The 70,998-nt window shown below is 41.7% G+C and overlaps 4 protein-coding genes across 11 annotated transcripts in view; 3 read left to right on the top strand and 1 right to left on the bottom strand.

Annotated features, from left to right (window-relative positions):
* The window catches only part of LYG1 (lysozyme g1), a 3,766-nt gene extending 491 nt beyond the window's left edge, over window positions 1–3,275 (top strand). Inside the window, 3 exon segments of the mRNA XM_032652273.1 lie at window positions 737–867; window positions 2,381–2,579; window positions 2,751–3,275. Of these exon segments, the coding sequence (XP_032508164.1) occupies window positions 737–867; window positions 2,381–2,579; window positions 2,751–2,851 (431 nt within the window). The 3' untranslated portion in view covers window positions 2,852–3,275.
* Window positions 3,276–21,690: 18,415 nt separating this feature from the next.
* Window positions 21,691–27,008, top strand: LYG2 (lysozyme g2). The gene is given in 8 exon segments (XM_032652272.1): window positions 21,691–21,878; window positions 22,279–22,364; window positions 23,160–23,300; window positions 24,308–24,364; window positions 24,367–24,501; window positions 25,387–25,521; window positions 26,892–26,949; window positions 26,951–27,008. Coding segments are annotated over 8 exon segments (858 nt in total).
* A 6,533-nt stretch (window positions 27,009–33,541) lies between these two features.
* MRPL30 (mitochondrial ribosomal protein L30) lies at window positions 33,542–58,920 on the bottom strand. 7 transcript variants are annotated; one of them, XM_032652961.1, is made up of 7 exons: window positions 58,835–58,920; window positions 54,099–54,176; window positions 52,600–52,680; window positions 42,943–43,089; window positions 42,661–42,734; window positions 42,399–42,582; window positions 33,542–33,847 (listed from the first exon to the last, which is right to left on the bottom strand). In XM_032652961.1, exons 2-6 carry the CDS (start codon window positions 54,147–54,149, stop codon window positions 42,450–42,452), a joined length of 486 nt encoding a protein of 161 aa, XP_032508852.1. In that variant the 5' UTR covers window positions 54,150–54,176; window positions 58,835–58,920; the 3' UTR covers window positions 33,542–33,847; window positions 42,399–42,449. The 7 variants fall into 7 exon arrangements, with proteins under 7 accessions (XP_032508852.1, XP_032508854.1, XP_032508856.1 ...); XM_032652963.1 differs by lacking the exon at window positions 58,835–58,920 and adding an exon at window positions 58,695–58,832 and having other exon boundaries at window positions 33,623–33,847; XM_032652965.1 differs by lacking the exon at window positions 58,835–58,920 and adding an exon at window positions 58,541–58,686 and having other exon boundaries at window positions 33,623–33,847.
* Window positions 58,921–59,044: 124 nt separating this feature from the next.
* MITD1 (microtubule interacting and trafficking domain containing 1) lies at window positions 59,045–69,840 on the top strand. 2 transcript variants are annotated; one of them, XM_032653075.1, is made up of 9 exons: window positions 59,047–59,241; window positions 61,755–61,806; window positions 62,331–62,368; window positions 65,519–65,620; window positions 67,239–67,375; window positions 67,459–67,545; window positions 68,592–68,707; window positions 69,446–69,506; window positions 69,609–69,838. In XM_032653075.1, the coding sequence occupies exons 4-9, from the start codon at window positions 65,572–65,574 to the stop codon at window positions 69,702–69,704; spliced, it is 546 nt and encodes a 181-aa protein (XP_032508966.1). In that variant the 5' UTR covers window positions 59,047–59,241; window positions 61,755–61,806; window positions 62,331–62,368; window positions 65,519–65,571; the 3' UTR covers window positions 69,705–69,838. The 2 variants fall into 2 exon arrangements, with proteins under 2 accessions (XP_032508965.1, XP_032508966.1); XM_032653074.1 differs by lacking the exons at window positions 61,755–61,806; window positions 62,331–62,368 and having other exon boundaries at window positions 59,045–59,241; window positions 69,609–69,840.
* The last annotated feature ends 1,158 nt before the right edge of the window (window positions 69,841–70,998 follow it).

The raw sequence follows: 70,998 nt of genomic DNA, 5'->3' as shown, positions 1-70,998 counted from the left end.
CTTCCCACAGCCCCACGCAGCGGAGTGATGGAGAGAGCACGGGACGTGGGGTCCACAGAGCTTGTCTGAGTGTTAGCTCTGGGGCTTCAACAAGTCACTCAGGTCTCCTGAGCATCCACTGGAAGGGTGAGAATAGCACTTACTTTACAGTGTTGACAGCTTTGTTTGATGTAAGGTGGATGAGAGAGCTTGTGAAACCAGGAAAGTGGGCTAGCCAGGTAAATTAGTACTGGTCTTCATTTTGCCATTTCTCGTTATTTCGTAAAAGTTTAAGCTCACATGATTCTGGGTGTCACTTTAGGGCAGAAAGGTGGGCAGGCATGAGGAAACCTGCCAGGGAAACTCTCCAAGGACTCCTTGAAGAGTTGGGAGAACTCTTCTCTCATATTCTGTCACATGGTAGCTGATGGACAGGTACATTTTATTGGGATGTTTAGGATGGGGCTGATGGTGTCTGTGCCCATGGAATTTTCCAGGGTGGGCCAGAGCAGCCCCTGAGAGCCCAGCTGAGGAGCACAGAGGACACTCCTCAGGGGATATGGACGCAAGCTCAAAGGAGGAGAATCATAATCTCAGGTCTAGGGATGGCCACGAGGGATTTCAGACCAAAACTGGGGCTTCTCAGTCCTAGACCACTGACCAGGTCCCTGGAGTGTATTTTCTCTCTCTTCCTGAACTCCTGTCTCAGCACGAGTCACACCAAGCTGCCTCCTTCCTTCTGTGTTTGCTTTAAGAGTTCGTGCTTCTGAAAGGCTGGCTGAAAGAGACATGCCATACCTCCTGTGATATCAACCCATCATGTGTACAGTTGGCCTAAAGTGCTACATGGACCCTGCTGTGATCGCTGGTGTCTTGTCCAGGAGTCTCGTGGTGGCAACGTCCTGGTCAATGTGGACAGTATGGGCGATGGAGCCAGGGTGGTGCAGGTAACCTGCCATCAATCATGACGTGTGGCTTGTCACAACCCCAAGGGACTCCTCCACATTCGTTATTGCTGATGGCACCCCTGGAGCACTGCTCCATAGAATACGGAGTAAAAGATGCTCTCTGGAGTTGTGAGAATCACAGCTCTGCCTGGGAGATGTGACAAGCAACATTCCTGCTTCGTTTAGAGCCACAATTTCCTTTCAAAGTAAATTATGCTGTGTTTCCAGGCTGTCAGCAACCAAACCCTATTCTGGATTTCCGATAAGGTGATGGTGCAGGAGAGAGATCACAGATAGAATCCTTGCTCTGTTATTTTGTAACCATGTGACCTTGGATAAGTCATTTACTCTCCCTAGGTCTCAGTTTCCTCATCTATAAAATGCCATCTCAGAGAATTGTTATGAAGACTCAATGAAATAATGTGAAGAAGCACTTGGTATCTGATAGATTCTCAACAAATACTGAATTCCCTTTCCCTTGTCTTATTTCTATACAATTCTTAGTTATGAAGATCAATTTCAGTTTTGCACTAATTCTGCCTGGTATCACTTGCTGCCTGATAGAAACTTCCAGGGAATGGGTCATTCGTTAACCCCACTGCCGAATTAACTCTGTGCTGGTTGAATTGGCGATGCAAGGGACGTAACGAGGACATGTTTCTTCCTATGCATTTCACATTGTTGTCGATGTTGAGAAACCTGTAAGTATTGCACTCATACTTCAAGCTTTTAGGAAAACGTACTCCTCAATGATCTTTAAATTGGCTTCCCAAAGTACATGACGCTTGACAATTTAAAAGTACTTTCAAATAATTTATCTTATTTTGATGTGGGGACCCATCCAATAAACTGATGAGATGAAGTCGGTGGGGGAGGGAAGTCATCTGCCCTTTACAAGTGAGGAAGTGGATTTGCGAGGACAAAGTCATTGCCGCAAAGTCACCCAGCAGCTGGAAAAATGCAGTACTGGGACCGAGGACATCATTGGTGATGTCAGGGCAGGCATCGTTTCTCCTGCCCTGTTCTGCTTCCTTTGTAAAGGATGAGTCCATCTCCTTTGAAGATGAAGAAAGAACTCCCCAGAGTCAGACATTTCTCCTACGTATGGTGAAACCCACATGGTATACAAGAAAGTGTAGAAAAGTTACCTTTAGACATTCAGATTATCTGAAAGGAGAGTTACAAGTCCAGATAGAAAAACCCCTTTCTGACCTGTTTAGAAGGTTTATGCTTACAGCACTTCTGAAAGAGGGCATCAGACTGGTCCCTACGCTACATCTGTCACCTCTGGTTTCCAAATCTGCCTCTTACCATTACCCTGAAAACAGCTGTGAAATGTCCGCTTGTCCCTTCCTTTGCCTAAACTTGTAGCTTTACTATTTATCCTCGGGGAGATTGAAGGTGGCGATGGTTCTGCCAAAGGGGAGGAGAGAAAAAGGGAAATGAAAAAGTAGCCCTGATCCCAGGAAGCTGCATCAACCTCTGCCTCTCTCCTCGCAGGACCCTGGCCTTCGTGCCCCACCTCCTGGATCAGCAAGGCCCAGGTTTCCCAGATGACTGAGGTCCTGACTGTTAGAATCAAAGAAATCCAGAGGAGGTTTCCAACCTGGACCCCTGACCAGCACCTGAGAGCTTTGTGTAACCCACGGGTTGGTTTCCCAGCGTGGAGTTAATAGGTACAAACATAATTCATTGCACCAGATTCTCCCAAACCTCAGTTGCCTCCTAAAAAGCAACTAGGAAAGAGAATCTGAGTTAACTGCTGAGCACCCTGCCACAGCGAGGGGCTGTGGGCTTGGCATTAACCCATCTCACAAATTCCAGGTGGACTCTGTGACTACACCCGAATCAGCCAGGACCTGAGCTGTGACTTCTGCAATGGCGTCCTTGCACAAGTCAAATACTTCAAAAGACAGGGCTTCTAACGCTTCAGCTCAGACCCAAGATCATTATCGTGCAGGCAGCTTCAGTTGTTACACAGATAAAAGTAGCCAATGAGGCCAGAAATTCTGAATCTGAGTTTGACCCAAATGTCATCAAAATAACATGAATCACATTAAAGAATTATTATCTGCATTTTGTGGTCTGGTGTGTGCAAATAAAAGGCTGTGTCTCCTTAAAGGTATTTCCACGGATGTGAGCTGTAATGTGGACTTCTGTGAAACGAATCCTGCGTCTCATTGGCTTGCATTGTCAGACTTAGCAAATAAAAATATTGGAATCCCAGTTAAATTTGAATTCCAGATAAAAAATGATTTTTTTTAGTGTAAGTCCCATGCAATATTTAGAACACATTTATACTAAAATATTATGTGTTGTCTATTTGAAATTCAAATATAACTGGGCATATGGTTATTTTATGTGGCAACTCTATCACTGATTTCTTTGATAAAAATCATAGTTTCAAATTTTAATTGAAAACTTTTGATGAGAAAAAGGGTAAGAGGGTAGCCAGTCCCATCTGCTGGGGGAAATAGTTTTGCAAAAGGAGGGAAGGGCACAACCTTTATAAAAATGACATAGCCACTGAGGACACAACAAAAACTGGTTAGAACCGACTAGGTCCAAGATGGCAGAAGGTTCGACTTCCAGCAGACTTTGAGCCTCATTATACGTTCATTGTAATACATTAGCTAAATGACATACCCAGGGGTGCCACGACTGTTCTGAGGCCAGCCATAAAAGGCCAAAAAGGGGGCAGTGGCCCAATTCCTGGAAATCTCTGCCTTTTCTCCAAAATAATTGGAATAATCTTCTCACTCATTAGCCTATGAAATTACCCAGCCCATAAAAACTAACCACACCATATTTTGGGGTCTCTCGTCTTCTGAGATGGCCCACACTCCGTGGAGTGTGTTTCTCCCAGGGCTGCTCTCACTTTCTGAGATGATCCCATGTCCTGTGGCCACTTTCACCTTTTGAGACGGACCACATTCTGTCTATGGAATGTGTACCTCTCTAAATAAATCTAATTATAACCTATCACTTTGCCTCTCACTGAATTCTTTTTGCGATGAGACATAAAGAACCTGAGCTTCATTAAGTCCTGAGACCAGGTGTGTGATCTCTAAAAGACAGTGGGATGGTGAAAAACTGAAAGCATTCCCACTAAGATCAGGAAAAAGACAAGGATGTCCACTCTCACCACTCTTATTCAACATAGTTTTGGAAGTCCTAGACAGCAATCAGAGAAGAAAAAGAAATAAAAGGAATACAAACTGGAAAAGAAGAAATAAAACTGTCACTGTTTGCAGATGACATGATACTATACATAGAAAATGCTAAAGATGCCACCAGAAAACTACTAGAACTAATCAATGAATTTGATAAGGTTGCAGGATACAAAATTAATGCACAGATATCTCTGGCATTCCTATACACTAACGACGAAAAATCTGAAAGAGAAATTAAGGAAACAATCCCATTTACCATCACAGCAAAAAGAATAAAATACCTGAGAATAAACCTACCTAAAGAGGTGAAAGACTTGTACTCAGAAAATGATAAGACACTGATGAAAGAAATCAAAGATGACATAAACAGATGGAGAAATATACCATGTCCTTGGACTGGAAAAATTAATACCATGAAAATGACTATACTACCCAAAGCAATCTACAGATTCAATGCAATCCCTATCAAACTACCAATGGCATTCTTCACGGAATTGTAAAAAAAAATTTTACAATTCGTATGGAAACACAAAAGACCCCAAATAGCCAAAGCAAGTTTGAGAAATAAAAACGGAACTGGAGGAATCGGGCTCCCTGACTTCAAACTATACTACGAAGCTACAGTAATCAAGAAAGTATGGAACTGACACAAAAACAGTAATGTAGATCAATGGTACAGGATAGAAAGCCCAGAGATAAACCCACGCACATATGGTTACCTAATTTACGACAAAGGAGGCAAGAACATACAATGGAGAAAAGACAGCCTCTTCAATAAGTGGTGCTGGGAAAACTGGACAGCTACATGTAAAAGATTGAAATTAGAACACTCCCTAATACCATACACAAAAATAAACACCAAATGGATTAAAGACCTAAATGTAAGACCAGACACTATAAAACTCTTAGAGGAAAACATAGGAAAACACTCTTTGACATAAACCACAGCAAGATCTTTTTTGACCCACCTCCTAGAATAATGGAAATGAAAACAAAAATAAACAAGTGGGACCTAAATAAACCTCAGAGCTTTTGCACAGCAAAAGAAACCATAAACAAGATGAAAAGACAACCCTCGGAATGGGAGAAAATATTTGCAAATGAAACAACAGACAAAGGATTCATCTCCAAAATATACAAACAGCTCATGCAGCTCAGTATCAAAAAAACAAACAATTCAATTAAAAAATGGGTGGAAAACCGAAATAGACATTTCAATAAATAAGATATACAGATGGCCAAGAGGCACAAGAAAAGATGCTCAACATCACTAATTATAAGAGAAATGCAAATCAAGACTACAATGAGGTATCACCTCACACTGGTCAGAATGGCCATCATCAAAAAATCTAGAAACAATAAATGCTGGAAAGGGTGTGGTGAAAAGGGAATCCTCCTGCACTGTTGGTGGGAATGTAAATTGATATAACCAGTATGGAGAACAGTATGGAGGTTCCTTAAAAAATGAAAATTAGGGCTTCCCTGGTGGCGCAGTGGTTGAGAGTCTGCCTGCCTATGCAGGGGACACGGGTTCGTGCCCTGGTCTGGGAAGATCCCACATGCTGTGGAAAGGCTAGGCCTGTGAGCCACGGCCGCTGAGCCTGTGCGTCCAGAGCCTGTGCTCCACAACGGGAGAGGCCACAACAGTGAGAGGCCCGCGTACCGCAAAAAAAAAAAAAAAAAAAAAAAAAAAAAGAAAATTAGAACTACCCAGCAACTACCCAGCAATCCCACTACTGGGCATATACCCTGAGAAAACCATAATTCCAAAAGAGACATGTACCACAGTGTTCTTTGCAGCACTGTTTACAATAGCCAGGACATGGAACCAACCTAAATGACCATTGACAGATGAATGGATAAAGAAGATGTGGCACATATATACAATGGAATATTACTCAGCCATAAAAAGAAATGAAATTGAGTTATTTGTAGCGAGGTGGATGGACCTAGAGACTGTTATACAGAGTGAAGCAAGTCAGAAAGAGAAAAACAAATACCGTATGCTAACACATATATATGGAACCTAAAAAAAAAAAAAAAAGGTTCTGATGAACCTAGTGTCAGGGCAGGAATAAAGATGCAGACATAGAGAATGGACTTGAGGACACAGGGGTGGGGGGAAGCTGGGCGAAATGAGAGTAGCATGGACATATATACACTGCCAAATGTAAAAATAGGTAGCTAGTGGGAAGCAGCAGCATAGCACAGGGAGATCAGCTCAGTGCTTTGTGATGACCTAGAGGGGTGGGATGGGGAGGGTGGGAGTGAGGCTCAAGAGGGAGGGGATGTGGGGATATATGTAGGTATATGGCTGATTCACTTTGTGGAACAACAGAAACTAACACAGTATTGTGAAGCAATTATACTCCAATAAAGATCTATTAAAAATATAATAATAACAATAAAAGCACCATCTATACACCTAAAAAGAAAAGAAAAGAAAAAAAAGACAGTGGGTTTGAGTTCCAATCTGAGTTGTGCGGTTTCAGTTTCAGGAGAGTCAGTTTTAAACGTTGCAGCATTATCTTAACCCTAGGTCTCTCTGACATCTAAGTTTACCTCTTCCTCTCCTTCCTTGAACCACAATCTCCTTCGTCCAATTTCCCCCAACTCAGCTAAGCTCTCCCATTCTTTGGGGCACTTAATTAAGACTAATAGAGTCAGGCCACTGGAAACTGATTCCTCAGTTGGAGCTGCCCTCAAGGACCTTGACCACTATACTGACAAATTATTTAATTCTAGGGGTTGTATTCTATAAAAGTAATTGACATCCCATTCTATCAACACTTTACAGAGTGTCATTCTAGAACAACTACCATCATTTCAAGCAAAAATTTGTTTTGGAAATGACTGTCTCACCATATATGAAGCACTATATCAGAGTCTCTGCCCTCAGGAACCGTTAAATCATAAAATTTAGTTGGGAATAGCAGCCAGCCACACATGTGCACAGGTACAGATGCAGGGCGGACATCAGGTGATTGTGTAAAGTGCTTACCTTCTGTGTTAGGGGCTTGTGGAACCTGCTCACGACCATCAGTGTCCTTGAACTCCTGGGCTGCTTCCTTCTTGTCTCCCCACCGTCTGTCTTCCAAGACCCACTCTCAAGGCTGAATCCAGTGAAGGGATCCTCACTAAGGACAATATGACTGAGAAGACCTCAGGAATATACCTTTGGAGATTTCCATTTCCCTGGCACAATGGCAATGGACTGGGAGGCACTGGTTATGAGTCCACGTGTGAACCAGTTGGGTAAATAAAGTCCTGCAATTACCAGGGCAGCCTCACGCAGCTTCTGTATTTGGATAGGGTAGGGGGTCCCCGGAGGAAAAGAACCAGATTTCACTTTTCTTTTTTTGACATAAGAGAAACCATTCTGGCCCAAGTCATTTTGTGATCTAAGCCTGGCTGCAGTGCTTGCCCTTGAACAAGTCATGAAGCCAAGCAGGACTCTGTGGGGCTCCTGGGCACAGAACCCTTTCAAACAGCTGCTAATCAGGGAAGGGAAGGGATGCAGAGACAAGGGAGGAGCGACCAAGAGACAACAGTGCAGCCTTGCAGCAGGTCCTGGTTCTGTCTCAAGGGATACGCGTAACAGTATCTTTGAGCCCTTCTGCATAACTAAAACCCCCCAAAAATGGAAAATGCTAACTACTTGATGAAGCATTCTTCAGAGAAGATCAGGAGACCAACTGAGGCCAGATTAAAGAAACCACAGAAGCTCAACAGGAGAAACTCAACCACAGAAGCTCACCTGAGACCAGATTAAAGGAATACAGGCCCTGCACACACCCTGATCCTTAACAGCCATCCTGCCCTTGAACCATTGCTATAAAACTCCTCACCAACCCTCCTGGGTTGGGACACACAGTTTCAAGGGCAATAGCCGGTTCTGTCCCCCTTTGCCTGGCAAAGCAATAAAGCTATTGGCATAGCCTTTGAGGATATGACATAAACTGGTTAGAACCATCTAGGTCCAAGATGGCGGAAGATTTGACTTCCAGTAGACCTTGAGCCTCATTATACACTCATTGCAATATTGATACATTAGCTAAATGACACACCCACAGGTGCCATGACAGTTCCAAGGCCCGACCATAAAAGGTCACAAAGTGGGCGGTGGCCCAATTCCTGGAAATCCCCACCCCTTCCTTCAAATAGTTGGAATAACCCTCCCACTCATTAGCCTATGAAGTTACCCAGCCCATAAAAACTAACCACCCCATATTTCGGGGCCATTCTCGCCTTTTGCGACAGACCTCATTCTGTCTATGGAATGTGTATCTCTTTAAATAAATCCACTTCTTACCTATCCCTTTGCCTCTTGCTGAATTCCTTCTGGGAGGAGACATAAAGAACCTGAGCTTCATTAAATCCTGAGACCAGGTGTGTGGTCTCAATTAAACGACAGTGGATTCTGGATTCGAGTCCCAGCCTGTGGGTTCAAGTCCCAATCTGAGTTTTGGTGGGTTTGAGTCCCGTCTGAGTTGTGCGGTTTCAGCTTCACCATCAGTCCTTTGCAGCTCTCCCATGTTGCATCGCCCCATTTTTCACATTTTTTGCTTACTCCTTTGTTCATATGGAGCACATCCTCCAGCAGCTTCCTGAGAAAAGTGAGTGGGAGGTTAATTTTTTGAGGCCTTTCGTGTCGAAAGTAACTTTTTTTCTACTCTCACATGAATTGGTGATCTGGCCTGGTAAAAAATTCTAGTCTGGAAATAGTTTTCTTTCAGAATTTTGAAGGCATTTATCCCTTCGTCTTCTGGCTTCTAGGAGTACTCTTGAGAAGCCTGAGGTCATTTTGATTTTAATCCTTTGTATAGGATATATCCCCTGTTCCCTCTAGAGTTTGTAGAATCTTCTCTTTGTCACATGTTTGACATTTCACAATGATGTGCTTTGGTGAGATTCTGGTTTTGATATATGGAATATTAGCCATAAAAAAGAATGAAACCTTGCCATTTGTGACAACATGGATGGACCTAGAAGGTATTATAAGGGAAATAAGTCAGACAGAGAAAGACAAATACTGTATTATTTTGCTTATATGTGGAATTTAAAACAAAACAAAACAAATGAAAAAAACATAACAAAACAGAGTTATAGAAACAGAGAACAAACATGTGTTTGCCAGAGGGGGGAGGGGTAGGAGGTAGAAAGAAAGAGATGAGGGAGATTAAGAGGTACCAACTTCCAGCTGCAAAATAAACGAGTCGCAGGTATGAAGTGTACGGCGTGGGGAATACAGTCAATAACTGTGTAGTATCTTTGTATGGTGACACAGCATAACTAGATTTGTTTTGGTGATCAGTATGAAATGTATAGAAATATCAAATCACTATATTGTGTAACAAGAACTAACATAGTGTTAGTTCAATTATACTTCAAAAACAAACAAACTCATAGAAAAAGAAACCAGATTTCCAGATTTGTGGTTACCAGAGGTGGAGGTAGGGGGTGGGCTGGGGAGGGGGAACTGGATGAGGATAATCAGAAGGTACAAACTTCCAGGTATAAGGTAAATAAATACTAGGGATATAATGTACAGCATGAGAAACGTAATTAACACTGCTGTATGTTATATATGAAACTTACCGAGAGTGAATTCTAAGAGTTCTTATCACAAGAAAAATTTTTTTTTCTATTTCTTTAATTCTGTACCTATATGAGATGAAGGATGTTCACTAAACTATCGTGAGAATCACTTCATGACGTATGTAAACAAATCATTATTCTGTACACCTTAAACTTATACAGTGCTGTATGTCCACTAGATCTCAATAAAACTGGAAGAAAAAACAAACAAACAACAACAACAAAAACTCAGTCCCATTCCCAGGTGATTCTAATGTGTAGCCAAGGCTGAGAATTATTGCCTCACAGATTCTGCAGAATTACCTGAACGAAATAGATGCTGATAGGTGGCTTTGTGTAGCCATCTGAAGACTCTAAAGTCTCCTCTCGCTTTTCAGGACTATTTCAAACCCAGATTCCTGGGACTTCCCTGGTGGTCCAGGGGTTAAGACCCTGTGCTCCCAATGCAAGCGGCACAGGTTCCATCCCGCACGCCGCGCATGGTGCAGTCAAAACAAAAACAAAAAAAACAAAACCCAGATTCCTCGTTGAGCTGTGCACCACTTCTGGCTTAGCTGGGCAGATGGAGCTGAGTCCCCTTAGACTTGCTGAGTCAGCCTATCCAGCCAGGGTGAATCCATCCCGCTTCCCCCTCTGTCAGCCTCCCCTGCAGCCTTCTCTACCCGCTTTCCCATGCTGCCTTAGAGCAACCTCATGGGGACTTTTTTCTTTTTCAGGTATTGAAGCAGTGCCCAATCAAAGCAACTCCACTTCTCTTATGTTTGACTTCCCTATGTGACCTGAATCTGTTTTTCTAGCACAGACCAAATAGACATTTTATACTTCCAATAACTTATTTATATTTCTTGTGATGGGGAAATTAAAAAGGGGAATACTTAAGACCCTGAGTAAAAGCTCTTTGAGAAGACAATATGAACCAGATCCCTCAAATTTTTTGCTCCAGAGTGTGAGATAGTAAACGAGCAAAACTCCAAGTATCCCCATGTTATCAGGTCATGTAGAGTAGAATGAACCCGGCCTGAACACACGGGCCACTCACAAAACAGCTCATCACGTGGGTGCTGCAAAGAGCCAGGCTGTTTCTCCATGAGTTCCCACCCTCCCAGAAAACAGTGGAGGCTGCTGGAATTGATAAAAGGAACTTGGTTAATGGCTTCACCTCAGGCATCTCACAGCATAATCATGCACTCTTTTGTGTTGTTTCTCCCTAAAGCCTAGAAGCTCTGAATAACACAAAAGAAGGATTTGTTCTTACTTCTGGGGGAAAAAGAAAAAAAAACAGGACATATGTACAGGTACATAAAGGAATTACTTTATGTTGGAAACACAAATGAAACTTTAGAGAATAAAACTAGATGGGGGACTTCCCTGGTGGTCCAGTGGTTAGGATTCTGCGCTTTCACTGCCATGGCCTGGGTTCAATTCCTGGTCCGGAAACTGAGATCCCGCAAGCCGTGCAGTGCGGCCCAACAAACAAAATCTAGATGGGGCTGGGTTGTGACTTTCTGCGATCTTGAAAGCAGGTGGTGTTTTATTCTCTCCTCGTGGTCCCAGGGGAGCCAAGAACCAGTTCACCGGAGCAGAGTCACTGGTCACAGTTGGCCGGCTGCTGAGGCACAGATCAGGCCGGACACGCTGGGGAGCTGCCAAGAGGACTGGGATCCTCCCATGTCCCTGCTCCCCACCCAGTGCACGCGTGTCCCCGACACTGCATCCTCCTTCCTGCTTGCGCTGCCCATGCTGTGAACGGTGCTTTCTCAGCATCTCTATGTATAGCCTCACTGGCGGTGACCAGGTGCTTTTTATTTGACAGGGATCTCAATGTAATTTTCCGTTAACATGTAAACAGAGGTAGAATGAGACAGACGTTTAAAACGAGGATATCTTACAAAGCAAGAACAATGTCAGACCTGTTATTTATTCTGTGTCCAGGTCTTAATTTCTTTTTTTATTTTATTTTTTTATTTTTTTTGCGGTACGTGGGCCTCTCACTGCTGTGGCCTCTCCTGTTGCGGAACACAGGCTCCGGACACACAGGCCCAGCGCCCACGGCTCACAGGCCCAGCCGCTCCGCGGCATGCGGGATCCTCCCGGACCGGGGCACGAACCTGCGTCCCCCGCATCGGCAGGCAGACCCTCAACCACTGCGCCACCAGGGAAGCCCCGGGTCTTAATTTCTAAAGGTGACTGAGTGATGACAGAGAGAAGTCAGTGCCATCGTAAGAAAAATTGAATGGTACTTACCGTTCCCCTAGAAAAAAGAGGCAGGCCCCGCAACTCAGGGCCACAGGAGAAATGCCAGGTTTTGGTCAGGAGGCCGAAGATAAGAGCAAAGGGAGGGCCTGAGTCAAAGCCTCCAAGGGGGTTTCTGTGGGAAAGGCAGCAAGGAAGGGCAGAGGAAACAGTGTAGGATTGGCTAGTTTGCATAATTTCTGTGGGCTTTGGTCTTTAGACATGGTCTCTAGTTGCCTGGAATCTGGCCTTGGGATAATTTAGGGCCGGGGAAAGATTGGCTCCACGTGCGTGAATTAGGTAAAGGTGGTGGTTGAGGAATATGGGCTTGGATTGGTTGCTGTGTGTGTGAAAGGCATGCTCCCCGCTGAGCCGTTTGCTTTCTCAAAGAACTGCTAGCCCTGGGGGGAGCAGTCTTTCTCTGGCCAGCAAGCTTTTTAAGATGTCAAAACGTCATAAAATACAGAAAATAGAAAACATGATTAATACACTATTCAAAACAGCCCACTGCAGACCAGCAGCATCCCCAGCATCACTGGGGAGCTTGTTGGAAATACAGATGAAGAGTGACCAGTGCACAAGAAGCATGCAATGAGGGTTTGTGAATGAATAAGCCTGTAGAGGTGGTTCTCAAAGTGTAGTCCTTTGACCTACAGCATCACAATCCCCTCCCTTATTTAAATGCAATTTCTGGGTCCTCAGTCGTGGCCTATTAAATCGGAATTTCCAGGGATGGGAGCCAAGCAATTGCATTAGAGAAATGTATCGATTGATGGATTAGGTAATATTCATGAACTTCACAATTCAAGATACGAGAGGGTATATTATGAAAATTTTCTTCCCATTCCTGTCCTCTAGCCACTCAACTCCTCTATCCAGAAGCAACTAATTTTACCAGTTCTTGTCTATTTTCTCAGAGATATGTTATACATATGAATAAATATTCATACAATATTCTCATGCTTTAACAATTCCCCCACAGCCAGAGGCACACTATACACAACTTAATGTAAATTATTTCTATTTAAATATAATTTACATAAAATGCTTACATACACTTTAAAGAATAATAAAATGCACACCCATCCACTTATCTCTCAGGTAAAGAACTAGAACCTCACTGCTGCTAGGGGAATCCCCAAGGAGCTTCTCCTGCATTACCGCCAGGAGGATCGTGGACTGAATTTTTGTATTAACCACTCTTCTGCTTTGCTTTTTACTTTTACAAACCATGTGTGTATCCCTAGATGATACATCATTGAGTTGGGCCTGCCTTTGAACTTTATATCAATGAAGTCATTTTGTAACCATCATTCACTAAGTTGTTCCTTTTACTCAATATTGCTTTTGAGAAACAAACAGCTTGATGCCTATAGCTGTAATGTATTTATTTTCACTGCTGTCTGGGATTCCATTTTGTATGTATGTGACACAGTTTACTTATTAATTCCACTGATGACGGACATTTGGATTGTCCAGACTTTGCTACTATGAGCAATGCTGTTACAGCCATTGTGGTACAGGCCTCCTGTTCCGCGTGTCAAGTTTCTGGAGCTGTGCTGTCCAGTACAGTAGCCACTAGCCATATGTGGTTGCTAGGCACCTAAAATACAGCAAGTCCAAGTGCTGCAAGTCTAAGACTACTCACTGAAGACCTGGTATGAAAAAAATTCTAAATACTTCATTAATAATGTTTTATATCTATTACATGTTGAAATGATTTAAAAAATTTGGATATATTGGGCTGAATTAAAATGTTATTAAAATTAATTTCAGCTGATTCTTTTTACTTTTTAAATGAGCTATTAGACAATTTTAAATTACATACATGGCTTGCATTTATTTCTGCAGGACAGTGCTCATCAATAGGGTATTTCTCTTGTAAAATTGCTGGATTTAATACTGGGTGATGCCAAAGTGTTTTGTAAAGTAATTCTAACCATTGCACTTTCACTGGTGATGTATGAATTCTCCTCTTGCCACATACCCCATCATTGTCAGGATTTAAATGTTTTGCCGATCTGGTGTGTGTGAAATGTTATGACATTGTGGTTAGCGTATGCATTCCCCTGATCCCTAAAGGTGTGGAACATTTTGTCATGTTCATTTACGGTTTTCCTTCTCAGCTCTTTTTCATTTTTTATTTCAGTGCATCTCTTTTTCTTTTTGATGGATAGAAATTATTTTGGGTGCTAATCCTCAATCATTTCTGTGTCATGCAATTATCTTTTTTTGTTTCTAACATTTTTTTCACTCTTTTTGATGTAAACTTTTGGGTTTTTTTTTTCTGGCTGCGCCACGCAGCTTACAAAATCTCAGTTCCCCGAACAGGGATTGAACCCAGGCCACGGTAGCGAAAGCGCCGAAGACTAACCCTAGACCACCAGGGAACTCCCTAAACTTTTGATTTTGAAGCAATCTCAAATTTACAGAAAAGTTGCAGTCTCAAATGTACAGATACTGCAAATAATTCATTTTTCCCTAAACCATTTGAAAGTTGCCAACATGATGTTTCATTATTTTTGAATACTGTAGTGTGAGGTTTTTACAAACAAGGACGTTCTCCTACACAGCCACAATACAACCATCGAAATGGTTATCAAGGAAACGCTGTCTGGCAGCATTTCATCCAGTTTTTCCATGTCATCTGAGGGTGAGATAGGCTGTAGTGGGCTTATGCCATCTGAGTAAGAACGAAAAGCCCTGAGAGCTTTTTAAAATACATTTCGTTGTTGCTACAGTTTACAAATGCAATTAACATATATTTTTCATAAACATCAGATGCATAAAATAGATAAATCATAAACCTTAGTCTGTGAAACACATCATTAGTCCATTTGTGGCCTTCCTTTATTATTTATTTTTAAAATACAATGAACACTTGTGAACCCACACCAAACTCAAATATCACCAATAACTGACAGCTACCTGTGTGTTCTCCTATTCCATCCTCTGCTTTCCTCCCAACACTTACCCTGTATGCCTCAGGGTGTACTCCTTACCTTAGCGATGTATGCTTTTTGCCTATTTTAAAAATCATCAACTTGTCCTCTCCGGACCTTCTTTTACCTTCTTCATATCTTCATGTATCTTCTCTATTTCTACTGCTTTCAGTAGCCCTTCCATATCTTTTGTGATTCATAAGGCTGTAGAAGAAAAGTTTATTTTTCTGTTCTTAGTGCTTTTGGATGATTTCCAAGAGGAAAAGGGAACTGATGACTTAATGGAGTCATGTTCAAACTAGAAGTTGCATTTTTGAAAATCTCCTTAAGTGATTCTGATGTCAATTGAAAATGAGAGCCAATTTTGTGAAGATGATCCAGAGAAAGGTCATGTATATTGGGTCAGAAGCAGGGTGGAAGGGGAGCGGGTGGATAGCTCCACTTTGAGGTCAGTACAAGAGCAGAGCTCAAGGGAGCCTAGAGCTGACCTGACCTGGCATATGGCACAGCTTGAAATACCCAAAAACGTCTTCTCCACAGATTCAAAAAAATCCCGTGTTAGGCTACTCCTTTGCCTTAGGGCATCAAAGCCTATGTTAGTAGTCATCATCTAGAACTGTGTTGTCCAACCTGGTAGCCACTGGCCCCCACATGGCTATTGAGCAGCGTGGCTAGTTTGACGTGAGCTGTGTTGTGATTCTAAAATACATAGACTTAGTATTAAAAGAAGGCGGTAAAATATCTCAATTTTTATACTGGTTACATATTGAAATAACATTTTAGATGTATTGGGCTAAATAAAATATACTACAAAAATTAATCTCACCTTTTTCTTTTTCAATGTGGCTAATAGAAAATTTTAAATCAAAGTTGTAGCTCATGTTATATTTCTGTTGGACAGCACTGGTCTAGAAAGCCTCTGAACACAGAACTCCAAACAGGTACAATTTCCAACGGGACTGGGAGTGAGTATATCGGAGACGGTGGACAGGTAGTGAGCAGTGCCAAAATTAAAGTGGGCCTAGGTGACCCTGAAGGGGTGGTTTGTTCAGCCAGGTGGTAAGTGAGGGCATTAAAGCCTGGCTGTTGGAGATGACAAAACATGTAAATCACTGAATCCTGGAATTTCATGATGAAACAACGCTTTCAGGTTCATCTGGTCCCGTAAATGATGGGAAGGAAATCCCTGGACTCAGCATCTGAATGTGTGTGTTCTAGTCTCACCTCCACCATTTACTGGCTGGGAGGTCTTGGACAAATCATTTAATCTCTTTTCTTGTACGTATAATGGGGGCGATAAAATCTGCTTGACCTTTCTTGGAGGGTTATTTCAGGTTTTTTAACTTATTCAAAAGCCCACTTAAAATTCTGAAGCATTGTACAAATATAAGATATTAAAAAGACATTGCCTACGTCACAATCCTGCTCAGTCCAGCTCAGCCAAGAGTTGTTGATAATTCTCAAAGTGGACAGTTACTTTCTAGATAATTTGGCACTGAACATATCAGCGCCTTTTTGCTTATATCTCTACAGAGAAGCAATTCCTTTCTTCAGTTTTCATATGACTAACAAAAGACTTGGACCCAGACTGCAGTGTAATAACGATTCCTATTTTTAAAAATGAGAAAAAAGGGGCTTCCCTGGTGGCGCAGTGGTTGGGAGTCCGCCTGCCGATGCGTGGGGCGCAGGTTTGTGCCCCAGTCCGGGAGGATCCCACGTGCCGTGGGGCGGCTGGGCCCGTGAGCCACGGCCGCTGAGCCTGTGCGTCCGGAGCCTGTGCTCCGCAACGGGAGAGGCCCCAACAGTGAGAGGCCCGCGTACTGCAAAAAAAAAAAAAAATCTTGAGGTTAAATTAAACTTTTTAGTGAAATGTTGTGGAAGGGCTCCCTTCCACTAGCCATTGTTACCAAAGTGCCTTGCCATGCAATCTCGGGCAGCCCCTTCATTCTATAGGCCGTGCAGTAGATGTCTGGGCTGTGTGTGGCTATTTCTGGTATTGTTCTTCTCCTGTCCCACCAGGCAGGCTACAGAGTCGCAGCAATAGCCCTTGATTGTCCTGCCATATTTCCTTCCTGGAGGAAATGGGGTTTTACTTGTTACTTCCTATCCTGTAAGTCAACCCTTCATTATTTTTCCTGAAGCCCCGCGGATAAATAAATGAACAAATCAACAACCAGCTAACCCATCAGGATCTGAGGGCAACCCCATCATAATAACTGGCATCTGTAGGAAGCACAGCAGTTCATAACATGCTTTCACATATATAATTTATTTTTATCTTCAAAACAAAGTCATAGGGCATCACTATCATGGCCTCATTTTACAGATAAGCCCAACTAAGGCTCACAGAAGTTAAAGGAGTTACCCATGATAATCATCCTTGGCTGTTCTTGAGAAATGGAGAGCAGTGGCCAGCCTTCACACATGACAACATGGTGGAAGCAACCCCGTGTCTATAACCACAGACTAGTTCTGGGAGGGAGGTGAGAAGCCACCGCAATGAGAAGCCCGTGCACCACAACAAAGAGTAGCCCCCCTCACAGCAACTAGAGAAAGCCTGCGCGCAGCAACAAAGACCCAACATAAATAAAATAAATAAATAAATACATGAATAAATAGTACCTGAAAAGGATATGACTTTAAGTCTCTGTCATCAATGACTACAACTCTGTTATCAGATCAGTCTAAGGGGCGGGAGGACACTGGGGTTAGGAAATAGAGAGGCAGCAGAAAGAAAACTGGAAAATTTACTGGACTTGCCAGAGGCCTTTGACTCTTGTCTCAGACCTGGACATCACTGTGCCACAATAATGAGTCCCCCGACTGTGGCCCCCACTGGGCCCCAAATTATGAGTGACAGCGACCAGAACCTGGATCGGAGAGTCTTCTGACAATTATGATTTAAAAAAAAAAGCAGCTTGAGTTTTCAATTTACTATATTTGCCAGCCATTTACATTATTTGGGGAAATTTTGAGGCCACTCTTGACACATGCAAAGTTTAAAAATTTCATTGGCAGCACTCATATCTGCCATGAGTCACCCAGCCTGACAGGGAAATCTGTAATTATGGCTGAGACTAACAAGCAAGCAAATGACACCTCTTTCTTTATTGCCCTTGTCAATATGAAAATGGTTGATGAATCGGGTCTTAAATTTAAGACCTGGGTTTACATATGATAAAGGTCTTCTACTCCTCACCAATTGCAAGATAGAGAGGAAAACCAGAGAAAATTAACTTTGAAAGCCACCTTAAACACAGGATGACTTGCATGGCACTTGGGTTTTGGGTTTTTTTAAATTTTATTTATTTTGGGGTCTCCATTGCTGCGTGAGGGCTTTCTCTAGTTGCGGCGAGTGGGGGCTACTCTTTGTTATGGCGCGCAGGCTTCTTATTGCGGAGCACGGGCTCTAGGCGTGCGGGCTTCAGTAGTTGCGGCACATGGGCTCAGCAGCTGTGGCTCATGGGCTCTAGAGCGCAGGCTCAGTAGTTGTGGTGCGCGGGCCTAGTTGCTCTGCGGCATGTGGGATCTTCCTAGACCAGGGATCGAACCAGGCCCTTGCGTTGGCAGGCAGATTCATAACCACTGTGCCACGAGGGAAGCCCCGCACTTGTGGTTTGGATGAGAACAGAAACGCAGTGCAAGTTTCCACACCTCTCCACTCAACCTCCCATACTTATTCCCTCTTCTGGATCAGGATGCACTTGACTCACCAACTCCAGTAGATGGCTGGAGCCGGAGGAGACCTCAGCGATCATCTGCTCTCATCCAACTTTTTGACTCTATAAGTGGGAAAATGATGTCTACACTGGTGGTTACCCGCAGCTGGTTAGTGGCAGATCTGAGACTGTGAGCCAGGTCTCTAGACTTCCAGGCCAGGGATCTTCCTGCCATACCCTGCTTTTGGAAGACTGATCGAAGCAAGCTGTCTGTCTGGAACCGGCGTACATCTTGGCTTAAGGTCTGCTGCTGAGCCCATTTAGATGTGAGGAGTGACTAGAGTCCTCACCTCTAGTGCCAGGAACCCCAAATGTATCATGACTCACCAGAGGCTACCAGACAATTGCTAGATTGTAAATTCTGAGAGGCAGGTAACTGATTGGAAGGGGCAGGAGGTCAGGGGTCTGGTCACAGAGCTCCATTTGTACAGCAAGGACATTGCTTGCATATAGATTGTATTTTTATTTTGGGAAGCCTGGAGACTGATGGAGATTATAGCAGGTGACAAGGTCCCCTCAATCCCCTCCTGACAATATCAGTACAACTCACGTGCATAGTCATTTCTGGCATCCCTAGGAAGAGATGGAGAATCACTAAGTAATTACTTTCAAATGTCAAAAATTACTAAGATCCTCACATGATAGTACTTGTACTTAACCACCCATTGGGTCAGTAGATTGTAGTCATTAAGAATTAGGTTTTAGGGAATGTAAATTGGTGCAGCCACTATGGAAAACAGTATGGAGGTTCCTCAAAAACTAAAAATAAAATTGCCATATGAGCCAGCAATCCCACTCCTGGGCATATAGCCAGAGAAAACTAAAATTCAAAAAGATACATGCACCCTGGGGCTTCCCTGGTGACGCAGTGGTTGAGAGTCCGCCTGCCGATGCAGGGGACACGGGTTCGTGCCCCGGTCCGGGAAGATCCCACATGCAGCGGAGCAGCTGGGCCCGTGAGCCATGGCCACTGAGCCTGCGCGTCCGGAGCCTGTGCTCCGCAACGGGAGAGGCCACAACAGTGAGAGGCCTGCGTACCACAAAAAAAAAAAAAAAAAAAATACATGCACCCCAATGTTCACTTGCAGCACTATTCACAATAGCCAAGACGTGGAAACAACCTCAATGTCCACTGACAGATGAATGGATAAAGAAGATGTGGTACATGTATACAATGGAATACTACGCAGCCATAAAAAGGAATGAAATGAAGCCATTTGCAGCAACATGGATGGACCTAGAAATGATCATACTAAGTGAAGTAAGTCAGAAAGTGAAAGATTCACTTATATGTGGAGTCTAAAATGTGACACAGGGAATTCCCTGGTGGTCCAGGGGTTAGGACTCTGTGCTTTCTCTGCTGAAGGTGGGGGTCCAGTCCCTGCTTGGGGAACTAAGATGCTGCAAGCTGCCAAAATAAGTAAGTAAATAAATAAAATATGACACAAATGAACTTACCTATGAAACAGAAACAGACTCACAGACATAGAGAACAGACTGGTGGTTGCCAAGGGGGGAAGGTGCTGGGGGAGGGACGGTTGGGGTGAGCAGATGTAAGCTTTTATATATATGATGGATAAACAACAAGGTCCTACTGTAGAGCACAGGGAACTATATTCAATATCCTGTGATAAACCATAATGGAAAAGAATATATATATATGTATAGCTGAATCACTTTGCTGTACAGCGGAAGTTAACACATTGTAAATCAACTATACTTCAATAAAATAAAAATTTTACAAAAGAGCTAGGCTTTAGAGTGCAACCAATTTGGGTTCAGACCTAGGCTGTACTCCTTACTACTATTCTACCAGGCCTACCGTGCAAGCTCAATGCATGTTAGCTACCATTGTTATCAACAGAGAAGATATAAAGTGACAAAAAGCCACTGTGGATTCATATTCATCTGTATTTAAAAATTACAAGAGCATCTACCTGAATGACTGGTAAATATCTATGACTGGAGTTATTTATTCAGGCCACAGACAATGTTTTGTGTGCAAATTAATTGATTTGAACCTGTTACAGTAATCACTCTGCTGGGTCATGGGTCCATGGTGCTAGTACCTCTGATGTTGTAGAAGAGCGTGGGTTTTGGAATCTCACAGTCCAGGGTCAAATCCCAGCTTTGCCATGTCCTACCTGTGCCATCTTTGACAAGTTGCTTAACTTCTCTGAGTCTCAGTGTCCTCATCTCTAAAATAAATGATAATACCTCCCTCACAAGGTTGTTGGGAAGATCAAGTGATACAATGTCCACAGCAACCTAATGGACGATGGGTGTCAAATAAATGTTCATTTGTAGTCTCACAACTTGGGCAAAGCTTCATAATCCACATCACTTTGAAAACCATTACTTAAATTGCAGCGGACAGGGACTTCCCTGGTGGCGCAGGGGTAAAGAATCCGCCTGCCAATTCAGGGGACACGGGTTTGAGCCCTGGTCCAGGAAGATCCCACGTGCTGCGGAGCAACTAAGCCCGTGCGACACAACTACTGAGCCTGCGCTCTGGGGCTCGTAAGCCACAACTACTGAGCCCGCGTGCCACAACTACTGAAGCCCGCGCGCCTAAAGCCCATGCTCCGCAACAAGAGAAGCCACCGCAATGATAAGCCCGCACACTGCAACAAAGAGTAGCCCCTGCTCGCCGCAACGAGAGAAAGCCCGCACGCAGCAGCGAAGACCCAACGCAGCCATAAATAAATTAATAAATATATTAACTAAATAAATAAATCGCAGAGAGCCTGGACATTAAGACCTTCATACCTGGAAGGACTTGTAGCCCTACTATCTGAAAACAGGGAGAAGAATAAAGTAAGCTCCACATTCAACAGTCCTTTCTATGTTTTATTATTTCTTTTATTCTCTAGAAGCATCTAAGGACAGCTTCAGGCTCTACCTAGTATCTTTCACCTAACTTAATTCTTGGTCCACTTCTCCTTCTCCCTTTCTTGAACTTTCTCCTTACCCTTAGCCTGGAAGCCCCACATAAGCCCCTGCACTGGGAGGGCCATGAGCTCTGTGTCAGAGTGCTGTTGCCAGTGTCACTGGTGGAAGCCCAGGTGTTCCTGAGGGCTACCCTGGAGCAGCTGGACCCATGCTAAACCCCTTCTTACAGAGCGGCACTGACCGTGGCGTTGATGGTGGTGGTGGAACAGGTCCTGATAGTCGAAGCAGGGTCATCAGTGGCTCAGGACATACCCACCCTTCTTCCCTGGAATGCAAGGCTGGAGGCCACTTAAAAGGGCAGGCTGCTCTGCAAACAGGAAGGCAGTCCGGGCAGAAGTGAGTGCAGTGGGGGAGAGCAGAGATCAGCTTCTGGAGGGCATGTTCTCCTAGAAGGTGTGGTTTACCCATCGCCAGGGAGCTGGGAAAGTCACTTGACTCCGGGCCTCTGTCTTCCCTGTCTCCTGCTCAGTCTCCCTCACATCTCTGTTCACTTGGTGGATAAGTGGAAGGACGTGTACAGTCATGTTAATTTCTCACACTGCTGGTAGGGCCCGTGTCAGATTCCCTCCTCCCCTCTGGGAAATGCGCTTTGCCTATTTCGAAAATACCTCTTCCACTTCCTGTTTCTGGAGCTGCACAATGTGCTCCGTCTCTTCCTTTAGACAGAAGTTTGAAGACAGTCCATCCTTGAAGAAATTTTCCTCCTTGGCCAAATCCTTTTTTCCCATTTCCTCAGGAAGTTTGGGAAACTGGCACCCATGTTCCCAGTCCCTGGCTTCGCACTGACCTCCCAAGAGCAGGCAGACACTCTTGGATCTGCTTGTCAGAGGCAGAAGTGGAGCAAGGAGCCAAGGTCACCCATTGAGATCACGTGACATGTTGCTATGGGAATCATGTGAGAGTGGAATGAAGAACAAAGAACAGAAGGCTCAGCGTTGCAGGCAAACAACCAATCCAGGAACGGCAGCTGCTAGTATTTCCTGTTTATTTATCTTTTTTAGACTAAGTATCTGTTTCTTGTTCTCAAATTTAGAAGCTGTTTGCCTAGCACAATTTTAGATACCCAGAAACAGTCCGTCAAATATATGCTTCCAGTACACCTTGGGGGTTCATTAGATTAATTAATAGTGGTTAATATATGCTTTGAAATCCTTTTATTAAAAGGGCCACCTAAATCCCAAGTACCATTATAATCAGGCCTAATGAGGTCAGTGGTTTAAAGAGGGTTTTAAAGCATATATAAAGCTCCTCCCAGATCAGTGGTACAGCATGAAGGTGAGAAGAGGCAGGTGAGTCTGCATGCTGGCATTTAAAAGCTCCTCCACAGCGGTAGAGCCACACTGAAGGCAGCAGGTTGAAGCCAGGTGCTCGGAGATCTGCTAATGGATTCTCAAACTTAAACCTATGTTTTAGGAATAAGGCCACCACTTTGTAAAATCCTGACAGGTTGCTGGCTGAGTTTGGAATACCTTCTGGTGAGCCATTCTGGGGGTCTTGGGGAGGGGCTTGGGGAGGATTAAGCCTATGGCTTTGCCGTTGGTTGAGTGATGTTCATGACAGCAACTCCAAGCAGTATTTTCTCGCAGGCTTCATGTGAATGATCATTGTACCCCGCAGGCACTTCTAGGGGTTCACGCTCCTTCACCCTTTCAATGAACCCTCGCCTGCGTTCCCGCCTGTACCATGGCTGCTATGGTGCCATCATGACCATGGAGACCTCTGCTGCTACCTGTGATATCACCAGGGTGATTGCCGGCAGTGAGTGTGAAGCCAGGCAAGCATTTGGCTAGCCCCCTTTCATCATTTTCAGATTCTTTCTTAGGAAGGAGCTTAATCCTGAGAAGTTCATTATTATAGTAGTAATATCAAAATTAAAAATGAGAGAAAACCAGAATCCTGACGCCCTCATCAAGCTGCTTCTTTTCACTTTCCCTTCATCCTTTCCAAACCTGGTCGAGAGGTGTTTATTTCTACATATTGAAATGACTGCTTAAATAAAATATCAAATTCTGGCTTTGTTTTTTCGTTTGTTGTTGTGTCGACTTCAGGTTACAGCGTGAGCCTTTTAAGCAACGCTCTCTGTACGTCCTCTCTCGTGTAATTCTGTTCCGAAGTCTTCTCCATGTTGTCTCAGTATTAGCATATCAGAGCTGGAAGCAACTAAAAGGTCAATCTACTCCTACCTTCCCAATTGACAGATCAGACAACTGAGGCTCAGCAAGGAAGAGAGACTTCCTGAGGGCCCAGGGCTAGGTAGTGTCAGAACCAAACTCAAACATAGGTTGGCTGACTTCTAGTCCAAGACTTTTCCCAATGCACCAGATGTGGCAGAAAAGAGAACAAGAAAGAAAGCAGAAGTGGTATCCATCTGGGGCTGGGGACCTTTCTGGGTTTATACGATCAGAGACCAAAAAATGCCCTAAGGGGCTTCCCTGGTGGCGCAGTGGTTGAGAGTCTGCCTGCCGATGCAGGGGACACGGGTTCGTGCCCCGGTCCGGGAAGATCCCACATGCCGCGGAGCGGCTAGGCCTGTGAGCCGTGGCTGCTGAGCCTGCGCGTCCGGAGCCTGTGCTCCGCAACGGGAGAGGCCACAGCAGTGAGAGGCCCGCGTACCGCAAAAAAAAAAAAAAAAAAAAAAAAAAAAAGTTCCTAAAATGGTTGTCCCAAGCCTGTGGGCCACAGTCAGACCTGTGGCTAACGTATTAAACTTTGAAAAAGGGGTCTCTTCTGGAGTGGAGGAAACAGTTTATTTTCTATTGGTGTAGGCATCCATGGTTTTGAAATGTTTGCTGAGATGGATTTGAAGGTCGTCAAGTCTTACAAATTCTAATCAAAGAAGTCAGGCACTGCATGGACCCTGCTCTCACTGCAGCCATCATTTCCAGAGAAAGCCACGGCGGAACCATCCGGCAAGACGGCTGGGACCACAAAGGACTTAAATTTGGCTTGATGCAGGTACTCAGCTAGAAACTTTCAATCGGCCCCACTTCATCCTTCCTCACAGAAGCTAACCCAAACTGGAAATCTATCTGCATTTATCCTAGGCTTCAAAACACGGGTACTTGCATAATTTCCACTGGGATTTCTGTAACATGTCAAGATATACCAGTTATTGGATATCTTTTTTAAAGTATCTTATGAGTTTTGTAATTACAATTTGTAATTAATATTATGCAATGTACTTAAATTGAGAAAATCTTATAAAGGGTACTATTACAGGTATCCCTTTGAGGTTCATGAAATAGTAAATTTAATCTGTGTAGATCAAAACATTATAATGAAACCCTACTTGAACCAACTTGTCCTTTAGGCAAATTGGAGGAAGGGGACCCAAATTATCAGGATATTTGCTTCCAGGTTTTCCCCTATTCTATTCTATTCTATTCTATTCCATGCCACACGGCTTGAGGGATCTTAGTTCCCCCACTAGGGATTGAACCCAGGCCCCGGCAGTGAAAGCACTGAGTCCCAACCACTGGACCGCCAGGGAACTCCCCCAGGCTTTATTTTAAATTGTCTGAGAAACCGAGACTTCTAGCCTTCCAATTATTTTTGACTGCAAATATCTAGACTTTGGGTGCTCATTATTTGTTTTGAAACAACTTCTTTATTTTTTTTGAGTGCTTAACTAAAACTATGCTACATCCACTTCTCCCAAATCTTACTGTATTTCTCTGATTCTCTTTTCTGTGAAAGGACTTGTAGAATTGATTCTGTGGGAATAAAGAAAAGGGATAAGGCCAGTGTCTATGACCTTGAACATAAGGAGGAGAAATCAGGACAGCAGAAAAATGTGTTGCTCCATCCAGATGTTGACATTCTTATCTGAATTTTCTAGCTTGATAAAAAAAAATCCATCAACCTGTTGGTACCTGGGACAGCAAAGAACACCTTTTGCAGGCTGTTGGGATTCTCACAGACAGAATTAAGGTAAACCAGAAAAAATTCCCCACGTGGAGTGTGGCTCAATACCTCAAAGGTAGGCCAGTGCTTTGTTTAGATGAGCAGTGAGTGAGAGCCCAGAAGGCCGGGTGTACCTTGGGCCTCCCTGGGCCTGTGCCCATAGGGTCAGCAGTGGGCCTGGGAGGACCCCTAGTGTTCTCTGAAGCACTGAGCTCCTTGGAGTGTTCTTCATGCCCAGCTTCCATTCCCCTTCTGCCAGATGTTGGGGGTTCTTGTTACATCTCATTGGTTATTGAGCCATTGAGTGATACCTTGAGAGTTAGTGTGATTGTTTAAAAGAATATGTTTGCCTTCCTCTGATGGGTTTTCTTTCCCTGGTGCAAGAAGCTTTTACCCACTTTCTGAATTTTTTGAACACATTTTCACTCTCTGAGCATCCTCAGTGACACCAGGGCTTTAGGTACCATGATGTGTCCAGGTGGAAATCCCTGCTAGGCTGATCACAGACCCCCTCAGGTTCAGCACCTCCCAGACTGAACTAACTCACCAGCCTCCTCACTATAAACTTGCTTTTTCTTCTGTATTTTCTGCCTCTGTGAAAGGCACTATAACATACCCAGTCATCCCAGCCAGAAAAAAACATATTTTTTTCTTAGGTTCTCTGGTTCCTTCTCCCTTCACATCCAGCCATACCAATTCTTATTAAGTCTGCCTCCTATAGGCCCATGGTATGTATATACCTCTCTCCTTTTATGGCCTTAATTTCAAATAAACAGTTTTACATTTTATGGCCTTAATTTCAAATAAACAGTTTCTATTTTCTATTTCAAGGTCCTTGAAGGCAGGGATCAGGACCAGGGGTCTTTATCTCTAGACATCCGAGCAGAGCACAATTATGGTAAACACATGAGTAACTACTGAAGATTAACCTTCTAGGGGATAATACACATATGCTCAAACATGCATATCGCACACATACACCTACAAAGGAATGAGTATGTCTTGAGCATCATTGTGCACTGTGCGCTCAGTGTGGCACACATCCTCGTCCACAGTAGGTGCTTAAAACATTTTATTGAATGAATGAATGAGTGAATAAAGGAGTGAGTTCTTGAATGACTGAGAGAATGTTACAAGCAGTTTTAGACTGAAGATTTACTGGGGATCTAGTTTTGCCAGGCCTGCACGAAATAAGAAGCAAATCTGACTTTTGCAGCAAGAAAAACAAAAGTCTTCAGAAAAAGAGAGAGAGAAGGAAAGCAATCTGGAAGTTTTTCAGTGATTCTTGAGGAAATGGATCCTTTCAGGAGGAGAGGAAGGGGGGAAAGAGGATCTGGGACTGTCTGCTTTGGAAGATTTCCCTGGAGGGCTGACATCCCGGGAATGCTCATATCTTATTTCTGCTGAAAGTTAATCTTTCAATCTGAACCTCTGGTTTCATTTCAGGTGGTTTCTCAGCCTTCAAGTCAGGAACTGAAGCCACTGCCACCCCCGCGGACATAGACTGACGTCATCAGTGATATTATAGCTCGAGCTAAATTCTGTAAGAGACACGGCTTCTAGGCAAAGCTCTGTGGGTGGGCCAGGTTGGCAGGTGCTTAGATGGCCCCTCTTTGAGGGTTTGATATGGTTGTGTTGTACCCAACACTGGCAAAGGAATGGTCGCACTTACGACAGAAAATTCATTTCTCACTTTTCTTCATGCAAATAAGCATAAAAAAAGGAAAATCCACCCAGTTCACATTACGGTTCCCATGAAATATGCATAAACATAATTATTGTGCAGTAAAGTAAATGTCATAGTAAGTGACATATTCTTACCATATTCTTAAGAATAAGTCCACATATTGTAGCAAGGCCTCATTTTAGTCCATGATTTCTTTTCTTTACTTTTTTTTTTTTTTCTTGGTTATACCACATGGCACGCGGGATCTTAGTTCCCCAACCAGGGATCAAACCCATACCCCCCTGCAGTGGAAGCGTGGAGTCTTAACCACTGGACTTCCACGGAAGTCCTAGCCCATGATTTCAATGCCCACCTACTCCCTGTCTTACCAGAATTGCTAACAAGAAGAGAGCCTGACCTGAGCCTCTGTCCTTTTCCTAGTATCTGCTCAAGCTACTAGGGCTTTGCTTGTGAGGAATGCCTGACTCCCAAGCCGGTCAACCTGGGAGGCCATGGAGAAACCAGGCTGGAATTCTAGCTCCCTGGGTGCCTGAGAGCCAACTGTGGTGAAGCTGATCTTCCTCAAGGGATGTACACGGTGTCCCTCAGGCCCACACCTACCTCTTGTGTCTTCTTCCTCTTGTTTGCTGAAGATCCAGGGACTGGCTTCTTTTCTTCCCTTTTCAGTAGTTGCTGCCACACAATCTTCCAAGAGGTCCATTCTCCACCAAACATGGCTGAAGATAAGCATATAGGAGCCAATTTTGTTATTGTTCTTTAGGTGTAAGTAAAATTAACCAGTTCTGGAAATTTTAAGCAGTAAAAGGAAATTACCGAAAGGCTATCAAAAGGCTCCCAGAGCCAATGAAAGGCTCAAGGACAAGAAGAGTAACCAGGAGGCTCTGGGGTCTGGGTAGCAGGAAGCAGTTGACCATACTTTATAGCATCCCTACTGCATGAATGAATTAGCACTCTCACTGCGTAAATGAACTCCAACGACCTTTTCTCCCATCCTTTCATCATTCTGCTTCACTTTTATAGTTCCAGGAGAGACTGATGGACTTACCTTGGATCATATACATACCTACAGGCTGGCTGCTTTGCTTTTTGGTCTTGCCCAGACCACCCACAATGGAGAAGAGACATTCTTCCAGAAGGAAACCCGATGCGGTTTGTGGCTTTACTTCCATACTCAGAAGAAAACAAATAATATGTTGGAATGTAAAGCTCTCAAAGTCCCTGCCGATGTGGCCCCTGCTGGGCCTTTAGCTCCCTTCAGAGATGTTCAATAAATGTTTCTACACATCACTTCTTTTTCTGAGGAGGAATCAAAATCATACCCACCTACCTCTGAGCCCCCTTGGAGAAAGCCAAGTAAACCCTTCTCTGCTCAATGACCTCTCAAGCCTACCTGCAGATTTCATCCAGGCAGAACTGGGACCCCTGTGTTTCACTGGGCAGAGCCTATGGTCAGGTGGTGAGGCAGCCCTGCAGCATGTAGACCAGCATCTTTTATGATTGGTTGAGGACCATGCTGTACCAGTTAAATACTTTGATTATTATCTCTGCATGTGGGCAATCCAGGACATTCTTTAGATGTTCACTTTGCTCAAGAATGATTTCTTCTGTGGGAGAAATCACAGCATGTACTCCATCTAATTGCCAACTCCTTCAATGTCACTACAAAAGCAAAAAGTACACCCAGGTGAGATAATTTCCGAATAATTTGAAAAACAAGAAATAGTACGGTGACTCATACTCTGAATCTATTTCCCCAGTATTCTTTCTATGACTGAGATACCAGATGTTCTAGAGGAGAGTCAGTATTTAAGGTGTCTTAGTTTGGTTCCCGTAGAAGCAGACCCTGAAACAACTTCAGGTGCAGGTGGTTTATTTGAGAGGTTCAGGGAATGCTGATATGAAGTGGCTGGGGGATACAGGGAAGGGAAGAAAGCCAATAAAATGTGTGTCGTCAAGCCAGCTACCACAGTGGGCACTGGAGCTCAATCCTCCAAGCAAACGCTGAGGGATTGTGCAAAACACACTGCAGAATTATTATACACAAGGGCCAAGAAGCTGGGGTATTTATACATCAACTTCTAAGAGCCATTGACTGGGGTATCTGCCTGTTGGGAGGAGAGCAGCTTAATTCTTTGCTCCTCTGGTCTTCCATGCAAATAGGTGGCACACTTTTCAGAACTTCCAAGGGAATGAGACCGTTGACACCGAGATGCAGATCCTGGCAGATGGAAATCAGCTGAGCATCCTGAAATGTCTAGGGATGTAGGAAGGCCCCTGCTTGGGGGTGGGGTGCAGAGCCTCTCTTTTCTCCACTCTTCAAAACACTTCTCTTCCCTCCCTCTAGCCTAATACCCCTTAATAACTTCACGCTTTTAAAAACAAATACCTGGAACAGAGGCTGACCTCAGTCAAAGGAACACAAAGGAAGGCCTGGCCAATGAGGGAGAGAAAACGCAAAAAACAAAACACAAATTAAAGTCTCAAAGGAATTATCATGCCACGTGGACATTCCTGCTGCTTGGGTTCACTCAGTAGGTTCCTCAAAAAAGCTATGCTGTTTACTTTTAGTAAGATGAAAAGTTAAAACTTGGATGAAGCTTTGAAAATGTGAAGGGCAGAAAGGGATGGGAGCGGCGTGGTTTCTGATTGTGGCTTTGAGCTTGAAGCACCTGCCTGACCCCCAGGCTCTGGCGTCCTGAGATGAGCTGCACACAGGGAGCGAGTGGAGTCTGGGTATGGACGGTTTGCTGCTCATTTCTGTTCCACCTGCTTGTCTTTCTTTGCTGGTTGTCTGGGGGTGAATGCCTACTTGACTGACAAGCTCTAATTTAAGAGCAGCAAAGAGTAGCAACCCCTCTCCATTGCTAAGGCTCTGCCATGGGCTTGGCGTCCCCTCCCGCTGCCTCCATTTCCCAGCCTTCTGTCACTACTTCCTGTCTCTTTCCCGCACTGGATTCTAAAATGAAGACAAAGATGTTTTACAAAATGAACTCTTAGTTATCGTTATTATGTGTTATTTCCAACTTAAGGAATTGGAGCCAGAGAATCTGGATTAGCATTTTCACAAGTAAAGAAAATTCCTTATCACTTACATCTTTGAGGATTGTTTGAAGTTCTCTCTAAAGAGAAGAGTCCCCTGCTCAGGTGTCCTTTGAGCTTTGTGTCCACGGATCTAAAATAAAAATGATCGGATAGAACAATGTGTTTCAACATGTGTCCTTATACTTTATGAAAGTTATAAAAGCATAATAATTAGGTTAAATTTGATGATGTACACACATTTTTAATTTGATTTTCTTGCAAGAATATAATGAACTGATCTTGGGGTTGTCCTGGATTCTAGAATGTTTCGTCAGAGTATCTTAGGGGAAGAAGATACAACTTAAACGCAATACAGTTCTGAAGGTATTGTTGTGGGGTTTATAGGTGAAGAAAACACAGCTTTCCTTACAGCTGCTCAACACCATGGTGCTTACAAAGACTTTCCCCTAGGTGCAGTGCATGGGTTGTTTTAGTTTCTTTTTTTTTTTTTTTTGCAGTACGCCGGCCTCTCACTGCTGTGGCCTCTCCCGTTGCGGAGCACAGGCTCTGGACGCGCAGGCTCAGCGGCCATGGCTCACGGGCCCAGCCGCTCTGCGGCATATGGGATCTTCCCGGACTGGGGCACGAACCCGTGTCTGCATCGGCAGGCGGGCTCTCAACCGCTGTGCCACCAGGGAAGCCCGGTTGTTTTAGTTTTTATCTGTCTATCTGTCTATGCTCTTATTTACAGAGTCGTGCTAAGAGGTAGGGTCTGTTCTCATTTCGTCTCATTCTCAGCATACTTTGAAGACAGGAGAGGGTCATGAGGCTGTGGAGTCTGTGGATGGTTCTGGGTCTTGGGGTCTTCTTGGGGGATCTGGGGAGAGTGTCCACTCTGGAGATCTCAGGACGTCTTGACTGTCATCACCAGCGAAGACCTCTGAAAGGTCCTGAGGTCCAGTACCCACAGTGAGAGCAGAGTTGGAGGGGGAAGTTGTGAGAGCCACAGGTATCTTCAGAGTATGGAAGATGCATTCTGAGAGGAGAGAAGCCTTCTGCTCAAAGAAAAGCCAAGAGCTGAAGGCTCACCCGAGAGTGCGTGCTCTGTGGGAGGTGGCTCAGCACGGGGGTGGGGGTGTGGTCAGAAGGACATGAATTAGACCAGAGTATGGAGTACATCCATTAGGGAATAAGATTAATTTACCAACATTGATCAATATTCAATGAGTGAATCCGCCTGCATACCTTTACTGATAAGACCCCTTTGCACGCAAAGCTGCTGTTGAAACAACAGGAGAGACCGATAGAGGACCTCCTTAATGGCAAAGTACATTCAATTATTAAAACTCACGATCATGAAGAAAACTGAGCCATAGCTGCTGTAGGTACGATATGGACCATTTCGCTTAGACGTTCTTTGTTGTGTGTGCAGCTTCTTCCCTTTTCTGGGCCTGGCCTCAAAGTCTTGGCCTGTTCCCTTCCGGTGCAATGTGGGGGCCTGGAGCTGGGTCCAGAAACCTCCATGTGACCACTTTGCCGGAATTCCCAGTAGGCAAGTTTGGCCCTGAGGAGAGCAACTCTGCCCTGGCCAACACACACTCTCATTTCTCTGCCTAATTTTCAGCTGGTGTTTGAGAAGGAGGGAACTGGATGGGTGTTTCGGTGATCTACACAAGTTCGAGATTAAGGGAGCATCAGTGATAACCTCCCAAAGAGGGAAAAATGACCTCAGGTGTGAATAGTAACTATCGTGTTTGCACAGGGGTATAAACATTTTAGGCACCGGACACCCCAAGTCAGCTCACAGATATGAGTCCACTTCGCAAAATTTTCAAATCAGGTCTTTCCCGTGAGATCAAATTCTTACGGACGTGGCAGGGTTATGGATCTAATTCAATTGCATAATTGCTCAGGAATTGAGCCCTACTCTGGGGGCAAGCCCAGTGCTAGCAGGTGTCGTCTGCCTCCCAGGTGCTAATAGTCTGGAGAGTAAGGAGGCCTACTTCCCAGACTAGAACGTCAAGGAATCTTAAAATTCATTGCCTTCCTCAACACTTTGGCAAAAGTAGGGGCCAGTCCAAGGTTCACCCCAGCAGCCTGGATTCACCGATAGCCTGGGCCTTAATATGCTAGGGGCAGAGGTCAAATGGTATAAAAAGGTTAAGTGACTGTGTTCATTTCTGAAGGAAACATACTATCACCATTACTAGCAATAAAAACAGTGATAGCTACTATCTTTGGGTACTGAATCAGTTGCTTTACATTTATTTCATTTAATTCCCATGATAAAAGTGCTATTATCATCCTCAATTAATGGATGAGAAAATGGATAAGACACAGCAAAATTAAATTACTTGCCAAGTTCCCACAGCCAGTACTAGGGTTTGAACCCAGGGATGCCGGGCTCTGTAGCATGTGCCCTTAATCCCCGTGATGTCCTATGTGTGTAGTAACAGTGTTATGTCTGCATCATGGATTCCCCAATTCCCACCTCTGCCCTCACAATTTCTAGTTGACCCCATAAGGTACGTACATGACTGATTAAATGTCTGCAGTAACGCAAGGGATCAGTCAAATGTTGGTTGGAAATTATTTCTTTCTCTGAATCTTTTCTTCCCTCGTACGCCTCCTTCATTTTGTATGTAAAACAAAGGCCTACTCAGTTTCAGACATGTATAATGTTGTGGCTAATTCTGAAATGTAAAATACAACAGCTTATAAACCCAAAGAAACCTTGTCCTCCCCCAACCCCTTCGATCAGTCGCCCTGGAAATTTCCAGCATAATTTAAAACATTCTTCTTTTGGAATTGCCTAGGAACCAATTTTAAATTATCACCCATGAAGGCAGATTACCTGTGAAGGTAGATGTGATATCTGGAAACCCCCAAAAGTTCTTTGGAGTCACATGTTGCAAAAAGCTAACGCACAAAGAACCAGGTGATTAACCCGGGCAAGGTTGTTTTCATTCAAATGTAGAGGTTTAATGAGCCTGATTTAACTCAGATGGACACTACACTGGCCCAGAGGAAGAATTTCCAACCTGGTGGACTAAGTAGGATCCTTCCCAGGGTGGTGACTCTGAAGAAAACATACTGAACTTTTATCATGGGAACTGAATGAGGAAATAAATATAAAGCAACTGATTCAGTGCCCAGAAACAGTAGCTATCATCGTTTTTATTGCTAGTAATGGTGACAGTATGTTTCCTTCAGTGCCCTCATGCAGATGGGCTCTTTAAAACAGATGACATAGAGCACATCCATCAAAACTTTCTTAATTACACATCACTACTAGTGAAGAATTTTTTAAGGATACCCGAATATATTTGTTCATTTTACAAATTTCCTGTATCCTGATATTTTACAAACATTATGAAATATTACAAAAATATAAATTTGAAGGATTCGATGAGAAAACAAATGGAAACAGAATTTCCAGTACTTATTTCCCTCACCCCAGTGTACCACGCTCTCTCCCTTGGGTATGCAAGCTCCATTTTGGAGACAGCACCCTCTCTCTTCTCCTGTCCTCAGGGGTCACTGCCTCCGAAAAGACTGAAGCAAAGGATCTTCGAAGGATGTTAGCCAACAAAGCCAGCATCCAAGAAGCTGGGAAATGGTTTTGTGTGGACTCAACAACCATTGCGGCCATCACCTCCTGCGAGAGCCATGCGGGGCGGGTCCTCAGAGATGCCTGGGGAGATACAGGAAACGGATTTGGATTCGGGCTGATGCAGGTAGGACAGCAAAGCCGTGCAGGCTGGTTCAGTTGGCTGTTGGATTTTGGCTGTAAAACATCACAGGAGGTTAAGGGACTGTTTTATTTTATAGCACGAAAATGATCCCAACTCATACTCTGTGGCAAGTTTTAAGTGGGCAAAATGTGCCTTTCCAGGTCCCCTCTTTCAGGGCCTCTGCCCTGCACCTCTTCTACCCAATCCCAGCTCCCTCCCTGGGGCACCACCTCCCTCTGTGCTCCAGACAGGCTGTTGCTCCCTGAGAACCATCACTTTCCCACTTGCTTCCCCCATCAGACTGAACTGATAACCTGAGGAGAGCAGAGAGTGGCTTGGAGGTAACTTTTCTGAACAGCTGCCCCTTCCCTGAGTATTCCTGAAGACTCAAGGCCTTAATTCGATGACTGCATTTCTTTTTTCCTTTTATTCATTTTAGTTGTTTTTTCTTCCAGTTTTATTAAGATACAATTGACATACAACACTGTATGTTTAAGGTGTACAGCATGATTTGACTTACACACACTGTGGAATGATTAAAAAGTTTATTTAACATCCATGATCTCATACGGATGCACACACACAAAAAAGAATTTAACGTGATGAGAATTTTTAGGATCTACTTTCTTACCAACTTTCAAAATACATCAACAGCAGTGTTAACTATAGTCATCACATTGTACATTACTTCCCTAGTACTTGTCTTACAACTGGAAGTTTAGGCCTTTTGACCACTTTTATCCCATTCCCACTCCCCCACCTCTTGTCTATGGTAACAACAAATCTGGTCTCTTTTTCTATGACGTTTCTTTTTAGATTCCACGTATGAGTGAGATCATATAGTATTAGTCTTGGTCTGACTTATTTCACTTAGCAAAATGCTGTCAAGGTCCATTCATGGTGTTGGAAATGACAGAATTTCCTTCTTTTTATGGCTGAATAATATATATATATTGAATATATATATAATGTATGTATATATATATATGTATATCTATGCTACATTTGGTTTATCCATTCATCCATTGATAGACACTTAGGTTGTTTCCATGTCTTGGCTATTGTTAAATAATGCTGTTATGAACGTGGGGTTACAGAATAGACCCCCAGAGACAAAGTGGTGTCTAGTTGGGGAACAAGAGCGTGCTCTGGTGGGAGCTGGGGAGATGGTCCACTAGGACTGTGGTCCAGGGGCCAGAAGGGCTCTGGTGTCAGAAAGAAGCCCAACGTTGATGGTGAACAAGGGGGAAGTGGGGAGGAGGTGGGTCTAAGGACAGAGAAGACCCCGGTAGCCAAGACGAAGAAGCCGGTGGGGATGAGTGGGAGTTAAAGAGGACAAGTGACAAGTATGAGGACACAGGGGCCAGGGGACTCCGGAGCAAAGTGGTAAGGCCAGCTGTGGGGCTGGGAATGCCAGTGAGAATGGAGGGGCCTTGGCAGAGACGGCCCTAGCGGCAGAACAAGAGCCAGTGATGCGGTGGAAAAGTGTGGTGGGGGGCAGGGCCCGATGGTGAGGAGGGAGACAGTGAGGGAGACCTGCCCGGAGCCTGGACGGCTGCAGTGAAGGGAAACGGGCCTGTGGAAGGCACTCCAGCAGAGGCTGGGAGACCTTGTAGTGCCCTCTGAGAAGGTGGAGGCTGGGGTTATGGGGGCTCAGAAAGAGGACCGTGAATGCTGAAGTGGGCACAGAGGATGCAGTATCTTCTCCAAGCTCCCCATATAGCAGAATGCCAGCTTTGGAAGACAACCTGTATGTACATATATGAAAACACCTCACAGCCAGGATAACGACACACAGTTGCTGACAGTTGCCCTTATCAAGGAGCTTGCCCGGAACTCCCTGGGGCTGCAGGAGACAGGGTACAAGCCTCAGTTAGGGCGGAACAGGGGCAAGGTGTCCTGGCAGGGGTAGCGGCACCTGACGGTTTCTCCTGTCCTGTTTCCTGCACCCCATTTCTCACCAAGGCTTTATCCCACATTCTCTTCCCTAGAGATTCCCCTGACATGTCAGGCCAAGCTGTCCTGAGGCCCTGGAATTGTACCAGCCTTCCTGGGAAAAAGGAACACAGCAAGCAGGGAAGTGATGGACCTCCTGCACAGAAGAGAAAGCAGGACTGGCGCCACTTGTTTTTTTTTTTTACATCTTTATTGGAGTATAATTGCTTTACAATGGTGTGTTAGTTTCTGCTTTATAACAAATCCACTTGAGTTTTCTTCTGGCAAGCTCTCCAGGCTGGGAAAACAGAAGACTGGGTTACCTGTGGTGAAGGAAGGAGCAGAGATACTCTAAGGAGGTCGAGGCTGAGTAGAATGATCCTTAGCAGCTTAGACCCGAGAGCCACAAGAATTAGTATCGCGAGTACAGGCTGGCCACAGACCACCAGACACACCTGGAGCTGGATAAGTTCCCTTTATTGCATCTCAGGAAAAGTCCTTTGGGAAGGACTTTAAAGGATCTGGGCTCTTATTAGATGGTTTTGATGAGTGTTCAAAGAAGCATGGTTTGCTCTGGATTGGATGCTGTCAGGAAAAGAGAGGCGGCTCTATGATTGGTGTCTTCATGAATCTCATCTAGAAGGTGAGAGGAGTGAAGCGAGGCTAAAGCTGTGTGATGAGAAGCAGCAAGGCCCCACATTACCCAGAAGAGGGGATATATGCCTCATTTTTCCAGCTTGAACAATGCTTGTGTTTTCGTCTGCACTCGGATGTGATTACGCAGTGAGCTTGTTTTCGCCTTGATCCATCAGTTACAGAGCAGCTTCATCTGATGTTGGTGACCTGTGAAATTGCTTACGTTCAATAGGAAACACCTGTCAGTGCTGGGCCGGCTCCTAGACACACGGAGGCTTTCCAGGCCAGCTCCTGGCTATCATAGCTGCTCTTCTCTAATGGCCCTCTTCAGCCAAGGGCAGACAAAGTCAGACCACAAGGCATCAATCCACGACGTCCAGATTTTCACTGGTCAAGATTTTGTCAGTTAAGACCAGGAGGATGTCCAGAGGGCATAGTCTTCGTTGGACTAGGGCCAGTTGTAGGATAAGTTGTTGAGTCATCTGATGTGCCAACGCTGCATTTAAGTTTTTGGACAGGATACACTGAGCAACTGTAACACAGGCAATGACCAGAAGCAAAAGGATCATGAGTCTTGTGACAAGACTTAAAGCCAGGGTCCCAGATTATAAAACCCAGGCAATGAAAGCATGTCCCAGAATCCAGCTGGGTCTTTTGGAGAATCAGATGGGTTTTTTGTTTATCCTAATATCCACAGTTGTGCTTGCCCTGTAGTTCATAAATGCAGCAAGAAGTACAAACCACCCTCCACCAGCTTAGAGGAAATCAAGGTGTTCAAAGGGGCCTTGAGCATCCTGTCCAGTCTTGTCAGAATCTTGTCAGGATTGTGTTGTTGGCAGGTAGGATGTGCAGTGGAAAAATCCTCAGTGGTATCTTTAAAATTACCCTACTAATGCTGGTTCAATACTGTTGCCAATTTTTCTCTGCTTTATGGGTAATATCACTACTTTTTGATATTTTTAATATCACAATATTTGCTAAATTTCACTTTTTATCACGGTCACCTCCTTACATATAGAAAAGCATGTCAAAGCTCTGTAATTCACTGTCAATGTTATAGGGGGTCCTGTGATGGGCATTTACTTCTAAAGCATTTCAATGTCATGGACTATCTCCAAATCATCTACCTATCCTATCAGTATATTTACTTTTGTGATTTGGCAGATCTGGGAGAGGGCATTGAATGGACACAGTTTTTGAGAAAAGCTTATAATTCAAGGGTAAATTTGAGCCTGATGATACTTTTAATTTTACTTTCTAAGTATGAATAATCTACATACACAATTAAATCAGAGTTATCCAAGGAAGTCTTCAGAAGGTCAGTGCAGGGTATACATAGTTCCCTGAGGCAAGCAATTATGGGCTGTTCCTTTGTGGGAGAGGGAAGGAGGTGGCTGGGTTTAGAAAGGGGCAGTGATGCGTGACGGAAAAGCACCAGTACTTCCTAGGTTAGGTGACTAGCTGAAAGATGCTGAGAGCTTACTGTCAATGGAAGAATCTATACAGCACAGCATGGGAAACCATTAAAATGAGTGGAGACCCTAGAACTAAACCAGCCGAAGTTTTCACACTTTTGTTGTCACTGCTGTGGTTCTTAGACAAGATGGATATATATATGTTTTGGCTACTGGAGCTAAAGAAAGACTGAAATAAGCAAAGGGCCTCTGGTGATTTCCATTTCACTGAAGCAGTTCCCTAGTGCCTGTTCAGATTTATAATAAAAGGAAAGGGGGTGGGGCAAGGGGAGGATCTGTGAATCCAGAACAACAGAGGAAACATTTGGAAGATAGTTTTATTGTACCAGTCTTTGTGTCCAAGGACTATGTTTCTTTTAACTTGAAAAACATATTCATTGAAATATATTTAATAGACCTTACTTATATATAACTAACCTAGGAAGATCAACTCCTTTTTTAATTTGTCAGGATTGTTTTAACAGTAAGTTTGGTAGGGACTTCCCTGGTGGCGCAGTGGTTAAGAATCTGCCTGCCAATGCAGGGGACATGGCTTCAAGCCCTGGTCCCGGAAGATCCCACATGCCACGGAGCAACTAAGCCCGTGCACCACAACTCCTGAGCCTGCACTCTAGAGCCCGTGACCCACAACTACTGAGCACATGTGCCACAACTACTGAAGCCCGTGCGACTAGAGCCCGTGCTCCACAACAAGAGAAGCCACCGCAATGAGAAGCCCACACACCACAACGAAGAGTAGCCCCTGCTCGCTGCACCTGGAGAAAGGCCGCGTGCAGCAACGAAGACCCAACGCAGCCAAAGTGTAAATTAATTAATTAATTAAAAGAAAATAAGCTTGGTAGACAAAAATTCTCGCAATAGAATTGAAGTTTGGAGAACCTTTGGACAATCATTCCTATTGCCCTTACTTTTATGTGGTTAACAGCGAATCTTTATTTATGCCATCGAATGGCCACTTTAGAAAATCCACAGATAGTGCAGGCATAAAATTCATCCTAACAGTTTATTATTTTGAATCTAGGTATGATTTTGGGAAAGGCAAAATCAAGACTAGTTTTTTTTTTTTTTTTTTTTTTTTTTGCGGTACGCGGGCCTCTCGCTGCTGTGGCCTCTCCCGTTGCGGAGCGCAGGCTCCGGACGCGCAGTCTCAGCGGCCGTGGCTCACGGGCCCAGCCGCCCCGCGGCACGTGGGATCTTCCCGGACCGGGGCACGAACCCGCGTCCCCTGCCTCGGCAGGCGGACTCTCAACCACTGCGCCACCAGGGGAGCCCAAGACTAGTTTTTATAGAAGACAAGATATGTGATAAGTACCCCAAAATAGGAAATAATTTGATGAAAAATACCTTAGTTTACCTAAATTCTATTTTTACTTTTATTTTACATTATTCATGCACAGATTGTAGTAATTACTAATATACGTTTTATGCAAGTATTTAGGCATGTGTAAATATATTTAAGACATTTAAAGCTTATATTGAATACCTATAGATTTAAAACATAATTTATCAGTATATTAAATACAAAATGTACATATCACTAAATTTGCCATGTTAATAAGCAGAAAATCATATCCATTATGTTAAATACATATTTGTATTTCTCTGTAATTACTGTGCCTGGTATAATTAACTGTTTATATTCTCTTGAAGTGATCAACTATTTTTCTTTTCTCCAGAAAATTAAGAAAATTAGAGAACAGAAAATGAATTGTTTGGCTATTTTTTTCTCCATGAGCACTCATTTCATATCATTTTAATAATTTTGAGGGAAAAAGAAACATAAATAATATTATTCAAAGGCATTTTCATCATTTGTTAATGGATTGCCATTCTGAGAAATAAGGGTAAAAGTTTTATTTAGTGACTAATGTTTTGTATCAGTTTCTTATTTAGAAACTGTCCAGACTTCCAGTTTTAATTAATTAATTGTTTACCAAGGTCTTAAAGCTGAGAAAAGTTTAAATGTATAAAACAGATTTTGACACATATACATAAAAAGAGAGCGACAGATGATGTAGACAGTAACTTGGACCCTTGATATTTTTATCAAGCTGTGTGATCAAAAAGCCACTACTTAATACTCCTCAAAGTATAGAAAGGAAGGAGAGGATATTAAATATTCTCTATATTAAATTAAATGGTCTTTTTTTTTAAAGAAAAACAAGACAAATAGTGTTTTCATGGAGGTTTCTTCACTTTTTGTTCTTTTTTGTTCTAAAGTACCTCCCAAACATACAATCTTGCTCGTGTCAAAAGTCCCCTAAAATGGCCAGTGCAATTCCAAATTGTCCTTGGCGAAACTGTGACACAATGATAAGCATACTAGTTAGTACTGTTAACAAGAAAAGATGAATATAATATGTGTTTGGCCTGAAAGAGGCACCATTTAGATTGAGAAGACCTTGAGAACTGGAATGGCCCTTAAAAAGAGTGCTTGGGTAACTTTTGTCTCCCCTGAGCCTGACCAAAGGCCAATGGTCACCAAGGAGTGGCCAGAAAAACCTTCTGAAATAGAGCAATTCTCTGAGACACAAAGACAGGACAGAAGAAGTCCTTGTAAGGTTTGAAATGATGGGAGGCAAAGGAGTACCATTCTGGGGATTCCCCTGGGTGCAACTTAAGGATGGACTGACTGGGTTTGGCAGGTCGACTTTACAGAGGCCTCCCTGATCCTGTCCCCTGGTGGTCACACCTTTGTGGAATTCCCCTCTTCCTTGAGTGTGAGCTGGACCTGTGACTTGCTTCCAACCAATGGAATGCAACAGAGGAGACAGAATCTAGGCCACTGCATTTATATGATTACCTAAGAGGGTAGCACCCATCTTGCTAAAGTCTCTCACTCCAGTGTTGGTTTTGAAGAAGCAACTTGCCATGAATTTTATAACCACAAGGAAATGACTTCTGCCAACAACCTGGGAGAGCTTGGAAGCAGATACCTGCCCTGTCAAGGATCTGAGGAGAACCCAGCTTTGGCTGATGCCTTTTTTGAAGCCTTGTGAGACCCTAAGCAGATTAGCGGGCTAAGCTGTGCCCAGAGTCCTGACCGAGAGAAACAGCAGGGTGATGAGCATGTGTGGTTTTAAGCGGCTGAGACTCTGGTAATACGTTACGTGACAACAGAAAACAAATGCTCTAGCCTATGCTCATCTCCCTACAGGCTTTTCCTCTTCTGGGCAATTTCATTTCTAAATATCCAACTTATCATTCAGATATTTTCCTCTAGTCATGAGCAGCAGAGGTTAAAATTACTTACCAAAACTTTCTTAGACTCTTTGGGTAAAAATTAACCAATGGTCTTTTCCCCATTTTAAACATTAATATTAGCCTAGTAAAAGAGGCAGAAAAACATTAGCAGGGGCTGCTTTTATCAATATTTATACAGCTGGCCTCAATCCAACTCCAGCAAGGACAGCTTCTGTTGAGGCATACAGGTCTCTCTCCAGTTAGACCCAGCCCTTCGAAGTCAGTGTCCTTCTGCTTTATATCCTCTCCAGGCCGTACATATACTGGATATTCAATAATTGTGGAATTGAAAGTGTGATTACCCTGAAGCTTATTCATTAATGATATCTGGCTTCACTTCACACAGCACTTCTACTTGATGCCAAAACTCTATGACAGGACAGATGCTGGGACCATAGGCAGTGAGTATGCCAATGTCACTGCTGCCTGAGTCAAATTTTACGAGACAAGGAAAATAAAGGGCAACTAGAATTCTGAGTCCTCAGCACCAACTTCAGTTAGCTGCCACAGAATTTCCCGGTACTGAACCTCTCTTAAAATTCTTACTTCTCCCCACCACTCCAGGTATCTGAAATAGAATAAAAGGAAATAAAACAACTTTCCCTAAATGATTTTTCCCTTCTCTTTTTTCTTTTAAATAGCAACATCAACTGTTGGCAGAGATTTCTAGGAATTCAAGGAACATCAATAAAGTTTAGGGCAAATGAGATTTATAATTAGAAAACAGATACTATTTTGGGTATTAAATTTAAGGATAAAATGAAGCCAAGTCCACATACGTATTTATAGACACCACAGCACGGAGCAGCCGGTCCAGCTGCACCCAGTGTCTAATGCTTCTGGCTGAATCTCTGTTCTCCAGGGGAACAGACTAAGCTCCTTTAGGGCAGGGACCACATTCTGGTCAGCTCTGGATTTCTCCAACACATAACACACTCTTCACTCAAAGGGCCACTCATAGAATGTGTTGCATTCAATTAAATGAGAAAACAATTTTTTAAAAAAGTTAACGACGATTGCTAAGGTGACATCTGAACCCACATGTTCAAACATTGCCATCCTTACCCATTTTCCAGTGAAACTACTGGAGGGAAAGGGGACAGAATTAAACCAATTAATAGCACTAAAACCTCCAAGCCTACACCAAGGAAGAATCACACCATGTTTAGCCAGTGAAAATGACTAGAATTTAAGACATATTTTAATGAGAACACTTTCTCACCATCTTGAAATAGAAATGACTTGCGCTTTTTACTCTGAAGCCGCGAGGCCATCAGGACTTATTCACTTCCTGGTCCGTGGGGTTCTGAAGCCACCCCACCACCAGCTCTCCAGTGCTCTTGAGGCACGTGCTGGACATGTCCTCCTCTCTTGGGAGACCTTGTGGCAGCTTCAGGGGCTTGATTCTGTGACATAAGGGAATGCTTTTAGAGTTATACTAGGTAACACATTTTAAGAAACTGCTGGAATAACAAACAACAAACCTTATCAAATGTTTAACCACTTTCAGTTTTGCATTCACAGAAGGGATATTCTTGTGAACTTGAGGAGTATGTGCCTACAAACAAAGGAAAAAATGTTATGGATCAATTTCAAAAGCACAGATGGTCCCATGTTACAGGAAAAGGTTAAGGTGTAGGCTCACTCTGTCTAAATCAAACTTCCAAGTACATTACGTGAAATCATACATTTAAACAAAAGTTTTAAAAGTGGAAAATTTAAAGCATATTTAAACAACACTAAAGATGACTAAAACAGTTACGTACTTTTTGTAACCCAAGCATCTTTATTATATCTTTCTCCCAATACGGACGTCTTTTTGTACTTTTTATTCTGGTAACAATATGCAGTTTATGAGGCTGCTGTGGATCCCCACCATATTTTTCATGATCTTCAGGTGAAGGTTGAAAAACCTGGAAAGGAAGAATTATAAACGGTATATTTTCAATTTACACAGCTTCTATGTGCCTCTTTTATTTTTTTTTCCTTAAAAAAACTTCAAACAACTATATAATGATTTCATCCCTAATAGTTCTATAATCCTCACCCTCAAATTGAACATTTCTACCAGTCTGATTACTCAGATAGATGGAATCTAAGAATTTCATACTCTAAGAAAAATACCACACAGGCAAGGGTTTGTTTTGTTTTGCTTTTATTAAGAGAAAAGCAGGAGCAACCAGATGACACTAAAGAGTTCAAATGTCAAGAGAATATGTTGCATTATATGAGCTGGGCCTGGGCTGCATCCCCTCCCCCATTCAAGTAGGGGGACAAACAAAAACTTACAATAACACATGAGTATTATAAAAAGTACGTATTCACTGCAACCCCGAATAAGGATGTATGTACAACACTATTTGTAATACTGAAATTTTTTTTTTTGTGGTACACAGGCCTCTCACTGTTGTGGCCTCTCCCGTTGCGGAGCACAGGCTCTGGACGTGCAGGCTCAGCGGCCATGGCTCACGAGCCCAGCCCCTCTGCAGCACGTGGGATCTTCCCGGACCGGGGCACAAACCTGTGTCCCCTGCATCGGCAGGTGGACTCTCAACCACTGCGTCACCAGGGAAGCCCAATACTGAAAATTTTAAAGGCCACATCTATATTCCTCAAGAGAATAGCTAAATAAATTATGAGGCATACATTCTAAATAAAACTAAAAATAATATAACTAAATAAGATATGATGCAAATAAATTATGATGAATCCTACTGGCTATAATGCTACCGTTAAAACAAATAAAGTTTACTATCTTTGTAAGTACTAACATTGAAGGGTGATCATAATATATTGAGCAAAAAAACCAAATTTCCACACCACTGTGTAACAGGATCTTGTATTTGTTTCATCTACACCATGATGAGTGTGTATATATGATATATTCTGTAACTACTAATTCTAAGAATATGATCCTAAATTCTATTTTTTTTTCACATCTTTATTGGAGTATAACTGCTTTACAATGGTGTGTTAGTTTCTGCTTTATAAGAAAGTGAATCACCTATACATATATCCCCATATCTCTTCCCTCTTGTGTCTCCCTCCCACCCTCCTTATCCCACCCATCTAGGTGGTCACAAAGCACCAAGCTGATCTCCCTGTGCTATGCAGCTGCTTCCCACTAGCTCTCTATTTTAAATTTGGTAGTGTATATATGTCCATGCCACTCACTTCATCTCAGCTTACCCCTCCCCATCCCCGCATCTTCAAGTCCATTCTCTATGTCTGCGTAGTTATTCCTGTCCTGCCCCTAGGTTCTTCAAAACTTTTTTTCTTTTTAGATTCCATATATATGTGTTAGCATACGGTATTTGTTTATCTCTTTCTGACTTCCTTCACTCTGCATGACAGTCTCTAGGTCCATCCACCTCACTACAAATAACTCAATTTCGTTTCTTTTCATGGCTGAGTAATATTCCATTGTATATATGTGCCACATCTTCTTTATCCATTCACCTATTGATGGACACTTAGGTTGTGTCAATGTCCTGGCTATTTTAAATAGAGCTGCAATGAACATTTTGGTACATGACTCTTTGAATTATGGTTTTCTCAGGTTATATGCCCAGTAGTGGGATTGCTGGATCATATGGTAATTCTATTTTTAGTTTTTTAAGGAACCTCCACACTGTTCTGCACAGTGACTGTATCAATTTACATTCCCACCAACAGTGCAAGAGGGTTCCCTTTCCTCCACACCCTCTCCAGCATTTATTGTTTGTAGATTTTTTGATGATGGCCATTCTGACCGGTGTGAGGTGATACCTAATTGTAGTTTTGATTTGCATTTCTCTAATGATTAGTGATGCTGAGCATTCTTTCATGTGTGTGTTGGCAATCTGTATATCTTCTTTGGTCTATTTAGGTCTTCTGCCCATTTTTGGATTGGATTGTTTTTTGATATTGCGCTGCATGAGCTGCTTGTATATTTTGGAGATTAATCCTTTGTCAGCTGCTTCATTTGCAAGTATTTTCTCCCATTCTGAGGGTTGCCTTTTCATCTTGTTTATATTTTCCTTTGCTGTGCAAAAGCTTTTAAGTTTCATTAGGTCCTATTTGTTTAGTTTTGTTTTTATGTCCATTTCTCTAGGAGCTGGGTCAAAAAGGATCTTGCTGTGATTTATGTCATAGAGTGTTCTGTCTATGTTTTCCTGTAAGAGTTTTATAGTGTCTGGCCTTACATTTAGGTCTTTAATCCATTTTGAGTTTATTTTTGTATATGGTATTAGGGAGTATTCTAGTTTCATTCTTTTACATGTAGCTGTCCAGTTTTCCCAGCACCACTTATTGAAGAGGCTGTCTTTTCTCCATTGTATAGTCTCGCCTCCTTTATCAAAAATAAGGTGACCGTATGTGTGTGGGTTTATCTCTGGGCTTTCTATCCTGTGCCGTTGATCTATATTTCTGTTTTTGTGCCAGTACCATATTGTCTTGATTATGTAGCTTTGTAGTATAGTCTGAGGCCCAGGAGCCTGATTCCTCCAGCTCCGTTTTTCTTTCTCAAGACTGCTTTGGCTGCTCGGGGTCTTTTGTGTTTCCATACAACTTGTGAAATTTTTTGTTCTACTTCTGTGAAAAATGCCAGTGGTAGTTTGATAGGGATTTCATTGAATCTGTAGATTCCTTTGAGTAGTACAGTCATTTTCACAATATTGATTCTTCCATTCCAAGAACATGGTATATCTCTCCATCTGTTTGTATCATCTTTAAATTCTTTCAACAGTGTCTTATAGTTTTCTGCGTACAGGTCTTTTGTCTCCTTAGGTAGGTTTATTCCATGGTATTTTATTCATTTTGTTGCAATAGTAAATGGGAGTGTTTCCTTAATTTCTCTTTCTGATTTTTCATCATTAGTGTACAGGAATGCCAGAAATTTCTGTGCATTAATTCTGTATCCTGCTACTCCACCAAATTCATTGATTAGCTCTAGTAGTTTTCTGGTAGCATGTTTAGGATTCTCTATGTATAGTATCATGTCATCTGCAAACAGTGACAGCTTTACTTCTTTTACATTTGGATTCCTTTTATTTCTTTTTCTTCTCTGATTGCTGTGGCTAAAACTTCCAAAACTATGTTGAATAATAGTGGTGAGAGTGGACAACCTTGTCTTGTTCCTGATCTTAGGGGAAATGGTTTCAGTTTTTGACCACTGAGAACGATGTTGGCTGTGGGCTTGTCATATATGGCCTTTATTATGTTGAGGTAAGTTCCCTCTATGCCTACTTACTGGAGGATTTTTATCATAAACAGGTGCTGAATTTTGTCAAAAGCTTTTTCTGCATCTATTGAGATGATCATATGATCTTTATCCTTCAATTAGTTAATATGGTGTATCACATTGGTTGATTTGCATATATGGAAGAATTCTTGCATTCCCGGGATAAACCCCACTTGATCATGGTGTATGATCTTTTTAATGTACTGTTGGATTCTGTTTGCTAGTATTTTGTTGAGGATTTTTGCATCTATGTTCATCAGTGATATTGGTCTTTACTTTTCTTTTTTTGTAGTATCTTTGTCTGGTTTTGGTATCAGGGTGATGGTGGCCTCATGGAATGAATTTGGGAATGTTCCTTCCTCCACAACTTTTGGAAGAGCTTGAGAAGGATAGGTGTTAGCTCTTCTCTAAATGTTTGATAGAATTCACCTGTGAAGCCATCTGGTCCTGGACTTTTGTTTGTTGGAAGATTTTAAATCACAGTTTCAATTTCATTACTGTGGTTGGTCTGTTCATATTTTCTATTTCTTCCTGGTTCAGTCTTGGAAGGTTGTGCATTTCTAAGAATTTGTCCATTTCTTCCAGGTTGTCCATTTTACTGGCATAGAGTTGCTTGTAGCAATCTCTCATGATCCTTTGTATTTCTGCAGTGTCAGTTGTTACTTCTTTTTCATTTCTAATTCTGTTGATTTGAGTCTTCTCCCTTTTTTTCTTGATGAGTCTGGCTAATGGTTAATCAATTTTGTTTATCTTCTCAAAGAACCAGCTTTTAGTTTTACTGACATTTGCTACTGTTCCTTCATTTCTTTTTCATTTATTTCTGATCTGATCTTTATGATTTCTTTTCTTCTGCTAACTTTGGGGTTTTTTGGTTCTTCTTTCTCTAATTGCTTTATGTGTAAGGTTAGGTTGTTTATTTGAGATGTTTCTTGTTTCTTGAGGTAGGATTGTATTGCTATAAACTTCCCTCTTAGAACCTCTTTTGCTGCATCCCATAGGTTTTGGGTCGTGTTTTCATTATCATTTGTTTCTAGGTATTTTTTGATTTCCTCTTTAATTTCTTCAGTGATCTCTTGGTTATTAAGTAGTGTAATGTTTAGCTTCCAAGTGTTCGTATTTTTTAGATTTCTTCTTGTAATTGATATCTAGTCTCAAACCTTTGTGGTCAGAAAAGATACTGATACAATTTCAATTTTCTTAAATTTACCAAGGCTTGATTTGTGACCCAATATACGATCTATCCTGGAGAATGTGCCATGAGCACTTGAGAAGAAAGTGTATTCTGTTGTTTTTGGATGGAATGTCCTATAAATATCAACTAAGTCCATCTTATTTAATGTATCATTTAAAGCTTGTGTTTTCTTATTTATTTTCATTTTGGATGATCTGTCCATTGGTGAAAGTGGGGTGTTAAAGTCCCCTACTATGATTGTGTTACTGTCGATTTCCCCTTTTATGGCTGTTACTATTTGCTTTATGTATTGAGGTGCTCCTATGTTGGGTGCATAAATATTTACACTTGTTATATCTTCTTCTTGGATTGATCCGTTGATCATTATGTAGTGTTCTTCTTTGTCTCTTATAATAGTCTTTATTTTAAAGTCTATTTTGTCTGATATGAGAATTGCTACTCCAGCTTTCTTTTGATTTCCATTTGCATGGTATATCTTTTTCCATCCCCTCAATTTCAGTCTGTATGTGTCCCTAGGTCTCAAGTGGGTCTCTTGTAGACAGCATATATACAGGTCTTGTTTCTGTAACCATTCAGCCAGTCTGTGTCTTTTGGTTGGAGCATTTAATCCATTTACATGTAAGATAGTTATCGATATGTATGTTCCTATTCCCATTTTCTTAATTGTTTGGGGTTTGTTATTGTAAGTCTTTTTCTTTTCTTGTGTTTCCTGCCTAGATAAGTTCCTTTAGCATTTGCTGTAAAGCTGGTTTGGTAGTGCTGAATTCTCTTAGCTTTTGCTTGTCTGTAAAGGCTTTCTCTGTCGAATCTTAATGAGATCCTTGCTGGATAGAATAATTTTGGTTGTAGGTTTTTCCCTTTCATCACTTTAAATATGTCCTGCCAGTCCCTTCTGGCTTGCAGAGTCTCTGCTGAAAGATCAGCTGTTAACCTTATGGGGATTCTCTTGTATGTTAATTGTTGTTTTTCCCTTGCTTTTTTTTTCTTTGTATTTAATTTTTGATATTTTGATTAATTTGTGTCTTGGTGTGTTTCTCCGTGGATTTATCCTGTATGGGACCCTTTATGCTTCCTAGAGTTGATTGACTATTTCCTTTCCCATATTAGGGAAGTTTTCAACTATAATCTCCTCAAATATTTTCTCAGTCCCTTACTTTTTCTCTTGTTCTTCTGGGACCCCTATAATTTGAATGTTGGTGAGTTTACTGTTGTCCCAGAGGTCTCTGAGACTGTCCTCAATTCTTTTCATCCTTTTTTCTTTATTCTGCTCTGCAGTAGTTATTTCCACTATTTTATCTTCGAGGTCACTTATCTGTTCTTCTGCCTCAGTTATTGTGCTATTGATTCCTTCTAGAGAATTTTTAATTTCATTTATTGTGCTGTTCATCTTGTTTGTTTGCTCTTTAGTTCTTCCAGGTCCTTGTTAAATGTTTCTTGTATTTTCTCTATTCTACTTCCAAGATTTTGGATCATCTTTACTATCATTACTCTGAATTCTTTTTCAGGCAGACTGCCTATTTCCTCTTCATTTGTTTGGTCTGGTGGGTTTTCACCTTGCTCCTTCATCTGCTGTGTGTTTCTCTGTCTTCTAATTTTGCTTAACTTACTGTGTTTGGGGTCTCCTTTTTGCAGGCTACAGGTTAGTAGTCCCCTTTGTTTTTGGTGTCTGCCCCCAGTGGCTAAGGTTGGTTCAGTGGGTTGTGTAGGCTTCCTGGTGGAGGGGACTGTTGCCTGTGTTCTGGTGGATGAGGCTGGATCTTGTCTTTCTGGAGGGCAGGACCATGTCTGGTGGTATGTTTTGGGGTGTCTGTGACCTTATTATGATTTTAGGCAGCCTCTCTGCTAATGGGTGCAGTTGTGTTCCTGTCTTGCTAGTTATTTGGCATAGGGTGTCCAGCACTGTAGCTTGCTGGTCGTTGAGTGGAGCTGGGTGTTAGGTTTGAGACAGAGATCTCTGGGAGAGCTCTCGCCGCTTGATATTACATGGAGCCGGGAGGTCTCTGGTGGACCAATGTCCTGAACTTGGCTCTCCCAACTCAGAGGTACAGGCCTGACACCTGGCCAGAGCACGAAGGCCCTGTCAGCCACCCGGCCAGTTACGTGGGGAGTTTCTTGCCTTTTGGGAAGTCTGAGGTCTTTTGCCAGCGTTCAGTAGGTGTTCTGTAGGAGTTGTTCCACATGTAGATGTATTTCTGATGTATTTGTGGGGAGGATGATCTCCACGTGTTACTCCTCCACCATCTTGAAGGTCTCTCCCCTAAATTCTAAATATGATTCTAACAATTATATATACATGTGTGTGTATTTTATATATATATGTGTATATATATATATATATATATATATATATATATTTATCCTTATTTGTATAAAGGTGTCAAAAACATTAGGTCAAGAGTCATACCTCTGGGGAATCAGACTGAGGAAGGCCAAAAAAAAAGATGGTACTTTAATCAAAAAGGATATTATTCAATCATTAACTTATCCACAGAGGGTTCACATTACATTGCTAAATGATGAAAGCAGCTGGAGAAGCATTATAGGCAAGATGATGCACATCTTCAAAAATATTTAACAGAAAAGTATGTGGAGGGTGTTAACAGTATTTGCCTCCAGGTGGGTAGGATGAAGGGTATTTTTCTAGAAATTTTGATGGGGTAGGTGCACCAAAGAAAAGGAGAGAAGAATTAAAGAAATGGTGTGAGGAGCACGAAATATTCAGGAAAAGTAAGTGGTTCTGTGTGACTAAGGTAGAAAAAAATAGGAAAAGCAATGCAGGGCGAGAAGTTAAACTAAGCTTAACTATGCTTAGTCTTTAGAAATTCCCAGAATGGATATAAGGTTATTGGAGGTTTGAAGCAAAATGACATTTCAAAAATAGATTCAGAAAGAAAACTTTTTCAAATGAACTGGAGGTGGAGACAGATACAAGGAAACTCAGGAAGCACTTAGAGCCATGGTTTAAGAGTCTGAATTACAGCAGCTGTAACAGAAAGAGGCTGATTTGGGGACTTTAGGTAATAAAATAGATGGATTTGTGGTGGGTGAGGGAGAAGATAGGGTTGAGATTGACTTAGAGCTTTCTAGTCTGGGAAATCAGGTAGAGAGGATGGTAGCATTAACTGACATCACTAATAGAGGACAAGCACCCTCTTTTAGTTTGGTTGTCTGGAGGACAACCTCATTTGTAAGACAATGAGTCTAATTTTGGATAACTTGAAATACCTACAGGTTATCTAAGCAGCAAGGTCTAGAAACTACAGGAGAATATAGGAGTAAGTTCAGAAGATAGGCAAAGGGCTGGAGATGCAAATCTCAGGGTCATTTCTATAAAGTTTAAAAGTTTTCATGCTCACTACAACCAGTGATCAAAATCACTCCCCCCACATTTTAAACAAACGCTAACATCTGTATCTATCATTTCTTCCAGAAGTTTACAGTCTAAGAAACATGAAAACATATAAGAGAATGCAGTTGTGGACCATGACTTGAAAAAGAAGAGATTTCTGATAAAAGAACATCAAGCACATTAAAGGTATCTAAATAGTCAATGGTAATACTATTTTAGCTTTTAAAAAAATCAGTGGAGAATGGTGGTTACCAGGGACTAGGGGGAGAAGGTATGAGGAGTTACTGTTTAATGAGTACAGAGGTCCAGTTTTGCAAGATGAAGCATTCTGGAGATGGTGGCTGTGATGGTCACATGACAATATGAACGTACTTAATACCACTGAAATGTACACTTAAAAATGTTTAAATTTTATGTTGCATGTATTTTACCACAGTACAAAAAAATTGGAGAAATCAAAATAAAACAGAAATCTACTGAGGGCATAGTCAGTGTTTTCTAAAAGAATCATAGGTAGACACAAATCCAGCAGAGAAGAAGATCCAAATTAGCAATGGCTGATAGAGAAAGTGAAAACCAAGAGCCACACAGACAGTCTGAGCAGGAGGAAGAAACACTGTTTTCTCAGGACAATGGTGATATGAAAACACAAAGTATCAAGGGAAAAAGCCATAAGCAGGAATAAACAGATTCTGAGACCAAAACCCAGTACTTAAAAGGTCAGTGGCCCATATTTATTTTAAATAATCATTTACATAAATCCTACTATGTTTAATTAAAAAAAATTTTTTTATTTTTAAACTTTTTATTGGAGTACAGTTGATTTACAATGTTGTGTTAATATCACGTGCACAGCAAAGTGAATCAGTTAACATATACATATAGCCACCTCTTTTTTTAGATTCTTTTCCCATATAGGCCATTATAGAGTATTAAGTAGAGTTCCCTGTGTTATGCAGTAGGTTCTTATTAGTTATCTATTTTATATAGAGTAGTGTGTATATGTCAACCCCAATCTTCCAATTTATCCCTCCCACATAAATCCTATATTTTAAACTCTACACTTCTACCTATACCCGCAAATAATTTAACATGAAAGTTTTCAATATTACAAAAATCGGTACCTTCAAAACATAACGTAACAGGGAAGAGAGAATTCTGACTCCACGTTGGTTCTGTTTCTTTTACTTTAACCTTTGCTTTTCGTCACTTTTGTTATAGCTGTAAGCATAGATAATGGCCTGCCACAAGGAACCCTGCCCCTCTGCCTGTTAAACTAAAAGGCCTTTGTTCAGCTCACAGACAGACATTCTGACCCTGACCACCTGTGAATGGCTACAGAAAAGAAGAAATTAACACATCCCTTCCCCATGCAGGCCGAGGGAGGAGATTTTGCAAGACAAATGGCCTTTTTACTTTACTTCCTCACCTCCTCCCCCTGTCTGTTCTATAAAAGAAACTGGCATCCTGACCCCAATAAGATGGTTTTTGGGTACACTAGTTCGCCATCTTCTCGGTCTGCCGGCTTTCCAAATAAGAGTCGCTATTCCTTGCCTCAACACCACATCTCCCGGTTTACTGGCCTGCCCTGCGGTGAGCAGAATGAGCTTGGACCCGGTAACAGTAACATGTTTTTCAAAAACAGTAACGTAAAAACTTACTTTATCTGGAATTCTTGACTTTGTAAATTTGTGACGAATCCAATCTGTACAAACAAGGGGCTCCACACCTTTTGTCACCATCTAAAATATGCCATAAAACATGTGATTTTTAGAACTCTATCTAGTGCAGAAATCATAATCTACCAATTTTTAGGTGACAAAATCTGTTCTCACCTAACCTGTAATTATTAAACATTTATTTCAGCCCCCTAGCTGAATGAATACATCTCATCTTACCACTAACACGAAGAAAAAACACATTAAATATAAACTTCTAGACCAGCAGTTGGCAATATTTTTCTGTAAAGAACCAGAGAGTGAATATTTCCAGCTCTGGGGCTACACAGTTTCTGCAGCCAAGTCTCAGCTCTGCCACAGCAGGGCAAAAGCAGTTGTTGACAATATGTAAACAAATCGGTGTGGCTATGTTTCAATAAAACTTTTACCAAAATCGGTGGTGGGCTGAATTTGGCTTGTAGGTTGTAGTTTGTCAGTGTGCTCTAGACAACATACGATAATTCAGCTTCAGCAATACAGTGTAAAAGAAAGCCAAAATGAGTTTCCAGTTTTCTTTCTAGTGCCAAGAATGCCATCAACTCCTGTTTCCTGTCTCTTGTTCCCTTTCTACAATCTTCCAGTCGTGTTTCTCTCAGGCTGCAGAAGAAAAAGGATTCACTGCTAATCCTTCATACCAGGAAACTCCTCTGGGTGGAAAATAATCATTTCCTTCATGCCCTCCCTGTACTGCAGAGATGGTATAAACAATGGGAGAATAAGCAGGAGGGAATTGGGGGTTAGGGGGAGACTGGTGAAGAACATGGGCTTTGACATACCAGGAACATTGGGCCTCTAATCCTGCTCTGTACTTACCAGCTGTGACATATGAGATACTTATCCTCTCAGAGGGTCGGTTTCCTCAGCTATAAAAAGGAAATAATACTTACCACCCAGGATTAATCTGAGGTTAAGGTAAGTGTGTAAAGCACCTGGTATTATTATTATCTAAAGGCAGCAGCAGGTCCTATCTAGACTCTGGACCTCATGAATAGATTAGGCTGCACCACTGAAATTTCTAAAAGAAAGACTGGAAGGAAATATATGAAAGTACAAACATTAATGGCCTCTGGGAAACTGTTTCTCTTCTTTCTGCTTTTCTACATTTTTCTAATTTTCTATTACTGAAAATGGACTCTTCATAACTGAAGGAAAGAAAAAATCTAAAACTTTCAAAAGATTAAGGTGGGCCATGGGGAATCAACACTAGCCATTTTTTACCAGCATTTTCTCCAGAAAAAGGTCTTTTGTGATTTCAGATCTTTAGGGATAAAACAGCAGATAAACCACAAATAAAATTAACGTTCAACATTAAAAAAAGTATATATATATATAAAGAAACTTAAAATTTTAATTTGCCTGTATGTTTTGTTAATTAGAAAAGAGAGAAAAAGTTCTTAAGGAATAGGAAAAAAAAAAGATCATTCTTGAAAAGAAATACTTACTTGTAGTCTGCCTGGGGGCCTCTGAACTATTGAGCGCAAAATCCCTGCCATGAGTGTGGTGACTGTTCTCCTTAGGGGCTGTGAGAAGTAGAAAACAGATCTGTGGTCAGGTATGTCTTAGAAATGGATAGCTCAAACTGAAAAACTGGATGAAGTTTAAGAGCAAAATCTTGATTGTTTCAATACACTAAGGACAAGAATTAAGTTACAATAGATGTTTTATGGAGAGTTCAAGAAAACCATAGGAAGTAATTATACATTAACCATATCCCATTTTCACCAAAGAGTTAAATTACACCCTAGGCTGATTCAACAAAAATAGGCAATGGAGGTTACTATCATTTAAAAAATCTTCAACAGCGAGGGCAGATATAAAGAATGCTTTGCTATAGAATCAAAAAAAAAAAAAATTAAAGAGCTGGAAGGGACCGAAGAAATCCAAACTCCTAATTAGGACTGACAACGCTCTTACTTTATTTATGAGGAAAATGAATCCCAGAGAGTTCAATCATTTACCGAAGGGCATCAGCTTTCAAGAGAGTATATGGTCTGGAACCCAAACCTCCTAATACCTAGTCCAGCATATTTTCACTAAATCATAACACCCTTCTGTTAAATAAAGCAGAATGTTCTTTTTTGCTTATTTATATTTTTAGACTATTCTTAACGAACATGCATTGCATTTATAAACTAAAGGTCATGTTTATTTAGACACAAAACAATTATGGCCTACTGACTTAAACTGAATGCAGAAAGATTAAGTTCATGAACTACATGTATATTTTGGACAGGTTACTTAATTTGTATGTTTCAATTTATCCCCCCAAAGAACAGAAAAAAAAATAATACCTATCTTGCAAATGAATTACTCTGAAAACACCTAAAACAGTACTTGGCACATAAGAAGCCCTCAATAAATGGTAGTTTTTACTATTATAATATCATTAAATTATTACAAAGCTATAATAAGAATACCCTAACATGCCAAAATAGGGCAAGTACTGTATTTCAGTGCCCACCAGATTCTGGCTCACTCGAGCTCTGCAGGTCTTTCCTGTGGTGTGGACAAAGCAGTGAAGCTACTGGAATCAATGCGAGATGTCCCATTAGAAGGGCCTGACTTCAGAAAAAGTCTCAGCAACCCAACCAGTCTCTCAAAACTAATTACGTATCAGTTTTAGAAGAGTTAACTACTATATCCTTACGCCCTGAAAACAAGAATTTTGTCTTGTTCATCTTCTACTCTCAGCATCTGGCACACCATCTGATGGACAGCAGGCACCCAGTGTTTGTTGATGAATGTCTGAGTCAGTTAATGGGTTAGATCCATGGTCCGCTCAACTCAGAATTCAGAAGTACATCAGAATTTCATAACTGCCATTCAGACTTCAGACCTCAAACATTACAATACAGCAGAGCAATTTCTAGTTCACATCATCCAGTTTGCGTGGCTGGTTGTTTAGATCCTTTGTATCAAGGCTTCTTTAGAAGAGACGCTTAATCCTCCGGCCCTCCCATCAAATAGACAATGCTAAATTATTTTCTCTACCATACTCATTCCTCCCAAGTTAAGCGTTAGGTACTAACCCAATTTATTTAGCTTCACTCTTTGTTAAATCTTTCTCTTATCACTTAGATTTCAACAACAGCCTCCTAACTGGCCTTCCTGCTTCTATTCTAACTTCCCCAAGGTCTTTTACTCCACAGCAGCAATCATCTCATTAAGTCCGAAATCAGATAATGTCAACTCCTCCGCTGAAAACCTTCCAATGAGCCAGGTTTCTAATTATCAGAGTAGGAGGTTACACACAGGCCAGAGAGGAAGGCTACAATGATCCATGTGATCCAGTGACAGAGGATTAGTGTTGGAACTCATGTTTAGCTTAATATAGATATGATGGATATAGAAATAATTATAGATACATATACATACATGGGTTAGCTGTTAGCCAAGAGGACCTAAAGGCAATGGCATCCCAGTAGCGATGAGCATGCCCAGTGCCCAGATCTTAGTTTCTAATGGCATTCTCTAAAAAAAAGAACCAGGACTCCTTGGAGGAATGGCTGATTATATGGCTGTAGCAGGGAATATATAATGATGAGTCTGGAGCACCTAGTGCTAGAAAGGAACTACTCAAAAAATCAAAATGATGGGGGTATGTCAAAGGGACCAGAAGCCAAATGAAAGAGCTCCCAGTGGCTACAGCTGAAATAATATGAGCAACAAAATAAGTACAAAGTATTGGCTTATAATCCAAAACATAAACTAACCATGAGTCCATACTGATATAAATAGATGAATAAATTAATTAATGAGGGAGAAGAAACAAATCTCCCTTACAGAAGAATTTCAAATAATTTATGTAGACACTCCCCTCACAAAGAGGTGGAGTAAAGCTATCAACCCTGAGGCATGGGCTATGCTTAAACACTTGCTACCAGAATATAACATAGAAAGGGGGGAAAATACCATTACATTAGAGGAACCTAACAAACACTATGTCATCGAGGTGATCAAGATTAACATCAATTGTGATAAAAGTCAAGTTGATAGCATGTATCCTTGATATGATGGAATGAGAATGGCACTTCACCTCTATGTCTTCCTTCCAAAAACCCCTAACACTTCTCTAACAGAAAAATATCAGACAAACTCCAATTGAAGGACATTGTACAAAATACTTGACCAGTACCTCCTCAAATACCTGACTGCCTCGAAACTGTCAAGGTCATCAAAGCCAAGGAAAGTCACAGTCAAACTGTCATAGTCAGGAGGAGCATTTGACAACTAAACACAATGTGGTATCTTGGATGGTATTCTGGAACAGTAAAAGGATATCAGGTAAAAACTAACAAAATCTGAATGAAGTATGACCTTTAGTTGATAACGTATCAATATTGGCTCATCAATTATAACGAATGTACCATACTAATGTAAGATGTTAGTAAAAGGGGAAACTTGGTGTGAGGGGTATGTAGGAACTCCATACTATTTTCATAACGTTTCCATAAATCTAGTTATTCCAAAATTAAAAGTTTATTTATTACAAGACTAAAAAGCTCCAAAGCCTCTCCATTTCAATCAGAGTGACAGCCAGTGCTAACCCCCCGCCTTGAGGACACCACCTCCATACTCTTGGTCAATCGCTACACACACTGGCCCCATTGCAGGTCCTGGAACCTGCCATGCAGGTATACTCCCCTGACTGGCTGTTCCCTCTCCTGGAATGCCCCTGATATCCACATAGTTAACTCTCTTACATCCTTCAATTTCTGGCCTAATTCTCATCTTCTCAATGAGTTCTACCCTGATTCCATTATTTAACATTTTGACCCACACTACAATTGTCAGCACTCCCAATCTCTCTTACTCTCCTTGATTTTCTTTCCATAGCATTTAACATCTTCTAACATACTTTAATTTTTTGTTAGGTTTGTGGTTTATTGTCTGTTCCCACCCAACAGCATGTTGGTTCCACAAGCACAAAGATTTTTAAATTTTCTTTTGTTTTAGGCTTGCTCTGTCTATTCACAGATGTATCCCAAGCATCTACCTAAAGCATCACTGCCATGTAGCAGCCACTCAGTTAAGTTTTGCTGAATGAATGAAGTGTCATTTACATACTTCAGAATGTGTGACAGTCAAAAGTTGTAAGTTTCAATGAAGGTTATTCTTAATAATTAGGCACATAACTCTTGGACCTTGAAGCAATTATACTGTCTTTCACGGTACAATTAAGTTTCTCTTGCAAAGACACAAAAGCAGGAAAATAAATGCACCATATGAGAAGTTTGATCCCATTTCCATTAATTAAAAAAAAAAAAGATGTCTGTGAATGTGTGTGTAAACAGAGAAAAACTCTGGAAGGCTATCAGAGAAACGTTAGCATACCCAGGGAGAGGAGAGCTGGCTACCAGGGCTATTTCCGCCCCTCCCCGACGTCCCACACCCCCGTAATGTCTGATAGGTTTGTTGTTGCTCTTTTACAATGACCATATGTGTAACTGTTGTTTAAAAAAAACTAATTCCTTTTCTAAAGAGACATAATGGTAAACGGGGGGGGGGGGCACTACTGAAAATGCAGAACATAGGATTTCCCTTTCAATAAATCGACATCTCTGAAGGCAAGAAATGTCTCTTGAACTCCTAATGCCTTCTAGGCAGGCGTTCCGAAGTGCCTCTTGGAATAAACAAAACTAAACAAAAAACCGCGGAAAAAGCAGCTCTGGGTAGGTGGCGATCAAAACGCTGTTGCAAAATCACGGCTTTTAGTAAAACGGTAAATATTTTAACTGCCAACTTCAGAGGATTTCCGTTCTAAAATGCGGCAATTTTTAAATTAGGCAATTTTGTATCTCCATCAACAATTCAAGTTAGGCTGACCCCAGAGGAAAGCCGAAGTTATGCATAAAGCAGAAGCACAGAAAATGTTAAAACATACTTGAATTCCCTTTCCCCCTAGACTGCCCAGCCGAGGCGAGCTCTGTCCTCGAGCTCCAGCAGGCGGGGCTCCACATGCCGCGTCCCGGGATTCCACGAACTGGGAAACGGGATCCAGCCGGCCAGTGGCTTTTCGGGAGCCCGAGGGACAGTACCTGGACGTAGTTCCATTCAGGTTACTGTGACCCGTAAACACAGAATCGAATGGAGAAAATCAATCCGCATCCGCCTAGGGTTCCCAGATATGTACTCCTGGCAAAAATGCACTACTTCCGGCCACTCATTCCCCACTCACCAGCAATTCCTAAATGTCTTTCAGCCTGAAGCTCACCACTCAGGGGAACCGGAACAAAGAAAGGACCCAGAGTGCCACACTCAAATCCGGCCTTCACAGTGCACACACCCTGGCATTTTAGTTCCGGCCGAGTCCCTCCCACTCAGGCATCATAAAAAGAGAGCGCAGGCGCATTGGAGTCACGTGACCGCTCCCGGCAGCGCTGCAGACCCGACAGCCTAGGGGGAGATTGGGGCGGAAGGGAGTTGCTGGCATTATGGCGGGGTCTCTCCTGGGCCAGGACTCTGGAAGCACAGCTGCAGTCACTGTGATAAAGCGGGCGTTGGAACTAGAGTCCGAGTCCCGGTACCCGCAGGCTCTGGTGTGTTACCAGGAGGGAATTGATATGCTCCTGCAGGTTCTGAAAGGTGAGCAGTGAGCCGGGGAGGGAGGACTAGAGGAAAAGGAGCTGCAATCTGCTGTGTCTAGGCGGGAGTGAAAGAGTAAAACGCTTACTGTGCACAGCGAGAAAGCCTTAAAATACAGAACGTAGGGTAGTCTATAGGACAGGTGGACTAATTTCTTTGATATCTTTAGTAGATTGATGTTGTCAATAAAAGAGGGATTACTATCCTAGAATTTTAAGAGACATAACCAAATGTAATAGATAAGCCTTGAAAGGATTTGGGTTTGAATGAACTGTAAAAGACGTTTTGGGATCAAGTTGGAAAGGTTGAATATGGATTGGGTAGCATTAAAATTAACTTTGTTAGGCAGTATGGTATTTTTCGAAATCTGTTCTTAATTTTAGAGATGAAGCCTGAAGAAGTGTTTGGGGAAGAATTGTCATGATGTCTGAATTTGATTTTACTTTAAAAGAAAGTTGAAGCAAATATGGCAAAATGCTAACAATTTTTAAATCTAGGTGGTGGGTAATAAGGGTGTTCGTTATACTCTTTTCCTTACTTTTCTCATTAAACATTTTAATTAAAATTTTTTTTTTTTTTTTTTTGGCCGTGACCCGCAGCATGTGGGATCTTAGTTCCAGGCCAGGGATCTAACCCACGCTCCTGTATTGGAAGCGCGGAGTCTTAACTACTGGACCGCCAGGGAAGTCCCTTCATTAAAAGTTTAAAAAAATATTTTTTTTAAATTAGAAATGGGTATACTGACATTTGGTGTGAGAAATGTATAGGATTGTGAGAGGAGACAGTTAAGACTTTCTGTTACATGGTTATTCAATGTTGAGAGGTACACAGATAACCCTTAACACCCAGTACAATCCCTGCTAGGTAGTAAACACCTAGTAATTATGTATTAAATTGACTTCAGACCAGCCCCTGCTCCCCAGCCCCTGGGGCTGTTAGTCTGGCCTCAGATCTCCTCTCTGTGCTTTTTTAGCCTGAGTGTTTCTGATTTGTTTCAGAAGCTTTGAGATAGTAGAGGCTGCTTTTCAATGTTCAGCACTTTTCTCAGAATGGTAAACCTCTACCTTGGGCAGGGACCATATATGATGATGATGATGACGGTGATGATGGTGATAATAATGAGAGTAACATCATTTGTAAGTGCTGAGTGCCAGGCAGTGTGCAGAGCACGTTAAAAGCATGATCTCAATTCATTCTTACAATTGCCTTATGAAGTAGGTGATGTTATCCTCATTTTACAGCATAAAAAATAAAGTTTGCTTTCCAGTTCTGCCACAATTGGTAGAGTCACAGCTGAAACCCAAGGCTTTAAAGACTCTACTATACTGACTCTCAGAAAGAGAGATGGTGTACATTGTACGACTCTGAAGCAGCAGCATCACAGCAGTTCTGCTCCTCTGTGCTCCACTGATCCTGTGGGGCTTAGAGAGACAGTGACGTGATCTTGCAGGTTAAGATGTAAATGCAAATAACTCTAATACAGGGAAGAAGTGCCAGGAGCCATATGGACAAGTGCAACGAGGATTTAAACAGTTAACAGTCATTGGGGGATGGAAAGGTGTGGGTGGCTTTTGATAGGGGTTTTGGAGGGATGAGTAGAATTTCAGAAATTCAGCTGAAAGTGTTCCAATTCTGTCTGTACTGTTTTACCAAACAAGTGGCATAGGTCTGTAGAGAAAGAGTGAGAAGTAGAGATTAAAGGTAGACTGGGGCTTGGAGCACACTGCAGATGGCCTTGGCTGCCAGGAGATTTTAACTCATTCCATTGACAAGGAGAAACCATTTAAAGTTTTTACAAAGGAGTGATGTAATTAAAGTTGCATTTCAGGGCTCGGCTCTCTTAGGAATATGCTTTTCTCCCAAATATTTGCATGACCTACTCCCGCTCCTCTTCCAGGTCTTTACACAAATATCACCTTATTTGTGAGGACATTCTCTGACCCCCAGTGTAAAATTACAACCCCCATCCCAGGACTCCCTTATCCTTCTTCCTTGCTTTATTTTATTTAATAGCACTTACCACAATCTAACATACATGTTTTACCAATTTATTTATTTATTTTAAATCCATTCATCTGTCAGTGAACACTTAGATTGCTTCTACCTTTTGACTGTTGTGAATTTCCCATTGCTTATTTATTTATTTGGCTGTGTTGGGTCTTTGCTACTGCGCATGGGCTTTCTCTAGTTGTGACGAGCAGGGGCTACTCTTTGTTACAGCGCGCGGGCTTCTCGTTGCGGTGGCTTCTCTTGCTGTGGAGCACGGCCTCTAGGCACGTTGGCTTCAGTAGTTGTGGCATGCGGGCTCAGTAGTTGTGACTCACGGGCTCTAGAGCGCAGGCTCGGTAGTTGTGGCGCATGGGCTTAGTTGCTCCGTGGCATGTGGGATCTTCCCGGGCCAGGGATTGAACCCATGTCCCCCTGCATGGCAGGCCCCCCTGCATCCCATGTGCCACCAGGGAAGTCCTACCAATTTATTTTTATTGTTGTCTTTCCTCTCATTTGAATGATAGGGGAGGACTTAACTGCTACGTCTCCAGTGCTTAGAACAATGCCTGGCATGTGGTAAGTTCTCAGTAAATATTTCTTGAATAAATGAGTGAATATGGCAAGAGCGTAGGAGAGTCATTAACCTGAAGATACTGAAGTCAAGCAGACCAACTAAGGAGCTCCTGCAGAAGTCAAGATGAGAGGTGATAAGGGCCTGAATGAACCAGGGGGGCGACACCAGTATTAGGAAAGGGAGGGGACAGTCTGGACATTGAATTACTGGCACTGGCACGTGATTAGATGTTGGAATGGGAATTGAAGATGGCTGTATGATTTCAAGCCTGGAAAACCAAGGCATGTTTGAAGAATGGGTCTATAGTATCAAACTCTGATCAAGGATGATGATTAAGAAAGGAGTACTATATTTGTAGAGGACAGGGAAAATAGAGTATATTTATAGGCAGGAGCAAAGTAACAGTAGAGCTTAAGAAAAGAGATGTTAGATAAAATGTTCTAAAGGAAGCTGAGAGGGAGGTGTATGGAAAAAATTATGTAGATGGTAATCATATTGACATTTATTGAGTATTTCCTACACGCAGGTCTCTTCCATAATGAATCATCTCCACAACTCTCTAAGGTACTGTTACTCCTTCTGTGCTACAGATGAGGTTGCAGAGAGGTTGAATAGCTGGCCAAGGTCACACAGGCAAAAGTGACAAAGCAAGTTTTGAACTAGAACAGCCTGACTCCAGATGCTTTGCTGTTAACCACTTTTCATGCTGCCTCTTTGTAAAGAGTCCGTAAAATGCTGAATCCTGACGAGAAGTTCAAAGTTTTTGAGTTTAGAGGAACATATATCAACGTAGTGGAAGAGTATGAGTTCTCATCTCACCTTAGGACAAAAACCAGGATTCTCCACAAGAGATTTATGGATGATATATGGGTATATTAGGATTTTCTTATGCTACTGTAGTATAGGCATGAGAAAGTGGGGATCTAAATGATACTAATTTTGGCAGTAGAAGAACTTGAAAGGGAAGGATTTCAGTAATTATATGGATATCAACAAAGGGTTGGAAACAACTTAAATGCCCCTGGGTAGAAGAGTGGTTGCATAAACCATGGTACAGCCAAACAATGGAGTACTATACTGCCGTAAAGAGGGTTGAGCAAAATCTTTGTGAAGTGATATGGAGTGAATCCCAGGATATATTGTTTAGTGAAAGCTGCGAAGGATGAAGAGTTGCTATAGTATGGTAACCTGCATGTAAAAACAAAGATATAAGAAGATTTTCATATGTCTCCTCATTTTTTGAAAAGAAACACAGGAAGGATAAAACCAGAAACTAACGAAATTAATTACTTAATATGCGGTGGGTGGGAAAGAGGTGGAAAGAAAGGAGAAATGGGAGTAGGGTAGCAGGATGAGGAGGGAGTGAATAACTTCTCTAAGTTATTCAATTGTTATACATAAGGGAGAGTGAAAGAAATAGGTAACCTAAGCATCTTTGGAAAATAGTATTTTGGCTGTATTCTGTAAAGTTAAAGACAAAGTGAACAGTATACAAACATTGTATTATTTTAATTGGTGAATTATTTTCTCACAACGGTATGGGTTAGGAATTCTCAAACTATTTTATGTCTATATTAGGCTTGAACAAGCCAGTAAATATATTGTGGATAATAAAAGAAGTTACAGGTAAGGAAAGGAGGAAGGCTAGAATGAACCCTATGGGATCAAAGTAATCAGCATGAATTCATGGTTTTTAATATAGATACAGATGGACAGACATAGAAATAGAGTTGTATGTGTGTGTTAGTAAACCTCCACGTACTTTCTACCTGCGTTGACGGAAAGGGTCTAGAAGTAGTGATAAGACTCCCTGAGTAGCAGTGAGCACAGTTAGTACCCAAAATATGATTTCTTGATACCATTCTCCAATAAAAGGAACCAGGGCTCCTTGGAGAAATGGTTGATTCCAGGGCTGGGGCAAGGAAAATAAAATATTTTGCACCAAAAAGTAAGGAAGTGCTCAAAAAATGATGGGTTATGTCAAAAGGACAAAGGAGCCAACATGATGGAACTCTTAAAGCCAACACTGATAAAATTTGAGCAAGAAAAGATTGATAGTATTGGATTACAACCCATAGAATAAAAGATATATCCATGAGTCCATATTGATATAAATCAATAGTTGAATAAGTAAGTAGATGGGAGAGCAGAGACAGCTCTTCCTTACAGTGGAATTCCAATTAATAAATTAAAGAGGAATGATGGGAATAGAAAACCACCATTTGGCAAACACTGCAGTAATAATCATTGCAGGCAAAGACCATCAACGGATGCTAAAATTAGCGGATGAAGAGTGGAGAGAGACAGGATATCTTCCCACAAGATAGCAATTCCATACAAAAGAGAAAATAGTGATTTTTGCAGTGGAGAAATCTGTGAACTCCACCTTAACCAAGTGACCAAAGTCAGCGTCACCAGGAATAAGACACATTAACATCGTGTGCCCACTGAGAAGGGCGCAACACTTCTGTGACTTTATTGCTAAAAAAATGCATAACCTCAGTCTGTCTAATCATGAGAAAACAGGACAGCCCCAAATGAGAGACATTCTACAAAATAACTGACCATGTACTCTTCCTAAATGTCAAGGTCATAAAAGGCAGAGACACACTAAAGGAACTGTTACAGATCGTAGGAGGCTAAAGAGACATAACCACCACATGGTATGTGGGATCCTGGACCAGAAAACGAACTTTCCCACTAACTTTCTTTAGGTTTGTAGATGAGCTAATAGTGTCGTGTCAATGTTAAGTTACTTACTCTGATAATTGTACCATGGTTGTGTGATATGTTAATACTAGGGGCATCTGGGTGAAGGGATTCTGTGCCATTTTTTGTAGCTTTTCCATAAATATATAGTTAATTCAAAATAAAATGTTTTAAAACTCAGGGTTTAAAAATAAAATTATAATGGAAAATAAAAGCAATATTAAAAGGGAGGAAGGAAGGAGCCAGGAATTGATTTGGTGACTGATTGGGGGTGGGGCTTGGAGTAAGACTTTATTGATAATGTATATTCAAAAATACCTTCCAGGGCTTCCCTGGTGGCGCAGTGGTTGGGAGTCCGCCTGCCGATGCAGGGGACACGGGTTCGTATCCCGATCCGGGAAGATCCCACGTGCCGCGGAGCGGCTGGGCCCGTGAGCCGTGGCCGCTGGGCCTGCGCGTCCGGAGCCTGTGCTCCGCAGCGGGAGGGGCCGCAACAGTGAGAGGCCCGCATAACGCAAAAAAAAAAAAAAAAAAATACCTTCCATTTTTGGGGTGGCTGGGAAAATGATTCAGCATAAACCATAAAGGGGAAGTCTGGAACAGATGCTGGTTTTGTGGAAGAAAGATAGATAGATATTGTTTGCTCTCTTTTGATTATGCTTAGATTTCAAACTTATGGGTAATTAGGACAAAATAGTGCTCAGACTCAGTGACATGTAATAAGCCACCTTTGTTTCCTCACCAGAGTTGAAGTCTCAGCAGTGAGACCTGGTGTCTGAGTCCCCACTCCTAAATAAAGCTGCTTCAAGTGCTTAGTGAAAAAAATGAAGGCCCTACATGATCAAGCTAAATTTGGGCCTATTATTTGTGCATTTTAGGACCAAGACAGACCATGCCAAAGAGCAGGAAAGCCGTGGAAAACTTGGGAAATGGAAAATACTGCTTGTACCAAATAGGAAGCCTGTTTTGAAACTTGAAAGTGTATTTTTTGTTTTTAATTTGTAGGCACCAAAGATGTAACAAAGAAATGTAATCTCAGAAAAAGAATTTCTGACTACATGGATAGAGCAGAAAACATAAAGAAATACTTGGATCAAGAAAAAGAAGGTAAAGAGGCTGTTTTGGAGAGTATGTGTATGTGCTCTTGTGATAAAGCCCATTTCACCCAGTGTTTCTGGCTGTGCCCTTTGGAGCTTGCAGGTCTACTCTGCATTTCCACTCGTCTGTACACGAGCTGTTCTTAACCTTTTTCTTCCCTGGTGGGGGGAAGGTGGGGGTCAGATACCCTTCTGAGGATCTGAGGACAGCTCGACGTACTGCAGAACTTTGCATGCCATTTTAAGGAGTTCATGGATCCCCGTGAAGCTTATGTGTAGACTCCAGTTTAAATAATACTACAGAGGAATACTGAATATAAGTCCTGTATTTTGTTTGTATTTCCCTTTATAAAATGACCGAAATATTAAAGTAGCTCAAGAAACTCCTGGGACTCCTTTGAGATTTTCGTTGTGAGTCAAAACACTTCAGGAGTTAGGTATTCCTAATGATTAGAGGTGCAGGAGGTATGGTTCCCTATTTATAATTGGTTCTCTACTCACGAGGATCCAGTTTACAAACATATAGAAACAAATGGCCATTGCCACCTGAAGTGCACGGCTGCTGCTTTCTACAGTCAGTGGAACTACTGCCCACAAAAAACCCAGTGCCCCCGGCCCTCAGCTGCTCTTTACTCCAGCCCTCTCCCCGCCTCTTCCTGGTATTCTGTACTAGCGCACACTCTGACTACCCCCATTGAGGACCTCTGTTGAGTGGGAATAAAATTGTTTCCTTCACCCCAAATTGAAATCTACAATGCAATTTCCCTCTAAAACGTGGATGAAATATAGTACCATCAGCATTGTGGTTTGAATACTGTGGGTTAAATTAACCTGTGTGGCTAGCTTGGCTTGAAAACCGATGCACGGTTGGTAATGTTCTATCTTTGGAAATATTAGGAACAGAATCCAAACTACTGGTTTTCAAACAAGGTTTAAAAGTGCAACCACCATATAAATTAGGAACTACCATTAAGGGTCATATTTTTAAAAAAAAGTAAAGGTCTTCGATAACTTATTCAATAATTAGCCATTTTGGATAAACACAAACAATGGAACTACCCTGCTGACGCTGTGGCATTCTAGGCTTTGGCTTGGGTTACTAAGAAGTACTATAAATTTCTGCTTAACACAGTCTCTACAAGTTCTAAGAAAGACTCCTAGACTCCATACTATTTTGCATTTATATATTTAATACTTCAGCTATTCAGTTGCAAGACATAAAAAGACTTAAATCTGAAGAGAAGGACCAGATGGCCACTGACTCATAGCTTGTGGTTCTACTCGTGGTGGCAGGAATATTAGATATCTTTATACATATGGTTCCCTCTTGAATAAACTGCCTGGTCTATAGGATTTAGTTCAAGAACCTGTTCCAAGAAATCTCTGGACTTTCCCACTTGCCCGGCCTCCATGAAGGCAAAAAATCCCACATGGAATTTACCTTTGCAGGTGTAGCATCTTGCAATGTGCCTGGCATGGAGTAGGCATTCAAAAATGTTTGCTGACTGCACGAATTAAAAAAAAATTAACTTGTATCTGATGCTGATTTATTACTGGATGCAAATATAGTATGTATAAAAAGAAAGGAAGTAGTCCCTGGTTTTATTATGGAAGCTTGTGTTTTGTAGCTGGAAAATATCACAAGCAAATTAAAATAGAAGAGAACGCAACAGGTTTCAGTTATGAGTCACTTTTTCAAGAATACCTGAATGAAACAGTTACGGAAGTTTGGATAGAAGATCCTTACATTAGACACACTCATCAGGTAGGTGAAATGTACTCCCGTACGATGAAACGTTATTGTTTTAAATGTACGAGTTAGTAATAACGCCTCCTAATGTCTTTCAGCTGTATAACTTCCTTCGATTTTGTGAGATGCTGGTTAAGAGACCATGTAAGATAAAAACTATTCATCTCCTCACTTCTCTGGATGAAGTAGGTATCTGAAGGCATTTACTGTCTCTTAACGTCATGAACTTTACTCAGTTGCAGGGTGTAGTTCGAGGCAAACCTGGACGTCATGCTTCAGCTAGAGCTGTTTCACTGGGAATGAACTTATTCTCTAACAACCGGCATAAAACACCTTGGGAAAAATGCTGTTGATTTCAGTATGTCATATCTTGTATTTGGCCACTTTGCTAAACTCTCTTGTTTAAGTAGTTTCTCAGTTTCTTGGATATTCTATGAGGCAATCACACTGTCTGCATTATTGACAATTTCTGTCATCTTGATTTTGATTTAAATAGGAATGCTTCTAAAGAATTCATATTTTCTAGGATTAATTGAGAAGAAGGAAGCCCCATCTGAATAACGAAACAGCACCATTAAAATACATTTTATTTATTCTTTAATTGAATATAGGTTTATTCACTTTCACTTCCTTTTACAGAAAAACTAAAGATATCTGGGTTTATTAGTAAACGAGTCCTGTGCCATGCTGAGAAATTTACTATGAAAAAACATGCATCTCTAGAAACTATAAAAAATATTTACAGGGCGCTTCCCTGGTGGCGCAGTGGTTGAGAGTCCGCCTGCCTATGCAGGGGACACGGGTTCATGCCCTGGTCCGGGAAGATCCCACATGCCACGGAGCGGCTGGGCCCGTGAGCCATGGCTGCTGAGCCTGTGCGTCCGGAGCCTGTGCTCCGCAACAGGAGAGACCACAACAGTGAGAGGCGCGCGTACCGCAAAAAAAAATATTTACAGATTTGCCAAGCCACAGAATGCTAATGTAATAAAATACATTTTAGCAGATAGGACAGAGTTGTGTTATGTTCACGTTAGAGAAAAAAAATTATTTTGATAAAAACAGTTGCTCTTAAACTACTTCATCTTCTTCGATTGCTTGTTTGCAATAATGGACAATGAAACTAGTATAGAATCTTTTCATTTTAATTCACCTATGATACACATTGCATAGTTTAGGAATAATTTAAAATATTAATAACTGAGGCAAAAAGTTGTATTTTTCCTATTAACAGGGCAGTGGGAAAGAACAGCAAAGTAGTGGCCTGGAAGAAATAAGAGAGTCACTCAGGAATCATGGAGTGCAGTTGGAATTAGAATACTCTTCTGTGATACACGACCGGGAAATTAGGTTAGTGTATGGTAATATTTTAATTTTTATGCAGTTGAAAAATACTTATTTTTATTTCTCATAATAAGTTATATATAATTACAAATAATATTAAAGATTTAAATAAAGCTCAGTTTTCATATCTTTTCACTTTTGAAGAAAAAAAAAATCTGGCTTATTTTGTCCTGTATGTGAGTTTCCTATTTCCTAATGGAATAAAATTTACATGTTCTGTGTCATGTGAGAAGAGGAAGTACTTTTCTGTCATTCAGCTATACACAGTGTTATGGCATTGGGATAATTTCCTTTTCTAGTGATACTAATATTTATTTAATGTGGTTTTACTTCTCATGGTCTTTTAAATATTCTAGTAGACATGACAGGACGTTGTGTCATGCCTGCCAGGGCTCCCCACGCTTATGTCCCCCACCTCAAGGCAGGGAAACCCCTGAAACATCACCACAGTCTGCCTGAGTACACTTGGAAGCCACTTCTTAGCAGAACTGGGAAGCTTTATCAGCAAGGTGAAATTCAGGAGGAAGGTTTAATTGAATTGTTAAACTCTTTATCAGCTAATGGATGTTTTGTTTCACTGTAGACACAGCCCATAGGTAAACCCAGGTTTGGTTCAACTCTTGCCACTGGAGGAAGTGATTTTATTTGTTAGGGGGAAATTTAGCTGACACTTAATACATTATAGCTTTGGTCATTGTCTGACTTAAATGTCTGGAATGTAATACTATATACTAATTTCAATAGGTTCAACAATGGATGGATGATTAAGATCGGAAGGGGACTTGATTATTTTAAGAAACCACAGGTAGGATATAGTCTTATGAGTGACTGTGTAGCACTCTTTTTATTTTAACAAAATGGCTTTGGTCCTTTTTGTTAAAAAAAGTTTCTTTTCTTCTCTTCTTAGAGTCGTTTTTCCCTTGGATATTGTGATTTTGATTTAAGACCATGTCATGAAACAACAGTGGACATTTTTCATAATAAGCACACACAAAAAATATGATGGGTAGTAGCTTAATTTACATTATATATTTCTATTTTAAATGAATATTGGATTTTTCCTATTACGTAAGAGTTTAACAATAAACTTTTACATTTCTACTAATTTATGGATTCATGGTTCAGTTGTGTGAGCAATCCTAAGTATTTTTTTTTTTTTTTTTTATTTAATTTATTTATTTTTGGCTGTGTTGGGTCTTCGTCGCTGCGTGTGGGTGGGCTTTCTCTAGTTGTGGTGCACGGGCTTCTCATTGTCATGGCTTCTCTTGTTGCAGAGCATGGGCTCTAGGCACAGGCTTAGTAGTCGTGGCACGTGGCCTCAGCAGCTGTGGCTTGCAGGCTCTAGAGCACAGGCTCAGTAGTTGTGGTGCATGGGCTTAGCTGCTCCACGGCATGTGGGATCTTCCTGGACCAGGGCTCGAACCTGTGTCCCCTGCATTGGCAGGCGGATTCTTAACCACTGCGCCACCAGGGAAGCCCCCTAAGTATTTTTATAAATACATTACTCAGTAGAGTTATAGTGTTTCAAGTCATATGGTTAATTTAAACATTTTACCAGATTTTCTCTATTTGACTGTTGGAGAGTGAATCAACACGTAATGAGCACCTATTAAGAAGATGAATTGGATGCCTTAATCTTGCCCCTGGGAATGTAGGGTCCAGGAAGAAAAATCATGAATTAGAGTACTCTTAACAGACACATGGGCTTGGGGTCTAACAACCAGAAAAAAATAACCACCGATAATTTTGTTACAATTAAGTGTCTTTAGCAGACATTTACTATTTACATATATATATATATATATATATATAAATGTTTGGGCATAAGAATGGACAAATAAGTCACTGGGACAGAATAAGGAATCCAGAAACACACCTGAGAGAAAGTGGATGTGTGTATGGGCACATAATAGATAATACAGGTCTTTCAAATTAGTGGGAAACAAGTAGACTGCCAATAAAAATTTGCAAAAGGTAACATTAGATCTCTACCTTATGCCACATAGAGAAATTATTCTAAATGGGTTAAAGAGCTAATGAAATGAAATATTCAAACACTTTTTTTTTTAAACTCCACTGAATGTACTAAGCATAACACAAAACCCAGGAATTATCAAGGAAAGTAAAGAGCACATGATCATATAAATATTTAAAACTTGAATAAAGGGAACCATAAAAAAGTTAAAAATATATGAGATCAAATTTACAACATATAGGAAAAGGGTTAATAGTCCTAACATACAAGGAAGATTGCCAGATTTTCAGCAAGTTTGACCTGACCAAGGATTTGGTCCTTT

The sequence above is a fragment of the Phocoena sinus genome, chromosome 13, assembly GCF_008692025.1.
Source record: "Phocoena sinus isolate mPhoSin1 chromosome 13, mPhoSin1.pri, whole genome shotgun sequence".
Taxonomy (NCBI): domain Eukaryota; kingdom Metazoa; phylum Chordata; class Mammalia; order Artiodactyla; family Phocoenidae; genus Phocoena; species Phocoena sinus.
The sequence above is the reverse complement of the archived record's forward strand: the minus strand, read 5'-3'. Positions and strand labels throughout refer to the sequence as shown.

Coding starts and splice junctions, on each gene's coding strand:
- MRPL30 (XM_032652961.1), bottom strand. CDS start 54,149: ATGGCAGGGATTTTGCGCTCAATAGTTCAGAGGCCCCCAGGCAGACTA. Junction 52,681..54,098: donor GGCCCCCAGGCAGACTACAA/GTAAGTATTTCT, acceptor GGCATATTTTAG/ATGGTGACAAAAGGTGTGGA. Junction 42,735..42,942: donor AGATGCTTGGGTTACAAAAA/GTACGTAACTGT, acceptor CTTTGTTTGTAG/GCACATACTCCTCAAGTTCA.
- MITD1 (XM_032653074.1), top strand. CDS start 59,091: ATGGCGGGGTCTCTCCTGGGCCAGGACTCTGGAAGCACAGCTGCAGTC. Junction 59,242..65,518: donor GCTCCTGCAGGTTCTGAAAG/GTGAGCAGTGAG, acceptor TTTAATTTGTAG/GCACCAAAGATGTAACAAAG. Junction 67,546..68,591: donor TCCTCACTTCTCTGGATGAA/GTAGGTATCTGA, acceptor TCCTATTAACAG/GGCAGTGGGAAAGAACAGCA.